The sequence below is a fragment of the Cydia strobilella genome, chromosome 15 (assembly GCF_947568885.1).
Source record: "Cydia strobilella chromosome 15, ilCydStro3.1, whole genome shotgun sequence".
NCBI classification, from domain to species: domain Eukaryota; kingdom Metazoa; phylum Arthropoda; class Insecta; order Lepidoptera; family Tortricidae; genus Cydia; species Cydia strobilella.
In genome coordinates, this window is record NC_086055.1 from 16303207 (window position 1) to 16374946 (window position 71740).

Consider the following 71740-nt stretch of genomic DNA (forward strand, 5'->3'; position numbering starts at 1 on the left):
ATGGGCCAGTGTTGTCTTACATAAATAAATTGTTTTGAATTATACAGTATAGGACAAATTTATTTCTACAGAAATTTTAAATCTGTGTCTATTTCGTGTCTATTTCCTATAATCCTCAATCTACCTAAACTTTAACTCCATCTAGTAGTAAAGGGCTGGGCACATGTTATGCAACACAAACCTAGTTCTCTGACTAACGGTCGACATATGGTATGGTCTGCGATTTGGTAACGCTGGTGCGCGACGGCTTCATATTGAAACAAACACATGAGAATATTTATCAGTACGGTTTTTACTCACTATTATTTTTAGTCGCTTTTGGCGACATGTTTCGGATTCTTTGGGAATCCATCCTCAGGCACGAGTGTCCGCGGCGGTTGTACGATGTTGTAGGATGGATTCCCAAAGAATCCGAAACATGTCGCCAAAAGCGACTAAAAATAATAGTGAGTAAAAACCGTACTGATAAATATTTTGAAATATGTCTCACGATAGTTTAAGTGCGATTAACATATGAGAGTTGGGATTGCGAGTTAGGTTAAGTAATATTGATATAGAAGTGCCAAGGTACCCTTATATACCTTAACGGTACCTCAAGAATGTCACATCAATATTTGAATTCTCCCTCTAGTTTATCTAAACTCGTTTTTTTAGGGTGAAAACGGGACCCTATTACTAAGACTTCGCTGTCCGTCCGTCTGTCTGTATGTCTGTCGCCAGGCTGTATCTCATGAACCGTGATAGCTAGACAGTTGAAATTTTCACAGATGGCGTATTTCTGTTGCCGCTTTAACAAAACAAATAAGTACCTACTAAAAACAAAATAAAATATATATTTAAGGGGGGCTCCCATACAACAAACTTGATTTTTTTGCCGTTTTTATAGATAATGGTACGGAACCATTTGTGCGCGAGTCCGACTCGCACTTGGCCGGTTTTTTTTTGTTTATAGTGTCACATAATAAATGATCGAGTAAAGTTGAATTAAAAGTCCTAGTTAGAGGTTACTTTGGGAATTAATTTTATCGAGCGAAGTCTCATAATTCATGTATCGGAAGCTGTGTTATTAAAGATAATATTTATTTATTTATTTATTTATTTAATCTTTATTGCACAAAAGAAAACCTTACAGTACAAAAGGCGGACTTAATGCCATAAGGCATTCTCTACCAGTCAACCTTAAGGCTAAGCAGAGAAATTGTGGGCGGTGCTACAAATACAACAGCAAAAATAAAATAAAAATAACATATAATCACATATATATACAAATATAATATACATATATAATATATATATAAATAACGACGAGACTCATTATGAAACTAATAAAAATACACTAAGAAACTTTCTTTCCGCTAGCATAGAAAGCATATAACCAAGAACTACATATATTTTTTCCACGTCTACGAATATCAACGTCTCTTATAAAAATATGATCATAAAAGGAGATTTTTCGCCTTCTGGCTCAGGGAACCGTCTTCAGTCAAATTAGTAGTTATGGATAAAGCTAGGTATAAACTATGCCCATTAAAGCTCAGAACGCACTTACAACCCCTCTGGTGTTGCGGGTGTCCATGGGCGGCGGTAATCGCTTACCATCAGGTGATCCGTCTGCTCGTTTGCCTCCTATTTCATAAAAAAAAACGTAAATGTAACTGCAAATAAGGGTGATACTTCCTGCTCTATTCTTATCACATTCCATGTAAACTAGTATAATATGAACTCTAAACCTATAACGGCTATCAGTAATAGAAGATCACATCAAACTGGTTTTTAAAGAGAATGTCTTTAGGATTGAGGAATACGCGCGGCGCCAGCTCATCGTGAAAAAGTTGCAGGCTATACCATCGTTGATATAACTAACCATTTATAAACTTTATTACAAAGTAATAAAGTCTAATATTGATCAGTAAATTGTGTTGGTAAACGCGGCGACAAGGCACCACCAAAATGGGAGATGCCAGGAGATAGTTTACATAGTAACATTAGCGCTGAATTCTAATCACGAATTCGGTGCCCTACGGTGTTGAAGTTACGTGTTATTCTGGTTAAGCAGGTAAGTTAGGTAAGCCTAATTGCCTGTTTCAAACACACAAATGCTATTTTATTTAGTTCCATTGCAGTCGTAGTTTTAAGAACACGGCTGCTAGTTGCCGACGATTTGTCAACATGACGTTGCCGCCTAATAATTACGCGGCCATGTATTATTAATTGGTCATGCCGTCATGCGTTTCTAAATTATAACATTAAGTACTTAACTTACCTACTAGCAGGAATTAGGTTGTTACTGTTGCTGAGCCTAGTCGCACGCATTTAGTGTTTAAACGTACTTCTAAAAAATCAAGGCTAATTACAAGACTTAACTATAAACATTTTTTTTGCAGTTCAACCTTTGCGTTCACGCGCAACGCGCAACTAAATTCAAATTGAATTTTATTTCAGTGACTTTTTTGGTAAATTCGTCGTGTCGTATCAGGTGCCCAAGCATCTTTCCTCTTCTATTATCTATAGTTCTTAACAAACTCCTCTTCTCTCCTACTATACGTAAAACCTCTTCGTTGCGTTTTCTTTTCATTCCAACTGATCTTTGCCATTCGACGTCAGCACCACATCTCAAAAGCCTCCAGCCTCCTCCTATCACGTTGCCTCATTGTCCGTTGTCATTCAATTCAATTTTTCAGGTAGTATGGCTCCATCGATACTGTCGATGATTTCGCCAACGTCAAAGTGGGATCCACGTGGGATCGAATTAATATTTCTTGATTAAAACATATCGGCCATCGGCCATAGCCAGTGTAAGGTAAACAATAAAATTATGGGCCTCCAGGGCTCTAGCGAGACACGGTTAGAGGTAGAAATACCAAATGCTCTTAGAGCACGACGTTGTTCGGTGGTTGTTGTAGTTGTCTCGTAAAACCGATAGCTGGATTTTACGAGAAGCACGTGGACTACCGGCCGTTGACTCCAGAATGGTGGTTAAACACGCTTTGAGATTAATTCTTCATTCACTGCACACTACCACATTAGATTACTGTATAATAAAGCTATCGATATTACACATTAAACAATATTAATGAGCAAAAAACAAAGAAATTAATCACGAGGCTATTATCAAGATGGCGATCGAACCGGAAGTCCTCCGTTGTCATCGTCAAGGGAAGAGCAAGGAGAGCGTACATGCATCAAATAAAGGAAAAACTCAACGTCGGCGTCGTGTCGTATCAGGCTGTCAAAGAGAAGACAGAGGATGGCCAAACTTGTAATTATCATGGTGCAATAAAGAAATAAAGAAAGAATAAACATGGAAATTGCTCCACCGAAAAGAGTCTTACTCTTAAATATATGATGACTTTTTTGGCTGTTGCGTGATGGGTATTGAGAGTACTCATCTAGAGGCCTCTTTTTGACTACTGTAACATTCTCATTTAGGGCAATTACGAGTAGACCATCCTACTTTGACTATAAACTCCGGCGTAAAATATTTAAATAAAATAAATAAAAACGTTTATTCAAAAATCTTACGTACAACTAAATATGTAAAATATGTTCTTCTGCCAAACCACACAGTGGTTTGTTGGCAGACGAGGCTCCTTTGTGTTTGTGTTAGCTGTTGATATGTAACTTAACTAGAAACCAGTAGAATTAAGATTAGCTAAATCTCTCCCCATATTCAAAAATCAGCTAAAACTATACTTTCTATCTCTGCCTTAAGTTGCCATTTTATATATTGTATATATCCTTGTATAAATATATATTATATATATATATATTGTATTGTATATTTATTTGTGTGTTAGGTTTCGTTTTAATACTTATATGTATAAGTAGTAATTGTAGTATGTGTGTTTGTGTTTAATAGTCTCCATATTTAGCTCTTTGCACTACCTGTTGACTTTTGTATGAGTTCTACCTTTCCTGCTACCCAAAGGTTGTCTGGAAGAGATCGCTTTTTAGCAATAAGACCGCCTGTTGTTACCTGGTTCAATTTTTTCTTTAAATATTTCTTTGTAGTTTTACATGTATGTAAAATGTATAATTTTGGTGCAATAAAGAATATTTACTTACTTACTTACTTAACTTTATCTTAAACCTAAACTTATCTACTTAACCCTTTACCGCATGCCCAATTCTCATATCAAAGGGGTCGTGTCAGGAGAAAGATTGAAAGGCACTGATCTGAACACCCAGTTTGCAATCAAAGGTCTACTACCTACCTTGAGCCCTAGCTAATTATATTTATGAATCAGGCTTTTCCCACTTGTGGGTGTCGCAAGATCCCGTCCGGTGCTTTCCGGTTGCGACACTGTCCTTCCGTCGGTTACCCAACCTGAGCTAAAGTTAAGTTAGCCGAGCGATTTTTTCTTATGTCTACATATGGTTTACTGGGGCCCTATTCGAGATGCACAACTGTCAGTTTCGGCTTCAACATCAGTTCAACAGTGGAATGAATCATTTGTTCATCAACCGTGGAAAGTATCATTTGGTACAACCAAAACTCATTCATTGAAAAAATTATTCAACAAAAATCAACTTTGTTTTCTTACTACTATACGGTTTAAAATGGCTCTGAACTCGTCGTGGTTCGGTTTGGTTTCGTTGTCACCTAACTGTTGATTGCTAATGTCAAATTTACCTATTCGACAACACACGATTTCTTCCATTCAACTGAAGTTCAACACGTAACGTCACTTAACGCATGTCGAATACCGCTCCTGATGTTTCGGCGAAAATTACTTGACAAACTTTCAGTTCCCAAATTATTTATCCCATATTTTTAGTTGGGCGAAATTTCATTTCGCAAATTTACATAATCCAACCTAACCTAACGCAACCTAGTACTTACGTCATTTTCATTTCGCAAGTATGGGGTTGGGAAATGAAATGGTTGCGAAGTAAGGTTATGCCAACGATTGGTTTGCCAAATGAAACTTTGGCGAAAAGTTGGTTGCCAAGTGAAATTTGGCGAAATAAATTTCGCTGAAAAGGAAGTACACCCTACACATAAAAATGAAGAAATGTATGTACAGTCGCTATCAGATGTATCGGAGCGGTCGAGGTGCTCACAAATATCTGAACACGCCTCTGTCAAGGCGTTAGAGTGCGTGTTCATATATTTTTAACACCTCGGCCGCTCCGATAAATCTGATAGTGACAGATTCATGAGGCCAATTCGAATGTACGTTTTGATATCATTCGCTTGTACTAGTCCGTACGTATTGGCGCGAGCGAGACGCACGGGCGAGTGATAACTAATTGACATAATTTTGATGATTTTGATTATCCCAAGCGGGACGTTTTGAAACTCAGTCCCATACAAAATAAGACTTCGCAAACGCGTACATCACGTCAGGCTATCGAATGTTTACAAGGGGTTTTGATCAATAATTTATTAGGTACTTTTACCTAGTAAAGTAAAAGTAAGTCATGGAACATGTGGTAAGATTACCCTTTTGGACGCCAAATGACCGATATATACGCACCGTAGGTTCAACGCCAAAGACCTATTAATCGGTCATAGACGACAGAGCAACATAGACCTACGTGCATATGCATAAAGTTCAATTTCATTTTTTACACTTCGGTGACGTGGCGTCTGGATGACAGCTTTTGTGTTTGACACGGCGTCGCAAGGTTAAAACGACCGCAACGGTTTATCCAAAAGAGTAAAGTATATATTGCAGGTAAAGAAATAAGCCCTCTTGAAGCATTTAGGGTTAAAGGTTTTTCACACACTGAGTAATAATATTCTAACCTTGCTGTATTTAAAGGGGGTTAAAAATGAGATAAAAGCTCCGGCTTTGTTTAAACAAGCTACAGCAAACGATGACACACAAAAATCAACTTAGGAACATATATGTATACAGAATGGCCAACTTTGGAGGTATACTACTTTTTTGCCGCCTTTTTGTTTTCGCGGTAAACATGACAGTTGTTGCATGACCCCAAAATCCCATTAAAAAAACAAAAATTTTACACAATTTTAGGGATTGACAGGACAGGGCAAGCTATGCTGGCGCCACCTGCTAAACACTTCGACCGGCCAACCCCATTAACTCCATTTTGGAGAACTTCAATTATGTTTATACATTTGCTACTAAACGCAAGTAAGTACTATCTCGTACAATCGATATTCGAAATATCATTAATATGTCATCTTTTTCAATGGTTTAGTGGATTTATAATGTACAACAACGCTATTAATTATTTTTTAACGGAAAGATAATGTTGAGGTAGTCTGGGTGATCTTTTTTTAAGTAAGTAATAAAATCTTCTTCTTCTTTTCCTGTTACCCCCTGCTGGGGTGTAGGCTGGAGGCATATTGTGCAGACGCATGTGCGTCAGTTTGAAGCTAGGCTGCCGAGGCGGGGCGCACAGAACTCGACGCTAATAAGCGCGACGAGCTAAAGGCCAGACCACCTGTGGCCATACGTTATAATTATGTCGGAGGTGTGCTGACCTAAATTGGCTATGTCAGTCACCTGAGAGCGCACCAGCGACGCTCTCAGCGGTAAAACGCAGTCGCTGTGCTGTGACCGAAATCGGCTAGGAGATGAGATGAGATGGTAGGTAATAAAATAGTAGCAAAAAAACACACATTCCGATTTTTAATTTATTGAATAGACAGCGAAGACTTAATTTGGCACTATCACTCGACGACACCTTATCATAAGTCGTGTAGACGCGAGGCCTAGAGGCCGGGGCCTAATGCCAGCCATGACCGAGGCCGAGAAGTGGCGCGCCGTGGTAGCCCACGCCGATAGGTGCTGCTACGCTATGGCTGAAACAAAACATTTGGGTGAGTTATGTAACTTATGTACATGTGGAATGAGCATCATAATTCATAATAGAGGGCTACAATTTCGCTGTTTGCTTTTTTTTCTAACAAATAAAGATAGCTAGAAAGTTGTATGAATCGCGAACAAAATGATATCTACAATATTGTGACTTTATCGGCATCACTGTGTCATTGTTAGCATTTACATATAGCCATAAGTTGTGAGTTCTTAATTATAGATTTTTTATTGCAATCGTGGCCGTACAATCCGTGCCCGCATTTTACACTGATATAAACAAACCTGATGAGTGGAGCATGCCAGATGAGCGCGGCGAGATGCACGCCGTACAAGCCGTGCCCACCGTACATGTAGCCCCAGCCCGCCGTAGCCCAGCCGGCCGTACAGCCATCTTACACAGATCTAACAAACCTGATGAGGGGAGCATGCCAGATGAGCGCGGCGAGATGCGCGCCGTATACAGCCCCGGCCCGTATCCCAGCTCGCCGTAGCCCAGCCGGCCGTACAGTAGAATCCATCTTACACTGATCTAATTAACCTAATGAGGGGAGCATGCCAGATGAGCGCGGCGAGATGCGCGCCGTATAAAGCACCAGCCCGTGTCTCAGCCCGCCGTAGCCCAGCCGGCCGTACAGTAGTAGCCATCTTACACAGATCTAACAAACCTGATGAGGGGAGCATGCCAGATGAGCGCGGCGAGATGCGCGCCGTATACAGCCCCGGCCCGTGTCGCAGCTCCCCGTAGCCCAGCCGGCCGTACAGTAGGAGCCATTTTACACTGATCTAACTAACCTGATGAGGGGAGCATGCCAGATGAGCGCGGCGAGATGCGCGCCGTATACAGCCCCAGCCCGTGTCCCAGCTCGCCGTAGCCCAGCCGGCCGTACAGTAGTAGCCATTTTACACTGATCTAACTAACCTGATGAGGGGAGCATGCGCGATGGGTGCGGCGATGGGTGCTGCTAGATGGCCGCCATACACGCCGTGCCCGCCGTACAGCCCCAGCCCGTGCCCCAGCCCGCCGCCGTAGTATCCATGCCCCAGCCCGGCGCCGTAGTATCCATGCCCCAGCCCACCGTAGCCCAACCCGCTGTAGCCCAGCCCGCTGTAGCCCAACCCGCCGTAGCCAAGCCCGCCGTAACCGAGCCCTAGCACGCCGCGTTTCTCGTTCTTCTTCTCTTCTGCGCCGTATACGGCAGCTGCGGCCAGCAGGAAAACGCACAGCTAGGGAAAAAGAGTTTATTTAAGAAAAGTGACGAATGTTTGATGTACGTGAAAATGTAATTTAGATTGAACAAAGTTTGAATTTGAAAAGCCCATTGAGAATGTTATTTGAATTCACGATTTAATCACTCGTATTTAATAAGGACCGATATAGTTTTGTCGTTGTGTCCGTTGTGTTGTTGTGTGTTTGTATGTGTTATTTTTTGGAAAATTTCCATAAAATTTGGTGAACTGAGTTGCGAAAACGTTTGGAATTTTCTTTTTAACGATAAAACGATATCGATAAACTAGTTTTTAAAGATCGCTGCAGAGTTAGCTTGGTCTAACTACATGGAAAATTGGACAATTCATGATCCTTCATGTGATTTATTGGTAGGTATTCATTTTTAGTCAATATCAAAATCGTACTTCCTTCAGATAGGATTTTTTAAGGGGATTGATATTTTCTTTTAATTTAAGTCCCCGGCAAGCTCGGCCGAACTGCACCTTTTCATACAAACGTAGTTCCGCTCTCATTTTAAAACTACGTGTTGGATTGTAATGAAACTTTGCACATACAATGATATATGACGTATATATAGGTCTGTACTAATTAGTTTATATAGCTCCAGTTATAAAACAAACGAAATAGAGCAAAAGCAAGTTTTGTATGAAAAACTTAAATTCGCTGTATTTTTTTAACTAAACAAATTTCAGACATAGTTATATCTTATCCTATTGTATGTACAAAGTGTCAGAGCAATCCAGCCAGTCGTTTTAAAATGAGTGCGGAACTACGTTTGTATGGAGAACCGAGCTTGCCGGGGACCCATTAAGGCGGTTCCCTGAGCCAGAAGGCGAAAAATCTCCTTATATGATCATGTTTTTCTAAGAGGCGTTGATATTTGTAGACGTGGAAAAAATATATGTAGTTCTTGACTATATTATCTTTAACAACATAGCTTCCGATACACGAATTATGACACTTCGCTCGATACAATTAATTCCCAAAGTAACCTCTACCTCGGACTTTTAATCCTACTTTACTCGGTTATTTAGTATGTGATACTATAAACAAAAAAAGAAGAAAAAACAATCTTAACTTAAATAGTAATTTCATAGCTTTCGAATTTCGATATTGTAAGGTAACGTTTTTAAAATAAATTAAAATCGACAAAATTCGATCAAAATTGACACTTGGCGCATATGATCTTTCCCGTTCTTTCTTGCGAAATGTGACAGTGATAGCGGCAAACCGATGGAACGGCCTTAAGTGCGACAACAACCAACAAGGGGGACAAGTATAACGCATAACAAAATAAATTGAGAAAAAAGTTGTTGTTACTTCTGAAGAAGCGTCTGGTTGACGTAACTGGTGACCGAAGAGCTGGCGGCTTTCTCGCACAACGTATCAGCATTGCGATACAGCGGGGAAATGCCGCCAGCATCCTTGGTACAATGCCTCAAGGGCCTATTTTAGATTTAAGCTAGTTATTAATTTCGTTTACGTAGTACCACTGTATATATCTTGTATGTAAATAAATAAAGTTATTGTAAATGTGTTGTTACTTAATTAAGCTAAGTATCTCTAGTACGTTCTATTTAGTTATTGATAGTTAATTATTTATGCGATTTAGATTTCACTCTGTATACACCATAACCTTTTATCAATGGTACGTAATACGTATACCTAATGTTAACTAAAATAATAATTTACATATTAATCCTAGAAACAAAACCAAGATCGCAATAAGACAGGCAACATGCAGAATCGTGACCGAGTGTCGCAAGCGGGCGGTCCTGGGTTCAATCCGCGCGGTCATTTATCGGGTGTTTTGATTGCGAGAGAACGGAAATCAATACAATTACTGAACTCCTAGGTTTACCTAAGTAATCATGTAATCATGCATAGGCATTTGCGAAATATTCCGATTATTATGAAAAAAATATTTTTTATTGAAGTAAAACTTCTTTAGACGCGACTAGAGAGTAACTCGGATTTTTTTCTGATGGAAGTAACGCTCCGTAGTGACACACCATAGATATAGTATATACAACTAGTTATAGACGCGCCACCGAGCGACCGGGGGTAAGAGAAAGAATATATAAAATTTGGGCAGCAAAGAATTTTTTCTCTTTCACATACATTTCGGTATTTCGCCATCGCCTCCTACACCTATGCCACCCGGTCGGTGATAAGGACAAAGCATGGCACTATTTTCTCTTTCCTCTTATAGGAATCACAATAAGACTATCTTTCTCTAACAAAGGCCCTTGTGACACACGCACAATAGGACACACGTCATAGTGCCAAAATAGCGATAAGCGTCAAAGGAGTTTTACTTCAATCGCGCCATCGCGCGTAAAGGGGCCCACTGACTATCAGTCCGCCGGACGATATCGGGCTGTCAGTTAGAACAAAAAATTTGACAGTTCCGAACAACTGACAGGCCGATATCGTCCGGCGGACTGATAGTCAGTGGGCCCCTTAAAGAACACGCATGCAATTTTTATTTATTTATTAGGAAAATTGCATTTTATTTTAGGTACAAACTATATGCAATTATGCAACCCTATTTTTATTACCTAGATACTAAAATCGATTCGGGGCTGGGTGGAGGATGATGTCAGCCGCGAGTTTTGAAGGCTGCAGGTTCGATTCCAGCCTCGGGCACTGGAGGCCTTGGTCACTTTTTACGGATATGAGATCTACTTCCGATTTTTTACTAAGTATTTATTCAGTTTTTACTTTTAAGTAACACAAATAAAAGTGTTCATTCAATTAATTATATTAATTATATTTTAATTTTTTATCTTTAATTGACTATTTATAATATTGTCTTCGGTTCGGTTCGGTTCGGTCTATTTATATTAAACGTCTTGTAACTTTCTAGGGTTGAAATTATTGCTTACCCAATGTTATTAGATTAATTTTAACTCGAAATATAAATAAGTCAAGTTTATCTGTGTTCTTGGGATTAGGTCACTTTGTTTACACTTATTATTCAGTTTTTAGAGTTTAGTCACACTGAATCTAAGCCTTATTACCTAATTTACTTTGAAGGTTAGGTTTTAGGTATTTTATTACGTAACGTCATTCAGCTAATTCGATTATTTTAAGGGCTAGTTAAGTCTGTCTAGAATCTAGGACTTACGATAGCCTTCATGTTGTCGTGTTCGGTGGAGCACTGGCCAGGTTGGGAGGCGGGCGCTTTTATACGAGTAGCCCCTCTAGGTCTCTAGGCGGTCTAGTACTTAGGGCGCGAGTACTGTTGGGAAGAGAGGTGGTACGCTTCATAAGGGAATTTAAATTATTTAGTTACTAGCGACCCGCCTCGGCTTGACACGGGTGCAATGTTGATGTATTATACATATATAATTCTCCTCTTGAATCACTTTATCTATTAAAAAAAACCGTATCAAAATCCGTTGCTTAGTTTTAAACATCTAATCATACATAGGGACAGACAGACAGCAGGAAGCGACTGTTTTATAATATGTAGTGAGTAGGGACGGATCTAATCAATCAGTGACGCAATCCATCTAATATAATGTTCTTTCATTATTTTTACCTTTAATATCCGCGTATTATTTCAAGTGTACAAAACGCGAAAGTTTCAAGTAGGTACGGAATTTAATATGCTATTGTGTACCTAGGTTTAAATTAAAGTAAATCAAATATCATTTGAAAAGGGCAAATGAATGGTGACCTATTTTAAGAAATCTAATGCCCTAAAACTTATGGGGCATCTCACAAAATTCACACTCACATTGTAAATATTGTGTCGAGAGAGATGTATGGAAGAAAAAGACATGCTGCGCCGACCCCAAATGAAGCAATTGGGCAAGCGAATTGATGATTGTAAATATTGTAATGCGTAATTTAAGAAAAAATGTGTAATTTAATTTTAATAATTTGGGTCCTACGCTCTCCTTATCTACTCTAAAGTAGAAGATTCAGAAGTGCAAAGCATGCATATAATATTATTGTATAGAATAAGTTAGTTAGAGTAACTACAAAATCATGATACGATTTATATCAAAACGCAGTTATCTCATTACACTCTTTTCAGTGCCTATACTTTATGTAAGGAATTATGAGCCGCGATTTGCAGACATAAAAACATACAATTATAGATTCTGCTCACTGTTAACTAAATCTCTCGAGATCGGTTGAGAAATGCGACCTGCCGCATACGAAAGCATTTTTTCCCAAGCAGAAACACGGCAAGCAGCTAGCGGACATGCAAGAGAACAATCTCACACTTGAGGATGCCGAAGCACGGGCAAAGTGGAGAAGATTTAGTAGGAAAGCGGACCCTGGCGCTAGGCCGGGAAAACGCTAGATCGAAGAAGAGAAACACGCAGAAACACAGTAGTACTATTAGTTATTCTGTGGCAGAAATGGGGACGCTTCGCGCTCGCTCGGTCATTTAGGTATTTAACTATTCCCAACACTTTTCTCTCCGCCAGTACTTCGTGAGATGAATCATGGGCGAGATACAGCAGGCTTGTATTGTTCGTACACTTGCTGATAAATTAATTAATGTTTATGAGAACTATGGTTTTGCAATTGTTGTTGGAGAAGTGCTTTCAAAATGAAATCCTGGCTATCAAGGTCGTTCTTAGTTTGGACTTTTTAGGGCTCCGTACCCAAAGGGTAAAAACGGGACCCTATTACTAAGACTCAGCTGTCCGTCTGTCTGTCAGCAGGCTGTATCTCATGAACCGTGATGGCTAGACAGTTGATATTTTCACAGATGATGTATTTCTGTTGCCGTTATAACAACAAATACTAAAAAGTACGGAACCCTCGGTGGGCGAGTCCTACTCGCACTTAGCCGGTTTTTTATTTAAACGAATGACTCTTAATTTGTGATACAAAATTAGTGGGTCAGAATTGGCCAATCTTTTGGAATTTGAGTTTTCATCAGTGAGTTCCAGCACCATATAAAAAATTTGGATATTTTACTTACTTAACATTGTAATTTAGATTCCAATTTTTGAATTGGCTTTTTAAGGGTTACAGTTTCTGACAATTTTAAATGGTGCGTTTTAGACTTACGTTCGTGATTTTTTTCTATAGAGCGAAAATTGTTTTTTTTTACACTACGTCGGTGGCAAACAAACATACGGCCCGCCTGATGGTAAGCAGTCTCCGTAGCCTAACTGCATCTCCAGACTAGAGGTGTTACATGCGCGTTGCCGACTCTTAACATTCCGCACCCCGTTGAGCTCTCACCCGGCAAACTTATTCGGCAGGAACAAAACACATCAGGAAAATCAGCTTTAACACATTCACTGCCCCCAACGCACATGTGCGTTCACCGTCATACAAGTTTGTTCCTAGGCCACGCCCCCGGCAGTGAATGCGTTAATCAGGTTTCGAATCGATGAAGTTAGATACTATAAGAGAAAGGCCTTAAGATTACTATTCATATATTTGACAACCGTATTATAATATTTACGATAATTAGAAGCGCTATGATTTTTCAAAAAAACTGCTCTCTGAACCATCAACGATTGTCATTCTGGCTAGTCCCCAGGTATTTCTCAACACAAAACCATCAGGACGATGATTTGTCAGACCCATTACCCAGGCATGTGGTCCTAATCAAGCGGAATCAACACCATGCCCATAGCCGTTCATATCTAGGCCAAATACGCGAATATCCCTAGTGCACCTAGGTATAGGTATGCCTAGTCTACATTAGGTCCGTCATAATAACACGTTGCTGCAGATAACTAAGGCACAGAAAGTTCATTCTAAATTCTATTGAGATTACCAGGTTATAATATAAACTTGTCGTTACAATGTTAATGTATATTTAAAATATTATTTATATCATTATTAATATATAAAGTAAAAAAACAATAAATAAAAACAACTTCAAATTACAATAAATCTAAATAAAAATAAAACTAAACTAAACTAAATCTAAAAAAGGTCCCTGCGGCAAGGTTCCTAAGATGCTGGCTGCGTTACCCCGCTGAACTGCTAGACTGATGCGTTGAGCGAGGTAACTGCCAGCTCTCAGGTCCCCAGTTACGTCCCAAGTCTCTTTGAAAGGTCTCCAAAGAGACTCAGAGCGCCAGGACTCCACAGACCCAGGGTCTCGATGCCGAAAGGAACAAACCTGTAATGTATTTCACGTGGCTCCATGACTTTACAATCGTATATACATAATACCTACGCGTGAGATTTTGTGAGAGTATCTAATATAAGATCAAGTTGTGCTTTTATGTGCTCTAATTTCGTTTCTAAATGCTGGTCTTTTCAGACATCTCAAATTAATTGCTCTATAAACTGAAATAGATAACATACACTAAAGAAAGAGTGACCAAGTCCACCGGTGGCCGCGGCGGGAATCGAACCCGCGTCTTCAGCTTATGCGGCTAACATCTTGACCACTGGACCACCCGGCTACCAGCATTCCCACCCGGTTACCTGCGGCTAGCAATTCCTCTATGTTTTACGGGCTTGATGACAAAATAAAATTAAGGTATTTATACTGGTTATATGTTATGGCTAACGCAAAATGCATTCCACCAAACGGGCCTTATGCATGTTTGGCACCGAGATTGGCGTAGTAGGTATAAAAACCGGCCAAATGCGAGTCGGACTCGCGCACGAAGGATTCCGTACCATTACGCAAAAAACGGCAAAAAAATCACGTTTGTTGTATGGGAGCCTCACTTAAATATTTATATTATTCTGTTTTTAGTATTTGTTGTTATAGCGGCAACAAAAATACATCATCTGTGAAAATTTCAACTGTCTAGCTATCACGGTTCATGAGATAGGTACAGCCTGGTGACAGACGGACAGACAGACAGACAGACAGAAAGACAGACAGACAGACAGAAAGACAGACAGACAGAAAGACAGACAGACAGAAAGACAGACAGACAGAAAGACAGGCAAACAGCGAAGTCTTAGTAATAGGTTCCCTAAAAATGGACTTTCTGTCCACCTAATCTACGTCTTTGGATCTCTCTATGAAATTACATTGACGTTTCCTGCAGCAATGCAGTCGGCTGTATCACTGCAGCAGTATTACTTACAATAGGTTACGGCACCCGCTTTCTGAGGGGCAGGCCGCATGCTCGTTTGCCACCGATAAGCTAAAAAAATGGACTCTCTGTCCCACTAGTCTGCGTCTTTAGCCGAGATCGACGCAAGCGCATTCGGTATTAATAATACACGAAATGTGAGCAGTACCTATGATGATTGTTTCAAGTTTTGTAACTCGCCGTGGTCCTGTATTGTCTCGCGTCAACGTGTCTCGTATTGATCGGTCAATCACGATTGGACTGGGTACTGAGCCCGTTTCAATTTCCGTAGTCTAAGCCAGTGTAACCGCGCCCTAAGATTTATTGCCTGAGAGATTTCCAGTCCAGTCCAAAGTCTCGCGTTTTGTACACATAATTAACTAATGTCATTAATGGGTCTAACGCGATAAAATTTCATTATTTTACCTTATTTCCGACGTTTCAGCTAGGTTGCACTAGCTGTGGTCACGGAAGACTGACGTCCCAGCAATATGTCAATTGAGATATTGGTAAACAACACTAAACTACCCGACTTTCGTTTATATAAATTTAGTTGTTAGGGTTACGTGTCGTGCCTTGGACAATAAACATTAAACAGAAACGGGAAGATAAATGTATTAGATTTGACCAATTGACCGTCGTAGTTCTGTAGACTTGCACCATAATTCAATGGTTTTGGTCGCTTGCTGCATTGATGAAAAAATGAAGTTGGTCGTTTTCTGCATAACTACGGTACCATTTGCAATCGAAATCTAAAAAATAATGTAACTTTCACTCAGTAGCTATTTCGACTACAATTGCAGACCTTTATGCTCTACATATCTCTAATATAATAACGTCATAATTTACTAAACGGACTTGTACACATAAGCCTGCCTTTTATTTTGGAGGGGCTTGGTCGCTTTAGCACGTGTGCCCTAAATAAAGCTAACGCGGATATTAACTATAAAACTAAACCTAATAATTAACATTGTTACCTTCAAATTTCAGTCGTAGGGTCTAAGAGTTATAGTTCAAATTCGGACAGCTGCGGACGTATAACTACGCTAATTTGCTTGTATATGTACAATGTACTGGACAGTACTGATATATGGCAAATATTAGGTATATCCTAAATCTGACCCACCTACAGATCTACATTGTATTATTGTATGTACAACAAGCAGGTTTGGGCAGTCACCAAATTTGCGCCCCCTAACGACTGACAAGCCTTTTGCCCATTTTAGCGCCCCCCTTGGATGGCGCCCGGGGCACTTGCCCCCTCTGCCTCCCCCCCCCCCTAGTTACGCCACTGACAACAAGATTGCCTGTCACGCCTGTCACGCTGTGATGCTGAAAAGTGGTCACGTTTCTTCTTTAGAAGTCTGCCTCTTGAGCATCATGAAATGTTCATATGTGATGGCTTCCCTTTTGACCTGTGGACCCAAGCATAGAGTTAAACCAAGCTAAGTTGGCAGCAATTTTGATAGCCCAGACTGTGTGTTATTTTAAACGTCAAACTTTTATGATTATGACGTTTAAATAACACTTGCGCAGTCCGTGCTATTAAAATCGCTACCAACTTAGCTTGGTCTAACTCTAGCAGCTATTATAAAACCCATTCAATCGTTTACTTTATTCTCGCGCAACTGATTCCAATTTCAAACTGGTCCAATGGCGGTTACGTTACAGCTGTTATATTATGTTGTGGTCAGAAATCTTGCCGCTATTTATTTAAACTGCGGCAGGTGACAGCCAAATTACGGCTGTTTAGCAATTGACGAAACTTTAATGTAACTATTTCTATTTGGACCATTTGTAGACATAATATGTGGCTATCCTATCCAAAATGATTTACTTGGGCATTGGGAATGTGAGTTGAATTTCACTGAATGACTTATAAAATTGATCATTTACAATTGCGTAATTAATACTCGTTTTACTACTTAATTACTTATGATTACTTTGTAGCAAAGACACATAAAGTGGGGCATAGTAGCCCCAGTTTCGATAGCCGCAGTAGAGATTAGAATGTAGATTATTTTGAAGTGTTTAACTGTTTTCGCTTTGGGTTTTCGAAATCTATAGTTTGTCAAAGGACTGTCTCATTTCAAACATAGACAGAATCATACTATCTTTGTCTTACACTAGTACTAGCACCCAAAATAAAAGGATGAATATTGTTTTTTTTTGTTCTTATTTACTGCCAATTTGGTTTGACTAACTATACCTACCTTGGTGTTTGACGTTTGACCCATCTATGCGTCCTACTCGACCGAATAGCTGAAAAGGAAACGTAATGGTGCCTTTCTTACGACATAATTTGCTAGTTGGGAAGTTAAGTTCTGTAGCCATATGTAATTTAAACTTAGCATAGCAATATTTTGGAATGTCAATGTAACGGCGGGAATGAAATTAAAGATACACAAGTGAATTTATTTTATTTATCAAATAAATAAATAGCTTAAAACTAAGTTAATCGTACGTGTAAATACAGTTAGGCAATATGTACGCAGTGACTTACTCAATCTATCACATTACTTCGATCAACTCATACTTAATGCAAATAAATGCTAAAATTGTGGGCCATTCTAGAGCGCGCTAACATAATGAGACATTAAAACCCAGGGGCGTAGCTAGAGGATATGGCGCCCGGGGCAGTCACAATATTTGCGCCCCCTGACGACTGACAAAAGTTTCCCTGCTGCTGCCTTTTGCCCATTTTGGCGCCCCCCCTTGGATGGCGCCCGGGGCACTTGCCCCCCCGTGCTCCCCCTAGTTACGCCACTGTTAAAGCCTGACCAGTAATATTATGATCATTGTCAAGAGGGCGCTGTTATTTTCATGTATAGGGTGACAGTTCAGTATAGTATGAATAAATTAGTTCCAGTGAAATTCCGCAACATGGCGCGTGATCATCTGATCATATATTGGTCAGGCTTTATATTGATATTCTATTGAATAATGTGTTATTAAATATATTAAAATGAGTCACTTAAGCATTTTTAAGTCGATAATTGCTCGACATGTTTTGCTCCATAACGAGGAGCTTTAACGGGAGCACGCGTTGGCAGACCGACGCAGGCTTATACACTAACGTGGCCGGGTGACCCATGTTTTAATATACCTATTTAATATCCTCAAAATACCTCTTTAGTCGCTGCAACTATCATCTGCAAAGATGCTGTGGCCAATGATGATGATAATGGATTTAATAAATTATGTCTCTCACGGAAGATTTGTTATTAGTATTATGTCTTATTTCCGCTTATGAGGGAGAGTACGTCGAACTTGACAGTTAAAATTGATTAGATTTACATTTTTAGCAAACCTATAAGATCAACAATATGGAGAAAACTAGAAATACAGAAAGCAAATAGACAACAGTGTGGAAGTATTATCGTAAACGTCAAAATTTCTATGAAAAGGTGACAGTTGTATAGACACTTCCAAATTTCGTTGTCAAATTCAGCGTTAGTTTGGATGGGTGAAGTCTATGTCCAAAGACAGTCGTGTTAAAAACCGCTGTAAGATCATTTTTAGCGCTATATGAAGGCCCTGATTGTGCCAGTATGGTTATCGGAAATGGTCGAGTGGACGATCCAAAGGCACCTGCAATCCTAATGGGATGTGATTATGGAATTTCTGAGTTTCATCCCCCTCTTCACTCCGACCCTCCAACTGTTGTGGAGCCCCATATTCTTGGTGTGGCTGCTCCTGTGTGTGAGAGAAGTCCTGGCCATGTTGTGAGAAATCATGACCATGTTGTGAGAAGTCCTGCCCTTGTGAAAAGTCGTGACCATGCTGTGAAAAGTCGTGACCAGCATGTTGTGAAAAGTCCTGCCCATGTTGTGAGAAGTCATGACCATGTTGTGAAAAGTCGTGGCCATGCTGTGAAAAGTCCTGTTGTGAGAGATCGTGGCCTTGTGAAAAATCATGGTTGTGCGGATATTCTGGCTGTCCCAATTGGTGATTATGCAAGTTCTGCTCATACTGCGCCTGTTCTATTTGCTGCTGAATGTGATGCTGTAGCTGATGCTGGTATTCATGGTATTGTTCCTCCCCAGTATGGTGCTCGAAGACTTGTTGACCTTGTTCTTGGGTAAAGTCGTGAGCGAAGTGGGTTTCTTGAGTTGGAACCAGGTCTTGGTGGAAGTGGCCTTCTTGGTGAACATGGTTTATATCGTGACTGTGTGGTACTGGTGCCCAGCCGTTATGATCAACGTGGACTGTTGGTTGTGCTGCTTGAAGTACCGTAGGGTGCTGCTGTAAGACTGTAGGGTGTTCATGGACACCTGGGTGTTCTTGGACCACTGTAGGGTGCGCATGTAATAACGTTGGTTGAGGAACAGCAGTCGGATGCAAGAACTGATGATGCTCAACAGCCACGGCAGGCGTAGGTTGCTCTACGACTCCGTGCGCGTGTGCTTGTGGCAAAAAGTGGTAATGCGGCTCCTGAGGGCGCTCCAAAAAGACAGGGCCTGCTGCTGGAGCTACTGAAGGTGCTAGATGTACCGCTGGAGCAGGTAGAGCTGATTGAGCGAAAGGTACTAAGGGCTGGTGGAATGATAAAGGATATCTAGGGTATGTAGCGAAATATGAAGTCTGAACGGCATTACCAGGCCTGATTGCATAAGAGTATTGTGGAGCGTAAGGATATAAAGGCGCCACGTGAGCTGGTTGGATCGGGGCGGGAACAGGAAGCGCAGGCTTTAAATGAAAATGGTTCTGCGGCAGAATGAATTGAGGACTAGCGGGAATAATTGGGGCTACTGGAGGTGACGGCGCTGGAACGGGACGGGGAATAACAACTGACGGTTGAGGGATAGGGACAGGTAATGTAGGACTAACTGGAGCTGCTGGGACAACACGAGCGGGTAGAATTGGCACCACAGGCCTCGGCGCAACGTGGTGGTGATGATGATGGAAATGCTGATCTGGTCTCAAGTCAGTATGAGGGAACCTGTGCGCGTATGAATGTGAATGTGAGGGGACTTTATGACCAACTTGATTAGGATAGTGATGGATTAAAGGATGTTTTAAAGGCACTTTCACTGAATGCACAGAAGCTGTTGGTGGATAGGAAACTACAATAGGTTTTAGAATAGAGTGGGTGACGTGAGGAATATCGTGGCCGTACTTATACGGGGGTGCGGCGGAGAATACTCCACGTTTGTGATGCTTTATCTTCCCTGTGAGTTTCCCGAGGAGCTTGGCCTTTGCTCGGAGACCGTCGCCCGCGGCAAGGACCACGCAAGCGCACAACACCGCGACCTGAAATACACACGGGGTTTGTCACTAAATGAACTATCACTTATCACATTTGATCCACACATAACACAGCAACACCTCGCCTCAACACAAACTGATAGAACCACATTTACATCAGCACTAGATTGACAAAGCGCTTGCATCTTTCCTTCCCTTCCCTTCTCTGATTGCTCTCACCCCAGCAATACATGGCTGTATATATATGACGAAACATTAGTTTTACGCCTCTTCCTTTAAGGAAAAAGTGATGCAACCATACAGGGGCAACCAGGAAATAAATGTCTATACGTAAAAAATCTTAGGGAAATCACTGACGCAAGTGCGATGTCAAACTGCAAATTTGAAAAGGCTCTGGAACTGGGCCCGTTCCGTGATACTTGGGTTCCCTTAATGCCTACGAGTATGTTGGCAATTGGATAAGGCGAGGCGATGCCGGATAACTTAATCTGAACACTTCACTTAAGATCGTAACTTCACTTCACTGCACTCCTCAGATACTCACTACTGTAAACCTCATTGCGGCCGGTTGGCGCGAGAACCAATCGGGAACGGAGTGAGGTGGTCCCACGCTACCCATACTTATAACTTAGAGAGCAACCCATTAGTATGTAGCCATCGTCCTGTTTTCACTCATACCGGAATCGTCCTTGCGTTAGACCATAGGCAAATGCATCTAAATTCTTCCGAATTTCTTGCCACTCTTATTTGCATCTTATGTGGAAGGTAGAAGGTTAAATTTGGAAGGGGGATGGGCTAGTTAAAAACGTGCGCGTAGCTTGCTGCCGTCATTCTTGTAACATGAGTGCGCGTGCGCATACTAATTGATCAAGAACGTAATCGGGAGAAAATTGTAACGCGGCAGGGCCGGACTTGGCTTTGACAGGAATTCAGTACCGCTTCGATACCTTAAGGCGGTCTTCACATTGAATGCGAATTCGCACGTCGAATATAGGTAAGCCGGAGCGATGTGCGAATTCGCATCATGATAACTAAAAGTTACTCTAGAATCTGGGATTTGATGATAATAATATAACGTTAATCGCGCGACTTCCTCTACATGCTATATAGGTACTACCGAATATCAAGGACGGGTAAAGTATGGACATGCAGGACATGGGTTTGATTATCATGTTGATTCTTGAGGGAGGTCTTTATCTATTCTGCCCTTAGCTTATTTGGTGACACTCGAAGACGTTTGTACTTGCTGATATGTCATTGTCAAATCTCAAAAAAACCTACTTTAAGCAGCGGTGTTAAAACTAAGATACATACCAAAGCCAACGATGCGGTGCAGTAATGCAAGTCGAAATATTTAATAACTACATTAAGGGCCACTTGTACCATTCACTAACCCGGGGTTAACCGGTTAAACATGCTGGAGTTACCATGGTTACCAGGACAATTTGACACTGGGTTAACGGCTTAACTGGTTAACTCCAGTCTCCAGGTTAGTGGGATGGTGAAAGTGGCGCTAAGTAAATCGCTGACATATGAAATTAAAGTCCGCTCCAATCCGTGCCTGTCGCACATTGCAAAAACCACCATTATATATAAAAACCACATTAAGGGCCACTTGCACCATTCACTAACCCGGGGTTAACCGGTTAAACATGCTGGAGTTACCATGGTTACCAGGACAATTTGACACTGGGTTAACGGCTTAACTGGTTAACTCCAGTCTCCAGGTTAGTGGGATGGTGAAAGTGGCGCTAAGTAAATCGCTGACATATGAAATTAAAGTCCGCTCCAATCCGTGCCTGTCGCACATCGCAAAAACCACCATTATATAAAAACCACATTAAGGGCCACTTGCACCATTCACTAACCCGGGGTTAACCGGTTAAACATGCTGGAGTTACCATGGTTACCAGGACAATTTGACACTGGGTTAACGGCTTAACTGGTTAACTCCAGTCTCCAGGTTAGTGGGATGGTGAAAGTGGCGCTAAGTAAATCGCTGACATATGAAATTAAAGTCCGCTCCAATCCGTGCCTGTCGCACATCGCAAAAACCACCATTATATATAAAAACCACATTAAGGGCCACTTGCACCATTCACTAACCCGGGGTTAACCGGTTAAACATACTGGAGTTACCATGGTTACCAGGACAATTTGACACTGGGTTAACGGCTTAACTGGTTAACTCCAGTCTCCAGGTTAGTGGGATGGTGAAAGTGGCGCTAAGTAAATCGCTGACATATGAAATTAAAGTCCGCTCCAATCCGTGCCTGTCGCACATCGCAAAAACCACCATTATATATAAAAACCACATTAAGGGCCACTTGCACCATTCACTAACCCGGGGTTAACCGGTTAAACATGCTGGAGTTACCATGGTTACCAGGACAATTTGACACTGGGTTAACGGCTTAACTGGTTAACTCCAGTCTCCAGGTTAGTGGGATGGTGAAAGTGGCGCTAAGTAAATCGCTGACATATGAAATTAAAGTCCGCTCCAATCCGTGCCTGCCGCACATCGCAAATGCTGATCGTGTCCGCGGTTACCAAATAATACAGCGATCACTTTCCCGCTCTCACTATCGTGGGACTACCTAAACTGCAGTGCTAATTCGTCTGCCTTGACTCATTGTGGTTGATACACGGGATAAACGGAATAGGCATACCTACATTATTAAATATGGCATGGCATTGTGTAACGGATAAAACAAAACTGACAATGAATCCATCAAATTATGCAGGCTCAGGCCTAATCCATCCATACTATCCATACTAATATTATAAATGCGAAAGTCTGTCTGTCTGTCTGTCTGTCTGTCTGTCTGTCTGTCTGTCTGTCTGTCTGTCTGTCTGTTTGTCTGTCTGTCTGTCTGTCTGTCTGTGTGTTACCTCTTCACGCTTAAACCGCTGAACCGATTTAGTTGAAATCCATACTAATATTATAAATGCGAAAGTCTGTCTGTCTGTCTGTGTGTTACCTCTTCACGCTTAAACCGCTGAACCGATTTAGTTGAAATTTGGTATACAGATAGTTTAAGTCCCGGGGAAGGCCATAGGATACTTTTTATCCCAGAACTCACCCCTCAAGGGGGTGAAAAATGGGGTGGAAATGTATAGTGTGGACCAATTTGGGGGTGAAAAAAGGATGAATTACAAAGCAGATTTGTTTAAGAATTAAGGTACCCAAATTACTAATTCCACGCAGACGAAGTCGCGGGCAAAAACTAGTACTTAATATTATAAATGCGAAAGTCTGTCTGTCGGTTTGTCTTTCTGTCTGTGTGTTCCCTCTTCACGCTTAAACCGCTGAACCGATTTGGATGAAATTTGGCATAGAGATAGGTTGAGGCCAAGGACATAGGATAGTTTTTATCCCGAAAATCATCCCTTAAGAAAGTAAAAAGCGGGGTGGAATTGAGATAATTAACGAAGTGCCTGCTAATTTGTGTGCATAATATGCTCAAATTTAGATTGCTATGAGAATTTTTCCAGGCGCTATTATTACTCTAGCTGCGGTTACTAAGTCCACGCCGACGAAGACGCGGGCAAAAACTAGTTGTTCAATAATAACGTATTTGCTCATTATTTCAAAGCTCATTATTTCATTATTATGCTAAACGTTTGGATTATTAGCATTTCCTCGCTAAACTAATAAGTTAGAGTTAGACCAAGCTACATAAGTTGGCAGAGATTTTGATAGCCCAGACCAGACTGTGCAAGGGTTATTATGTCAAACTTCTATGAAATGATGACGCTTAAATAACACTTGCACAATCTGCGCTATCAAAATCGCTACCAACTTAGCTTGGTCTAATTAGTAATTTCCTTGTTCTACAAGCTTATTATTTTTTTATACTATGCTCGTTCAGAAACCATTGTGGCATTTTAAAATAATTTGACCCATTTCAGAACGCATCACAATTAAATGTCACTTTGACGTAGTTGACAGTTTTGACATAATTCGCGCAATTTTTCATGTTTACGCTTTATTTAATTACATTACAGTACTTTCAGTGTTTCATTTTTGTTGTTAAATAATTAAATAATGTATGACGACAGTTATGACAACGTTTGTAGAATATGCTTTCAACGTCAAGATACTATATTCTCGCTGTTCAGAAAGCAGAAGGGATCATCTCCATATGATAAACTAGTTAAACACACAAAACTCAAAATCGCTTTAGACGACGGCGGTCCAGCTTCTATTTGCCTACAGTGTCTCACAGATCTAGACACGACCATCAACTTTTTAAATAAATGTGAAAAATCGAATGAAATACTGGCCATTAGAAATTATGAGAAAAAAGAAGTTTCAAATTTGGAATGCGGCGTTCCGAACGACATCGTTTGTTTTTCTCAAGAAGAGAGCGTAGATTCTGAGTTGATTCGGCCAGTTAAGGGTAGTGTGGACAATCAGGGTGGAAAACACATAGAATTAGTGACAGAAAGTGTTCAATGTCCTCAATGTGGTTCTAAACGCCGCTGCAAACATTGGGCGCCGCCTATGGCTCATACCTGCCAATACTGTCAAAAAGTGTTTACTAGAAAATTTAATTACACACTGCATCTGTAAGTGCCAAATTATTACTCTTTTGTTTAGCTCCTGATGAAACTTCAATAATACAAATCTTATTACTTAAAGCTTGTTTGCTAACTTGAAATCAAAAGGCAAATTTATTGTTTCAAACGACTTTATTGCTGCATCTTTCTGAATGATTTGAACTTTTTACAGTGTGTTTTTTACTTATTTATTGCTAAGAATTAATACTTACTATTCATACACTAGTGCTTCTGTCAGTCAAATTCTTAGTTTTTGCATTAAAAGCTCCATTGTGGCGTAATATGCACTCATGAATTTGTACAACACTGACATGACCAATATTGTATCTGTGTATATTAGCAAAATAAATAAATTGAAATTGAAATTACAATCAGCACCAAATAGATAGTGGCCACTCTGGTGGCCAAATATAAAGTGCGTGTGTGTGTGTGTGTTTTAATAGGAAGTGTGTGTGTAGTGTAGTCATCTCCAAAGAAATGAATTGAGAAATCAAATCTTATTTTTACTCGTTTTAATTTTTTTTTGTTACTTTAAATTTTGAACCAAAGCTTTTTAACATTTCAGCAAGCGGCACCTAGGCGAGCGGGACTGGCCTTGCCCTATCTGCGGAGCCTTACTGCTGACTCGCTGGCTGGCTACAAGACACTGTAGAAGACCACGGAAAGCCTGCCCTGTGCCTGGCTGCGACAAAACATTCACTACAAATACGAATCTGGCTACACATGTTAGGACTCATAGCGGTAAGCATTCCTAACAACTGTGCTTGAAAAATATTAAAGTCTACGAAATACTAAAATTATGGTTCGATAGACAAATCTAATACATAATCTCCAGACCAGACGGTCTTGGTTTGTTCTTGTACTCCGCTGTCTGTCTGTCTGTCCGTCTGTCACCAGGCTGTATCTCATGAACCGTGGTAGCTAGACAGTTGAAAATTTCACAGAAGATGTATTTCTGTTGCCGCTATAACAAAAAATACTAAAAACAGAATAAAATAAATATTTAAGTGGGGCTCCCACACAACAAAAATTATTTTTTTGCCGTTTTTTGCGTAATGGTACGGAACCCTTCGTGCGCGAGTTCGACTCGCACTTAGCCGTTTTTTTGTAACTAAAGTGGTGCTGTATGTATAAGGTTTTTACAATAAATGTCTTTCTTTCTTAAGACCTGCACTCTTCTGAAAATTACAATGGTAATAATAAATTTAAATAATTTGAAATGTTTACAGGTGAGCGTCCCCACGACTGCCCAGAATGTGGCAAGAGCTTCTCATGTAAAAACACCCTTAATGATCACATCAGGATTCACACAGGTAAGTACTGGTATAGACTTTTGATGAGATTGCTGGCTCCTCCCTCGGTCGCGGGCACTGGTGTGACAAGTGCGGCAGGGCGCATTTCACGCATCGCACCGGTCGATGGCATCCCTGTGAAGAATGCCTAAAGCCCTGGCACCGATAACATTGCGGTGGCCCGGGTTTACCTCTCCAAGGTTATTGTATAATTTTTATTTTGAATTTTTATCAATGTTATTTTATATTTTTCATTTTTATTTTCTATTTTTCTTTTTGTAATTTTTGTAATGTGTTAAAATATGGGTTTGTAAGACTTGAAATAAATGTTTTTTTTTTTTTATATTGACCGGGATATAAGGGAGCGTTCAAATAATACGTAACGCAATTTGGGGAAGTGGGGGGGGGGTCTTGTGAAACGTTACGATGCGTTACAGGGGCGGTCGGGGGACTTCGAACAACCCGTTACGTAACATTGTTTTTTATTTAAATTTTAAACTAGGGAACGCATTCACACGCATATATTGTTTTATTATTTACCGCAAACGCGATTAAAATAATAACAAAGGTATTTTAGCGACTTTCCGGTACTTTGCGAAACGTAATTGTAACTTTTAGGTAAAAAAAATGGTCACTAAGTGTTACGTAATGTTTAGGGGGGGGGGGGGGGGTCCAACTAAACGTTACGGTGCGTTACAAGGGGCGAGGGGGGGGTTAAAAATCTTCAAAAAATGTGTTACGTAATATTTGAACGCTCCCTAAACCGTGAACAAAACAAAACAATACAAAAGGTAATAAAATTATATGTCAGCGTACCTAACTACACGCAACGACATAATTTGACGCCTGATTAAAAATTTAGTACTTATTTAAAAAAAAATATGAAAAGAGAGAAAAATAGTTATGAAGAAGGAAAAATATACAAATTCCAACAATAGTTAGTTGTAGCAAAAAGCCAACGACACGAGGTGTTCCCAGGCGGTCACCCATCCAAGTACTGACCTCGCCCGACGTTGCTTAACTTCGGTGATCGGACGAGAACCGGTGTATTCAACGTGGTATGGACGTTGGCGATTAGAGGTGTGAAAAATATCATCATAATATAACACTGTGACGACATTACATTGTAAATTGATAAGGTAAAACAAAACATAATGAAACTATTTCCTAATGACAAACAGGGGTAACCAAATCATGGAGACTATATAAAGGAGCCAAATCTCTATGTATGAAAAGTGTCCATCAAAAAACAGTAATTAGGCGGCGCCACCATACACCGAAATACTACCAAAAACAACCTACGTAATTTGGTCGGGTTATTTGTTGCCTTATATCATTATATGGTCCCAGAGCCTAACTAGCGCCACCGGAGAGATTAGGAACTATTATTTAAAGCTGGAAGCGGTCAATTTTGCAACAATTCTGCCATAAGAGATTGTCATCCTTTCTAATCTTTCTATACCATCCATAAACCAAATAATAGTTATGAATGACATAACCAGAATACATTGTGTTATTTATGATGATCTTTTTTGCTACTCCATCCGCCAACGTCCATACCACGTTGAATACACCGGTTCTCGTCCGATCACCGAAGTTAAGCAACGTCGGGCGAGGTCAGTACTTGGATGGGTGACCGCCTGGGAACACCTCGTGTCGTTGGCTTTTTGCTAAAAATTAATTTTATTTTTGGCTAAATGTTGGATAAAAATGGAATCGATTGGCATCAAAATATTTTTTTCTCAAAATACCTAAAAATTTATGATTTTCTCGCTCGAAAGGTACGGTAACAGGAACGGGTGTCATCTCCATACAATTTATATCCTTAAAACGCCAAATCTCCCAAAATTGTATTGAGATGACAATGACTTATGTTACCGTACCCTTCGTTTTTCAAAAATAATATAGAAAAGGTCTCATAAGATAATTTTGGCGTAGCAGTGCGGGTTCTGGTAGATGCCCGCAATTGCCCCTTTAAAAAACCTTCCCCGTTGTACATATGTATATAATGTATTACTTTGGTATTACAATCACTACCACTATCGGCGTGCACTGTTATGACCTTATGACACTTAGCGCCACTTGCACCTTCGCACTAACCCGGGGTTAAGCGGTTAAACCGTTAACCCAGTGTCAAATTGTACTGGTAATCATGTTAACTCCAGGTTTAATGGGTTAACCCCGGGTTAGTGGAATGGTGCAAATGGCGCTTATTATAATAATTGATAAGCTACACAATCATATAAAAACCACCTGTCAATCGCAAACAAGAGGTAACCAAAGTGTATGTCAGGATTATAAACGAATGACGTCACAATAGTGTTATTTGTGATGATATTTTTCGCCTGGTCTTTCGCCAACGTCCATACCACGTTGAATACACCGGTTCTCGTCCGATCACCGAAGTTAAGCAACGTCGGGCGAGGTCAGTACTTGGATGGGTGACCGCCTGGGAACACCTTGTGTCGTTGGCTTTTTGCTTAATAGCAAATTTTATTTAAAAGCTAGTTTTTGATCCCGGATAAAAATGCATTGTTACCAAAATCTATAAAAACCAATTCATTGTCAATTACGCAGTTATAGTTTTTTCAAAATTGTTTTTTGTATGATTGTGTAGCTTATCAATTGTTATCATAAAAAGTGGCATAACCGAACCGTGCATGCCGAATTGCCGATACAGAAGTGTTATTTAGTGCGATTCTAATCTAATACTAAACTTATGTACAGTCGAAGGCAAAAAGATCGATCCAGACAAATGGCTCAAATATATGTGAACACGACTTTATTGTCTAAGGTGTAAGAGCGTACACATATTTTTGAAACTTTGGGAATGTATATATATTTATGCCCTTGACTGTACCTTATAGGGTAAGTTTCTTAAAGAGGCATTGAGGGCAGTTACCAAACCCCGTTTTCCCTGACTTGACGATGATTGGCATTTACGGATTTTGGAAACAATCACTACTAGAAAAAAAAGGTGCCAATTAATTCCATTTTTGTCCAGCTAAAAAAAAACTCGTTTGTAGCAAAAAGCCAACGACACGAGGTGTTCCCAGGCGGTCACCCATCCAAGTACTGACCTCGCCCGACGTTGCTTAACTTCGGTGATCGGACGAGAACCGGTGTATTCAACGTGGTATGGACGTTGGCGAATGGTTATGCGAAAAAGAACATCACAATTAACACTATAGTGACGTCATTCGATTATAATCTTGGCATACACCTAGGCATAGAGTAACTTATACTAGAGCGGTACTGTCATAGTAAATTTTGTAACCACAGAAAATTCACTGCCATCACACACTTTAAAACTAAAAATGAAGATTTATAAAAATACGATATGATGTATTTAAATATGGATAAATGATTTTTTTTATTTGCATTAATTATTTTTATGATTTTTACCCATGTTCTTTCACTGATAAGCGTTAAAAATTTTAAATAACAAACGATACCGTCAACGCCATCTATACGACAGTAGGCCAAAGCTAGTAGCGCCCTCTGAACGAGAATCAAATTTTCTTGATTTTCAAGGATCGTTTTTTTCTTAGACTGTATCCATCTATTACGGAGTTATATCCACGTTATATCTATCTTTGACCTAGGTTACTTCTTGTTTGCGATTGACAGGTGGTTTTTATATATGATTGTGTAGCTTATCGATTATTATAATAAGCGCCAATTGCACTATTCCACTAACCCGGGGTTAACCCATTAAACCTGGAGTTAACATGATTACCAGTACAATTTGACACTGGGTTAACGGTTTAACCGCTTAACCCCGGGTTAGTGCGAAGGTGCAAGTGGCGCTAAGTGTCATAAGGTCATAACAGTGCACGCCGATAGTGGTAGTGATTGTAATACCAAAGTAATACATTATATACATATGTACAACGGGGAAGGTTTTTTAAAGGGGCAATTGCGGGCATCTACCAGAACCCGCACTGCTACGCCAAAATTATCTTATGAGACCTTTTCTATATTATTTTTGTATGTATGTATGTATGTTACCGTAACATAAGTCATTAAACCTGGAGTTACCATGGTTACCAGTCCAATATGACACTGGGTTAACGGTTTAACCGCTTAACCGCGGGTTAGAGGGAAGGTGCAAGTGGCGCTAAGTTTCGTAACTCATAACAGTGCACGCCGATACTGTAGTGATTCTCATACATTATATATATGCTGAACAGAACCCGCACTGCTAAGTACGCCAAAATGATCTTATGAGACCTTTTCTATAGTATTTTTCATACACGAAGGGTACGGTGACAGGTGTCATCTCCATTATCTCCATACAATGTATTGAGATGACAATGACACATGTCACCGTACCCTTCGTGTTTGAAAAATAATATAGAAAAGGTCTCATAAGATAATTTTGGCGTAGCAGTGCGGGTTCTAGTAGATGCCCGCAATAGGGTATTTGACAACATTAAAAATATATAACGAATTGCTGTCATCCTGAAAGATAATAAACTAATAAAGTATATTTCACTATATTTGAATGTAAATTATGTTTATTTTTTGGAAAATAAACGAAAGAAAATTTAATATTTTTTGAAATTTCATCAGGGACGTGAACGCTCTGTGATTGGTCAACGCTCGGATGACTTCACACGCGGGTAAAAATTATTGATTGCCTTGAGTGTTTTAACTGTTTTATTTGTATTTAGTTAATTTTAGTTATTGTTCCACAGTTTTCTGATATATTCCGATTTATCCGTATATTTAGTAGCAAAATATTCATAAGAATCTCAAAATGGAGCCGAAATATGTGAAAGCTGATAGCGCAACCTACCAGACAGACGCATTAATGGTTGCACTTTTCTTTAAAGATAATCCGGATTACTGTGCTGCGGAACTTAGAAATGTAAAAACAGCTGTGTGAGTATACGTAGAAATTGTTTATTTTAAGAAGTTTTTTTCTTAGACTGTAACCATCTATTACGGAGTTATATCTATCTTTGGTGTATGCCAAGATTAATCGAATGACGTCACTACAGTGTTAATTGTGATAATCTTTTTCGCATTACCATTCGCCAACGTCCATACCACGTTGAATACACCGGTTCTCGTCCGATCACCGAAGTTAAGCAACGTCGGGCGAGGTCAGTACTTGGATGGGTGACCGCCTGGGAACACCTCGTGTCGTTGGCTTTTTGCTAAAAATTAATTTTATTTTTATACATACAAATACAATAAAAATAAATGCTAAATGTTGGATAAAAAAGGAATCGATTGGCATCAAAATATTTTTTTCTCAAAATACCTAAAAATGTATAATTTTCTCGCTGACTACGAGTCAATGTTTCCAAAATTTATAAATGCCAATCATTGTCAATTAAGCAGTTATAGTTTTTTCAAACACGAAAGGTACGGTGACAGGTGTCATCTCCATACAATTTATAACCTTAAAACGCCAAATCTCCCAAAATTGAGATTATTGAGATGACAATGACAAATGTCACCGTACCCTTCGTGTTTGAAAAATAATATAGAAAAGGTCTCATAAGATAATTTTGGCGTAGCAGTGCGGGGTTCTAGTAGATGCCAGCAATTGCCCCTTTAAAAAACCATCCCCGTTGTACATATATAATGTATGAGAATCACTACAGTACAGTATCGGCGTGCACTATTATGACACTTAGCGCCACTTGCACCTTCGCACTAACCCGGGGTTAAGCGGTTAAACCGTTAACCCAGTGGCAAATTGTACTGGTAACAGTGGTAACTCCAGGTTTAACCTGTAAACCCCGGGTTAGTGGAATGGTGCAAGTGGCGCTTATTATAATAATTGATAAGCTACAAAATCATATTATAAAAACCTCCCGTCAGTCGCGAACAAGAGGTAACCTAGGTGTATGCCAAGATTATAATTGAATGACGTCACTATAGTGTTAATTGTGATGATCTTTTTCGCATGACCAATCGCCAACGTCCATACCATACCACGTTGAATACACCGGTTCTCGTCCGATCACCGAAGTTAAGCAACGTCGGGCGAGGTCAGTACTTGGATGGGTGACCGCCTGGGAACACCTCGTGTCGTTGGCTTTTTGCTACAAACGATTTTTTTTTAGCTGGACAAAAATGGAATTAATTGGCACCTTTTTTTCTAGTAGGCATTGTTCCGAAATCCGTAAATGCCAATCATCGTCAAGTCAGGGAAAACAGGGTTTGGTAACTGCCCTCAATGCCTCTTTAAGAAACTTACCCTATAAGGTACAGTCAAGGGCATAAATATATATACATTCCCAAAGTTTCAAAAATATGTGTACGCTCTTAAACCTTAGACAATAAAGTCGTGTTCACATATATTTGAGCCATTTGTCTGGATCGATCTTTTTGCCTTCGACTGTACATAAGTTTAGTATTAGATTAGAATCGCACTAAATAACACTTCTATATTGGCAATTCGGCATGCACGGTTCGGTTATGCCACTTTTTATGATAATAGGGGGCGCTTATTATAATAATTGATAAGCTACACAATCATACAAAAACCACCTGTCAATCGCAAACAAGAGGTAACCAAGGTGTATGCCAAGATTATAATCGAATGACGTCACAATAGTGTTAAATTGTGATGATCTTGTTCGCCTGATCACTCGCCAACGTCCATACCACTTTGAATACACCGGTTCTCGTCCGATCACCGAAGTTAAGCAACGTCGGGCGAGGTCAGTACTTGGATGGGTGACCGCCTGGGAACACCTCGTGTCGTTGGCTTTTTGCTAAAAATTAATTTTATTTTTGGCTAAATGTTGGATAAAAATGGAATCGATTGGCATCAAAATATTTTTTCTCACAATACCTGAAAATTTGTGATTTTCTCGCTTGAAAGGTACGGTAACAGGAACGGGTGTCATCTCCATACAATTTATAACCTTAAAACGCCAAATCTCCCAAAATTGTATTGAGATGACAATGACATATGTCACCGTACCCTTCGTGTTTCAAAAATAATATAGAAAAGGTCTCATAAGATCATTTTAGCGTAGCAGTGCGGGTTCTGGTAGATGCCCGCAATTGCCTCTTTAAAAAACCTCCCCCGTTGTACATATGTATATAATGTATTACTTTGGTATTACAATCACTACCAAGTACCAGTATCGGCGTGCACTGTTATGACCTTATGACACTTAGCGCCACTTGCACCTTCGCACTAACCCGGGGTTAAGCGGTTAAACCGTTAACCCAGTGTCAAATTGTACTGGTAATTATGGTAACTCCAGGTTTAACGGGTTAACCCCGGGTTAATGGAATGGTGCAAGTGGCGCTTATTATAATAATTGATAAGCTACACAATCATATAAAAACCACCTGTCAATCGCAAACAAGGGGTAACCTAGGTGTATGCCAAAGAAGATATAATAAGATAGAGCGGTACTGTCATGGTAAATTTTGTAAGCACTATAAATTCACTGCCATCTATCGACATACTTTAAGACTAAAAATGAAAATTTATAAAAATACGTTAAAATAGGTTAAAATGTATTTAAATATGGATAAATGATTTTTTTATTTGCATTAATTATTTTTATATGATTTTGACCCATGTTCTTTCACTGATATGCGTTAAAATTATAAATAACAAACGAAACCGTCAACGCCCTCTATACGAGAGTAGGCCAAAGCTAGTGGCGCCATCTGATCGAGAATCAAATTTTCGTGATTTTCGAGGCACGTTTTTTCCTTAGACTGTAACCATCTATTACGGAGTTATATCTATCTTTGGTGTATGCCAAGATTATAATCGAATGACGTCACTATAGTGTTAATTGTGATAATCTTTTTCGCATTACCATTCGCCAACGTCCATACCACGTTGAATACACCGGTTCTCGTCCGATCACCGAAGTTAAGCAACGTCGGGCGAGGTCAGTACTTGGATGGGTGACCGCCTGGGAACACCTCGTGTCGTTGGCTTTTTGCTAAAAATTAATTTTATTTTTAGCTAAGTAAGTAAGTACCTAAGTAAATATTCTTTATTGTTTATTGTGCACCATAAAGTAAAAAAAAATACACAGAAAGCAAAATACAAGCTTAAAACTAGGTAACAACAGGCGGTCTTATCCTTATCGCTAAAAAGCGATCTCTTCCAGATAACCTTTGGGTAGCAGGAAAGGTACTTACAATTTTGAACGGGTAGTGCCGATATACATATAAATTAACAATTTATAAACTTGAAAATCATATATATATATACATACAAATACAATAAAAATAAATGCTAAATGTTGGATAAAAAAGGAATCGATTGGCATCAAAATATTTTTTTCTCAAAATACCTAAAAATGTATGATTTTCTCGCTGACTACGAGTCTATGTTTCCAAAATTTATAAATGACAATCATTGTCAATAGTTTTTTCAAACACGAAAGGTACGGTGACAGGTATCATCTCCATACAATTTATAACCTTAAAACGCCAAATCTCCCAAAATTGTATGTATTGAGATGACAATGACACATGTCACCGTACCCTTCGTGTTTGAAAAATAATATAGAAAAGGTCTCATAAGATAATTTTGGCGTAGCAGTGCGGGTTCTAGTAGATGCCCGCAATTGCCCTTTAAAAAACCATCCCCGTTGTACATATATAATGTATGAGAATCACTACAGTACAGTATCGGCGTGCACTGCTATGACACTTAGCGCTACTTGCACCTTCGCACTAACCCGGGGTTAAGCGGTTAAACCGTTAACCCAGTGGCAAATTGTACTGGTAACAGTGGTAACTCCAGGTTTAACCTGTAAACCCCGGGTTAGTGGAATGGTGCAAGTGGCGCTTATTATAATAATTGATAAGCTACACAATCATATTATAAAAACCTCCCGTCAGTCGCGAACAAGAGGTAACCTAGGTGTATGCCAAGATTATAATTGAATGACGTCACTATAGTGTTAATTGTGATGATCTTTTTCGCATGACCAATCGCCAACGTCCATACCACGTTGAATACACCGGTTCTCGTCCGATCACCGAAGTTAAGCAACGTCGGGCGAGGTCAGTACTTGGATGGGTGACCGCCTGGGAACACCTCGTGTCGTTGGCTTTTTGCTACAAACGATTTTTTTTTAGCTGGACAAAAATGGAATTAATTGGCACCTTTTTTTTCTAGTAGGCATTGTTTCCAAAATCCGTAAATGCCAATCATCGTCAAGTCAGGGAAAACGGGGTTTGGTAACTGCCCTCAATGCCTCTTTAAGAAACTTACCCTATAAGGTACAGTCAAGGGCATAAATATATATACATTCCCAGTTTCAAAAATATGTGTACGCTCTTACACCTTAGACAATAAAGTCGTGTTCACATATATTTGAGCCATTTGTCTGGATCGATCTTTTTGCCTTCGACTGTACATAAGTTTAGTATTAGATTAGAATCGCACTAAATAACACTTCTATATCGGCAATTCGGCATGCACGGTTCGGTTATGCCACTTTTTATGATAATAGGGGGCGCTTATTATAATAATTGATAAGCTACTCAATCATACAAAAACCACCTGTCAATCGCAAACAAGAGGTAACCAAGGTGTAGTATGCCAAGATTATAATCGAATGACGTCACAATAGTATAAAATTGTGATGATCTTTTTCGCCTGATCACTCGCTAACGTCCATACCACGTTGAATACACCGGTTCTCGTCCGATCACCGAAGTTAAGCAACGTCGGGCGAGGTTAGTACTTGGATGGGTGACCGCCTGGGAACACCTCGTGTCGTTGGCTTTTTGCTAAAAATTAATTTTATTTTTGGCTAAATGTTGGATAAAAATGGAATCGATTGGCATCAAAATATTTTTTCTCACAATACCTGAAAATTTGTGATTTTCTCGCTTGAAAGGTACGGTAACAGGAACGGGTGTCATCTCCATACAATTTATAACCTTAAAACGCCAAATCTCCCAAAATTGTATTGAGATGACAATGACATATGTCACCGTACCCTTCGTGTTTCAAAAATAATATAGAAAAGGTCTCATAAGATCATTTTAGCGTAGCAGTGCGGGTTCTGGTAGATGCCCGCAATTGCCTCTTTAAAAAACCTCCCCCGTTGTACATATGTATATAATGTATTACTTTGGTATTACAATCACTACCAAGTACCAGTATCGGCGTGCACTGTTATGACCTTATGACACTTAGCGCCACTTGCACCTTCGCACTAACCCGGGGTTAAGCGGTTAAACCGTTAACCCAGTGTCAAATTGTACTGGTAATTATGGTAACTCCAGGTTTAACGGGTTAACCCCGGGTTAATGGAATGGTGCAAGTGGCGCTTATTATAATAATTGATAAGCTACACAATCATATAAAAACCACCTGTCAATCGCAAACAAGGGGTAACCTAGGTGTATGCCAAAGAAGATATAATAAGATAGAGCGGTACTGTCATGGTAAATTTTGTAAGCACTATAAATTCACTGCCATCTATCGACATACTTTAAGACTAAAAATGAAAATTTATAAAAATACGTTAAAATAGGTTAAAATGTATTTAAATATGGATAAATGATTTTTTTATTTGCATTAATTATTTTTATATGATTTTGACCCATGTTCTTTCACTGATATGCGTTAAAATTATAAATAACAAACGAAACCGTCAACGCCCTCTATACGAGAGTAGGCCAAAGCTAGTGGCGCCATCTGATCGAGAATCAAATTTTCGTGATTTTCGAGGCACGTTTTTTCCTTAGACTGTAACCATCTATTACGGAGTTATATCTATCTTTGGTGTATGCCAAGATTATAATCGAATGACGTCACTATAGTGTTAATTGTGATAATCTTTTTCGCATTACCATTCGCCAACGTCCATACCACGTTGAATACACCGGTTCTCGTCCGATCACCGAAGTTAAGCAACGTCGGGCGAGGTCAGTACTTGGATGGGTGACCGCCTGGGAACACCTCGTGTCGTTGGCTTTTTGCTAAAAATTAATTTTATTTTTAGCTAAGTAAGTAAGTACCTAAGTAAATATTCTTTATTGTTTATTGTGCACCATAAAGTAAAAAAAAATACACAGAAAGCAAAATACAAGCTTAAAACTAGGTAACAACAGGCGGTCTTATCCTTATCGCTAAAAAGCGATCTCTTCCAGATAACCTTTGGGTAGCAGGAAAGGTACTTACAATTTTGAACGGGTAGTGCCGATATACATATAAATTAACAATTTATAAACTTGAAAATCATATATATATACATACAAATACAATAAAAATAAATGCTAAATGTTGGATAAAAAAGGAATCGATTGGCATCAAAATATTTTTTTCTCAAAATACCTAAAAATGTATGATTTTCTCGCTGACTACGAGTCTATGTTTCCAAAATTTATAAATGACAATCATTGTCAATAGTTTTTTCAAACACGAAAGGTACGGTGACAGGTATCATCTCCATACAATTTATAACCTTAAAACGCCAAATCTCCCAAAATTGTATGTATTGAGATGACAATGACACATGTCACCGTACCCTTCGTGTTTGAAAAATAATATAGAAAAGGTCTCATAAGATAATTTTGGCGTAGCAGTGCGGGTTCTAGTAGATGCCCGCAATTGCCCTTTAAAAAACCATCCCCGTTGTACATATATAATGTATGAGAATCACTACAGTACAGTATCGGCGTGCACTGCTATGACACTTAGCGCTACTTGCACCTTCGCACTAACCCGGGGTTAAGCGGTTAAACCGTTAACCCAGTGGCAAATTGTACTGGTAACAGTGGTAACTCCAGGTTTAACCTGTAAACCCCGGGTTAGTGGAATGGTGCAAGTGGCGCTTATTATAATAATTGATAAGCTACACAATCATATTATAAAAACCTCCCGTCAGTCGCGAACAAGAGGTAACCTAGGTGTATGCCAAGATTATAATTGAATGACGTCACTATAGTGTTAATTGTGATGATCTTTTTCGCATGACCAATCGCCAACGTCCATACCACTTTGAATACACCGGTTCTCGTCCGATCACCGAAGTTAAGCAACGTCGGGCGAGGTCAGTACTTGGATGGGTGACCGCCTGGGAACACCTCGTGTCGTTGGCTTTTTGCTACAAACGATTTTTTTTTTAGCTGGACAAAAATGGAATTAATTGGCACCTTTTTTTTCTAGTAGGCATTGTTTCCAAAATCCGTAAATGCCAATCATCGTCAAGTCAGGGAAAACGGGGTTTGGTAACTGCCCTCAATGCCTCTTTAAGAAACTTACCCTATAAGGTACAGTCAAGGGCATAAATATATATACATTCCCAGTTTCAAAAATATGTGTACGCTCTTACACCTTAGACAATAAAGTCGTGTTCACATATATTTGAGCCATTTGTCTGGATCGATCTTTTTGCCTTCGACTGTACATAAGTTTAGTATTAGATTAGAATCGCACTAAATAACACTTCTATATCGGCAATTCGGCATGCACGGTTCGGTTATGCCACTTTTTATGATAATAGGGGGCGCTTATTATAATAATTGATAAGCTACTCAATCATACAAAAACCACCTGTCAATCGCAAACAAGAGGTAACCAAGGTGTAGTATGCCAAGATTATAATCGAATGACGTCACAATAGTGTAAAATTGTGATGATCTTTTTCGCCTGATCACTCGCTAACGTCCATACCACGTTGAATACACCGGTTCTCGTCCGATCACCGAAGTTAAGCAACGTCGGGCGAGGTTAGTACTTGGATGGGTGACCGCCTGGGAACACCTCGTGTCGTTGGCTTTTGCTTCTAAAAAAAATTGTATTGTTTTCTTATATCGCATATACGTGACAGAAAGGCGACCATGATGCCGCTGCTGATCAGTTAAAATGTTCAAATTGCAAGAAGAAGAGCTAGGGCCGATATGTACAACAGTATAAAGGTCCTGTAAAATAATAAAAAAAAAAAAAAAAAGAAGGAGCTTGCAATATATTTTAATAGTTAAAATATAACGTCAAACTTCTCATTTCTTAAATCGGTTAAAAACACTCTTTCAGGCGTCAAACCCTACATCTGCCCAGTATGCGGCAAGCTCTTCGCCACAAACAAGCTCTCCACCCACATATTATCGCACACAACCTCCCGGCCGCACGCATGCGCGGCTCCGGGCTGCGCGCGCGCGTTTAAGTCGCGCCGCGCACTGACGCTGCACGTAGCGACGCATGAGCACAGACGCGCGCACAAGTGTAGCGTGTGCGGCAATAGATATAATCATACGCAGTCGCTGAATAAACACATGAAGAGGCATGCCCAGGTGAGCTTACAACGAGAGTATGTTATAATTATACTTACACACTAACATTTTCTTTACCGAGCAAACTACAGATTTTATAATACCTAAACCAAGACTCATAACCATTCCTAATATCCATTTCCATAATACGTATATTAAGTTTTATGTTTTATATAACTTTTACCGAGGTAGAATAATGAATCTTACTGGTAAGTCACTCTTTTATGTAACCGCATAATAGTAGATAAATTAACATTGCTATACCTACAATATTACTAAACATTAATTTATTGTTTCAGAAATCCATTACTACGGACAACGTACAAATAGATCACAGCGACATTTGAACAATACGAACAAGTATACCTATATACGAACCAAAGAGTTATAGCTAAGTTCCTATTATGATTTATGCAAGACTAATTTCCTAAAAAACAAGAAAAAATGCGTGCAAATCGCACGTGGCCGAATCATTTATTTTATAGCGTACGGTCAAGGTCGAGGCCTCCTCACAGATAACTGTTTAAGATCTCTATTGGGTTAGTTTTGAGGTAAGGTATAAGGTGAGGTAAGGTACAAAGTTTACCTATTGTCTGCGGGATAAATAAATGGATTTTGATCAATGATCAGTTTAATTTCTCTGTAGTTTGTTGTAATTCAGTAAGCGAAATTCACTGTTAGTAAATAGGTCAATCAAACGACGATTTATGTTTTAGAAGTCGCTTTATTTAAATAACAAATCATTCACTGTAAAAAACGATACAAACATAATAATACAGAATGTTTTCAAATTGGTAATTTTATCCATTTCATTATTTATATGTATTTATTTTCTTCTGCTATGAGCTCGTCTAAATTTACCTTTCAGGGCTAAAATGTATGGTGTGATAATACGAAAAGTTTTTTTTTTACATACATGTAATATATAGCCAAAGTTTTTTTAGTTTTATTAGAAAGTTAAGCCAAAATTATACCAAATATTTCTCATATAATACTTAATGATAATTTAATAATGAATGTTCCTTATGTAAGTACTCTTTATTAGTTTGTGTGTGGAATAAAATGTAAGATGTAATTACTTTTATTTCATTCAAGTCCTTTGGTAAGAAAACTGTTTCTTAGATAGCCTTTATTTATCGATAGCTCGAATTAGGTCGTCATTCCTAATGTTGGCACTTCTTTCATTATGAAAGTGACTAATAATCAAAAGGGATTACTTATGATGGTCATAACTGTCATAAGTGTTTTAGGTGACATTTCACTTAAGTAAATGGGAGGTTTTGTATGTGGGGTGGAATGATGAGACATCACGGCAGGCAGAAAAAAATGGATGCAATTTTCTTTTTAAATCAAGTCATTACGCCTGACCGCCACTATACATGTGGCTGAGGCGGCGGGGACATATGGAAATGATATAATGAATGCACCTGTTCCCAAATTTATGTGCCCAGCGGGAATAAACGGGAATACACGCGCCACAATGGTTTAAAACTAAGATAAGAAGGAATAAAATCCTATATAAGTTAAATACATCAAAGGGCTCTTTGAAATGTTTAGAATAAGGTACCTTACTCGTAACTAGCCAGTTCAGACAGCTTAGGAGTTCGACAACTTACCAAAGGGATAAAATACTTGCGCAACGCCGCTGCACTTTTTGCTGCACCAACCTTGCCCCAACTGGGTCAATGCACTCGCAAACTTTTTGTTCTCTACTCGGACCTTCACCCACTGCCGCCGTGACAATCCTAATCGGTTTCACACCACAATGAAATCGATTTAGAAACGTTTATTAAGAAACTTAAATTACATTTAACTTAGTATAAAAATAATGTTTAACAATGCAATTACTAACTAGAAATCACAATTATTGTGTAATGAGCAAACTAAGACATTGAGTGGCCAGCTGTAGACCTTATGTATATTTCTATTAGGTTGACAAATGGTCAGTTAATGTCTTTAGTCATATGTATGGTTCCCGACTCAGTCGATTCAATAAATAACAAGGATTATGGCAGGTGCTTTCTAAGCCCTTTCCCAAATAACCAGATTCCTGGAAGAAAGTTTTCGACTATTACGATTTTGCAGTATTTGGTCTGTTTTTGACAATTTCTTAAGATTTTACGACAAGAGCACCAATTGCTTTATGCATTTGAGAAACTATTTTTATATAGAGAAATGGGAATCTGGTGATTTGAAAATTAGGCTCGAGCGTAACGGGACTTAGGCGCGTTTAGGTTTCCTCTTAGCGTGATGGTGCGTGTAAGGATCGTCCTGTTGCACATTGGTCGCACGCAGGAACTTGCTCTCATAGCCCCTCTCTCTCACTCTTGCGTTGGGACTTAGTTTATCTGTTCGTTCCTGCTCGTCGGCTCTCTCGTCCTCGCTCGCTCGCTCGTCATCCCCTGCCCTTTCAGACTCGTCTGCTCTGTCCCTATCATCGATAAGTTTCTCCTTATCATCGCCTAGACGTTCATGGTCGTCTGATAAGCGTCCGTGTTCATTCGTCCGCTCATCTTCTCTTATCCTTTCAGGATCTTCCTGGAGCCTTTCGTGGTCATCTAGGAAATCTCCGTCGCCGGGCGCAGCCTCGAGCCTAGCTAGGTCGGCGTCTTTTGTGGGAGGCGGAACAGTTAGCTGCATGAAGTGTTTTTCAGTGTCAGAAATTTTGCGTTTGTTCCCGAAGTAATCGTAGTCGCCAGCGGAATAATCGCCTTCATCGTCTTCATCGGTTGAGCGCCGATTGCGACGGGCCTTCTTGCGGCGACGGCGGGGCGGTTCAGTCTGTACTGCCGGGATGGAGTTCTCACTATCACTGTCTTCCTCAGACGACTGTTCTACGCTTTCCTCGTCCCGGTCTGGCCTCTCCGGTCGTCCTCGGTTCAGTTTCTTCGGCCGTTTTTCCCTGTATATCGGTGGTACTCTCACAGTGACCGTGTCAATCTGGCCTGGGTTTTGCTCCGTGGGCGGAAGAACTCGCGGTCGTAGAGTGCGATGTGGGTCTTCAGTAGTCGTGGTCGATTCCTCCTCCTCCTCCTCTGCTTCTTTTGTTGGTAAGGGCAATGGTACTCTTTGCGGACGTTGACGCTCCTTGTTTGATCTCTGGCGCTGTTCACGTTCATCAGATCTCCTTTGTATCTGCTCGGCCAAGTCGCGATCTCCAAAGTGCACGCTACGGTAATCATTCGCGGGAAGCCTATTCTTTTTCTTCTTTCTAACCTCTACTTTCGGTGGAGGCTTCTGTTTCTGTTCCCAAAAAGCACCAACAGCTGTCCCGACTTCTTGGACCGCTTTAACTCCGTCTCGGGACTCTTGAGCGTCTTCATAATCGTCATACGCGGGGGCTTCTTCTTCGTCATCATAAGCGAGGAGATAGTCGTCTCCGGCGAGTTGCTGAGGATCGACCTGATTTGCGTCGATGGTGCGGACTCTGTGCTGCTGTCCGTTACGGACGACAAACGCATCGACAAAGACGCGCGGTTGTCGCGGCGGGTCGGCCGGCAGTCGCGCAGCCCGAGGTTCTATAGCTACGGGGGCTATTGGTGCCTCTTCTTGTTCAAACGCCTCAGCTGCCGGTGCTGGTGCAGGCGGTGCTGGGGACGCAGGCTGCCGGTTAAAGTTAAACTGCAGACGGAAGTTGGAATTTATGGTTTCGAGATTATCTTTCGGCGGCGGCGGCGGCGGTGGTGGAGGTGCGCAAGGAGATGGAGTAGTCGGGTTCGCTCTTGGCTTTGCACATGGTGGTGGCGGTGGTGGCGGCGGTGGCGGTGGCGGTGGCGGCGGTGGTGGTGGCCTAGGTTTAGGTTTCGGCGCTGCTCTAGGTTTCGGGCACGGCGGTGGCGGCGGCGGCGGTGGCGGCGGAGGCGGTGGCGGAGGCGGCGGAGCCACAGCTCGGCATGGAGGCGGCGCCGTGGCTCTCGGAGCCCCACACGGCGGCGGAGCTGCAGCAGCAGCCGGCGCGGCTAGCGGTATATCAATCCCAGGCACAGGGGCAAGCGGGGGCGGAAACGGCGCCGCTTGCTGAGGCTTCCTCTGTATACTATATCCGAGCGCATCAGCCAATCCTCTAAACACGATATCGCCAAACGTCCTCTTCTTCCTCACTATAGGTTCATGCTCATCCTCTGATAACGTATCATTGGAAGTTCCATCTAAAACCGTAAAGTTACCATCTAGTCTGTCACTTAGCTTCGAATCGCTGCTATTCACAAGGTCGCTAAGTTCCACTGTGTCACGTTCCGTCGTGTTACGGTCCGCTGTGTCACCGAAGGCGACCAGCAGCAGCAGCAACAGCGCGGCGGGCCGCATGGCGCATGGTCGAGTGTCGCGCGGCTCGGCGCGCGCGCCGGTTTTGTCACTCCGCCGTCACGCGTCACTGGTTCGGATGCAGGTCCAGGTGGGATAATGTGTGAGAAAGTCTAAACCAAAAATTCTAATTCAAAATTCAAAAAATATTCTGTATGTAGGTCTCATGGAATCTTTCACAAGTCAATATAACATTTACAGTGACATTATATAATGACATGAAAGATATACATAGCAACATTTATAAATGCAACAGCCAATATCTGGATAAACATTAAAAAATACTACGTTATAATTATAACAGAGATGTATTAGTCTATAGGGTTAATAATATTAACTACATAAATTTGAAAATGTAAAAAGACAAAAATACTAATTAGTATGTACCTAGATTAGCTACCAAAAACATATGGAGCCGTCAAGGCTGTCAAAGTCTCAAGGGTTTTCAACCCTTAGTCCCTGCGAGGTGAATGAGTAGATCATACTGAATAGTTTCTATGGAATTAATTAGTCACTCGCGCGACATGTTTCGGAGAGCCTAGGTCTCCTTTCTCAAGCACTAAACAACGCGCGAGTGCATGACTAAAACAAGTGAGTTTAAACCGAAGTTATTTATTTATTTATTTAATAATACCACAAGAACGATTACACTGGTTTACAGTATACCAATTTACATTTGCTACTGCTTTGATTGTAATGAAAAATGTAATTAGTATCAACACGGCAATATTTATTCAATGGTCGATTTTACCTATAGATGCCTAGATTTGCTAGATCATTTTCTTCCTAACTCCTAATTGAAAATCGCGCCATGCCATATATTAGTATCTCTAGTGCACTATAAAGGGCCCACTGACTGTCAGTACGCCGGAAGATATCGGCCTGTCAGTTAGAACAAAAATTTGACAGTTCCGAACAACTGACAGGCCGATATCGTCCGGCGGACTGATAGTCAGTGGGCCCCTTATCAGGCACTGGACCTCCCAACATCTTAGTTTAGGTAATAGGTACTAATATAGTAATTTAAGTTTTTGTGCAAGTAACTATGAATTGATCGTCCGAAACAAAGATAGATATAACTCCGTAAAAGATGGATACAGTTTAAGGAAAAAACGTGCCTCGAAAATCACGAAAATTTGATTCTCGATCTGATGGCGCCACTTGTTTTGGCCTACTCTCGTATAGAGGGCGTTGACTGTTTCGTTTGTTATTTATAATTTTAACGCATACCAGTGAAAGAACATGGGTCAAAATCATATAAAAATAAAAAATGCAAATAAAAAAATCAATACTCCAATCCATATTTAAATACATTTTAAAGTATTTTTATAAATCTTCATTTTTAGTTTTAAAGTATGTCGATACCGATAGATGGCAGTGAATTTACTATGACAGTATCGCTCTATCTTATTATATCCTCTTTGGTCCGAAATAAATTATTTTTCACCACACCAGCCTGGTAAAGGCTCTCTTGGTTGTTCAAGTGAGTCTAAACCGTAAAATTATTTAATATTAGTATGTCTCACAACAGTTTAAATTCGATTAAATAAATAACTGGGACCTGTTTCACCACATTGACGATTTACACGTGACACTGACAATTTCCTGTGTATTTCTTTAATATTTACTTACTGGGCCAGCAATGTAGGTAACATTTGACCCCGGTGAAACCAAGGAGACTATATAAAGGAGCCAAATCTCTATGTATGAAAGTGTCCATCAAAAAACAGTAATTAGGCGGCGCCACCATACACCGCAATACTACCAAAAGGAACTTACGTAATTTGGTCGGGTTATTTGTTTCCTTATAATATATGGTTCATGTTATACTCATGTCCCAGAGCCTAACTAGCGCCACCGGAGAGATTAGGAACTATTATTTACAGCTGAAAGTTGGTCACTTTTGCAATAGTTCTGCCATAAGAGATTGTCGTCCTTTCTATACGGTCCATAGGTGAAACGGAGGTCAAATCTCACCCATGTCACCTGACAGAGGGCCTACCGCGAACACCGAGGTTTTACTCCATTTCTCTTTTCTGGAAGGCGGAAGGTTATTGATTTTCTAATCAGGTTACAGGTAAAAGTTAAATGTTTCAATCACATTACCTTGCAATAAACGTGGGGTTAGCACAATCAAATAATTTTCACAACGGTAGATCATTTCAAAAGAATAGATCTGTCGATCACTCAGTATTGTCAGAAAAGTAGTTGAGGGTGTACAGAAGTTCAATCAATAAATGCCAACTTTTAAACCGACTTCAAAAATAACGTAATTTTTATCTATTTTCCCTCCTAAGTACCTACTCGAAGATTGATGGACCGATTTGGAAAATTCTTATTTTGTTTTGAAAAACTTCTTAACCTAACTTACCCCGACTGACCTCGACGTACCTTAGGACAGATGCAGTTTGTTATGACTGCAAATGCCTAAAGATGACGTTCGGAAGACCGCCGCAGGAGCATTCCACGGGCTGTCCCGTACAAACGCATTTTATTTCGTGTATTAGAACTTTTTTTTCGGCGTTTTAAGATGATGATTATTATTTTTCTGGCCGTATTTTTGGCCATTTATCACAGAAAAATAAACTCCCAGACTTGCAAATCTTCAGAAAATTTGCATTTGTACGGGACAACGGTAAACACATCCCTGCTGGAAATGATTTTCACCTTTGAATAGGCAAATTCGGTCCAAAAACCAAGTCTCATCGCATCTACCCATGTTATACATCTAAGTCCGAGACCTTTCATTTCGCCATTGTATAATTAGGTTGGTTGATAACTAATTTACCACGCACCTTACAATTATAATTACTGAGATTGGCATAGCCGCAAACTCATTGGCCCCTAAACCGGGCTGTTTGCCGATTGAATTGAGAACCAATTGTAAAGGGATAAGGTTGATTGTTGTTTGTTTTAATTCGACGATATTTTAGCATAGATAGTTCCTATAGTGGTGACTGTAATACATTTATGATTTTTGTTTGTTTTGCCTTCTGTATTGGAATACAAAAGCTGTGGTGAAACAAATATTATCTAATTTTATGTTTAGATAGGTTTTGCGACATAAAGGAAAACAAAATATACTTACCTACCTATATGTAACGTATGAGTTTGAGGTTGAGTTTTTTTAAACTCATTAGGGACCTTGATTCTTGTAAAACCTTTATTAGGTAGAGGTACTTTCTAGAGAAGATTCTAATGTTTTTCAACAGCCTTTAATAAAATACCTAAGTAGTCAACTCGTGTCAAATACTCAGTTCATTTGTAACATAAAGGAAATAATAGACCTGCATTTTAGAAAAAGAAGAAAAAAATATTGTAAAGGAAATACTTTAAAGTAAGCCTAATAAAATCAAACGCCTGATCTTTAACACGGAGCCATATATTTTCTGGGCTTCTGAATATTGGTAAAAATTGGACAGGCGGTCAGCTCAACTTCGTAATCGTAATAATTACAATGGCCTACTGGACATTATAATATTTTTCTCAAAAATGGACGGCAAAGTCGACATTGCCGGTTAAAAAGTAGGTCGCGAAGTGCGTAGTTTATGGTCAGTCAAAAAATTAAAAAGTTAAAAACATTGCAGTCTCGATTTCGGGACTGCAATGTTGCATACAAATTCCATTATTTGTCGAGTTTCAAACTTTTTAAAAGTTGAAGTGGCCATATCAAATGAAGGCATAGGTCCATTAAACAGCCAAACAGATGATCAGTACTTATTATTATAATGTTGGTACCGCGACTATTTAGGTGTCTCAAATAGGTTGGCGTATTTTCAGCAGAAAAATGCACTTTCATTTTTAATTAAAAAAATAAAACGGCGGCAAAGCAAATCTTTTTACTTTTTTCTGTGAAAATATATACATAAAGAACGTTGCTTCTGTAAAAGATTTCTATTATATTTGCATTTATTGCGCCATTTTTGAGAAAAGCACCATATATGACTCGGCTGGAAGGCTACTTGCAGGCTTCGGATTCAATTAAACGGACTCCCAAGGTCGTCCGTTTAAAACGAATCCTCAGCCAGCAAGTAGCTACTTCCGAGCCTCGACAATAATGTACTATTTCGAATAGCTTGGACACGGTGATAGCTATTCAATAATTTATAACCTAAGAAGGCAAAATCTCGCTATATACTCGTAAGTATCCTATTATTTTTAAAAGGGACTAGGTATTGTATTAACAACAACACACCACGCTGATTTTGGGTCATTCTACTTTTTTATAGGATATAATATTGTTTTTCTTTATGTTATTCTCGAACTCCCCATCGGCACACAAACCTCCATAAGGTTTTGCCTACGATGGGTCTTGTAATGATCTAAAACACTGTAATTTGCTTCCTTATTCAATAAAAAAATAAAAAAATAAAAAAAATAAAAAAACTGCAGGTATTTTTGACCCCAGAAGAAAGTATTTTAATTTTTAGATTTGTAAATTATGTAATTTGTTTAATATTGTATATCAATATCAAGCACATTTTAATAATAAATTAAATATACGAAGTATAGTTAGGACTGTAAGCCAGCTTAACACTGGGGAGATTGCTAGTAAGAAAATACTAGGCGTTTAAACAAGTTGATTAAGCACGTAAACTTTATTGTATAGATAGAACATTTCAAAACACGGTTTCAATCCCATCAAGCATTTTCTTACAGTTAACCTTACTTATATCTAAATAAACTTTATGCAAATAGAGGCGAAATATTTTACAAATCATAAAATTATACCTACCTATTAGAAATTCCTTTACAAATTATACTATATATATTATTAATAGCCTATACGGTGTCTCACTTCTAGGCAAAAGTCTCTCCCCTCGATATCCATCCGTCTCCGTTTTGAGATGCCATGCCTATGCCATGCCCATCCCGCTGGGCCTGCCAACTGACAGGCCCAGACAGCGGCATCATTTGTAGCTACAAATTAACTTATATTTTTTTAAATTATTTACGTAAACTTGTTCATGACCCCACATAAGTCGGGTTCCGTAGCGTAGCCAAACGGTATAATTACCGTGACAAATAAAGAGGGGGAAAAAACTGCGCACGCGCTTCTAGGGTGACCATCCGACCGTGATCTAAGAAAAAGTTGCCTTTTTCCTACAGGTACATTTATTTGTAATCTAAACTATTCGACTAAAAAAATATTTTACTGTTAAACCTAATTTGATTTTACATTCTTTACAGCTGTTAGAAATTGGTCGTGTCGTGTCTGGAACAAAAGATGATAATAGCATGCTGTTTTTAACTTCACTGACTCTTGATTTCAAACATGTAGTTGCTGAGAATAGTGCAGTAAGTAAAATCAGTCAAAATGCTAAGAAAGTGTCGAATTATTTACAAAAGTCTGGAGATAAAAAAAGAAGTTTGCTAATTTTGTAACCCTGTCGCCTGTCGCTCAGCTGTTTCCCACCGTTCGATTGAGACACCAATATACTGAGTTATCATTCACTAAGCTAGTACTTAATTTACTCGTATTTATAGTGTCAACTTTATCCTCTCTCCGGCCGATATCATGGTGACCGCACAGTTCCTGGTGCATTTGCATTGCCGCCTGTCGCTCAGCTGTTTCCGACCGTTTGATTGCCTGATGGCTGAGAGACAGTAACGTTTACTTATCAGACTATTATGCGCAAAACCTGTACAATCTCTATACAGACGTAACGTAATTTACCGTTACGATAGCGCTGTAGGAATACACAACTTTTAACTATAAGTTACAGACTTATACTTTATACTGCTTTTTGATGCAGTTCGTCCCATGCTAACATTTCTCATTTAACTATAAGTTTCAGACTTATACTGCTTTTTGATGCAGTTCGTCCCATGTTAACATTTCTCATAGAAATATAAACTTTGACCACGCTAACTTTGCACAAATTTGGCAGTAAGAATGCATACGAGTACATATCCCTATAAGGCTAAAAGCTCTTTGCTCACAGCACTTGGTATGAAAACTTAGCGTGGTCCGGATTCAAGGATAAATTAACACCATTCTACCACCATACGACCTTCAAGAAAAGAGTGTATTCCCATCTTAAAGGCCGGCAACGCATTTACAACCCCGCTGGTGTTGCAGGTGTCCATTGGCGGCGGTAATCGCTTACCATCAGGCGATTCGTCTGCTCATTTGCCTCCTATATCATAAAAAACCGTCCAAGTGCGAGTCGGACTCGCGCCCGAAGCGTTCCGTACCATTATCTATAAAAACGGCAAAAAAAATAACTTTCGTTGGGAGCCCCCTTAAACATTTATTTTATTCTGTTTTTTAGTATTTGTTGTTATAGCGGCAACAGAAATACATCATCTGTGAAGATTTGAACTGTCTAACCATCATGGTTCATGAGATACAGCCTGGTGACAGACAGACAGACACACAGACGGACGGACAGCAGTCTTAATTAGTAATAGGGTCCCGTTTTACCACAGAACCCTAAAAAAGAACGAATTCTTATCGTTAATGGATGACTAGATGTACTTAGAGAATATATTGTACTAGGATATTAGTAGATTACAATACAACTGATATTCTAAAATATGAAAAATATCCATCTAATATCGCCTCCAAAATGTAACCGAATAAAAATGTTAAAAGTGAAATTTATCGGTTCAGTCCGGAACATTACTTCCCAAAGTCCTTAATGAGGCTTTTAGTATTGCTGAATGCGTTTTATGTTGGTGCGTGCCTTGTCATAACATGTTCGCATTAAACGAACTGATTGTGATAAGTATATATATATAAATGCGTGTGTGTCCTGACAGACTGACTGATTCATCAATGCAGAGCCGAAACTACAAAAGCTAGGGAGCTAATTTCCACACTAGGTTGCATTTATAAAGTGTACCAGAGTGAAGAGATACGAAGCGATTTTGAAAAAATCAACCTCTAAGGGGGTTAAAAAGGGGATGAACATTTGTATGGGGAACAAGTTTCATTTTGAGCTAGGAACTTGAAACTTTGTGAAAAGGTAATATTAAAATAGGAGAAAAGTAATTTCAGTGTTAAAAAGGGGATGAAAGTTTGTATGGGGATCAAGTTCTATATTAAGTTAGGAACTTGAAACTTTCTAATAAGACTTTTCATAAAATACGAGAAAAGTAACTTCAGCGTTTTTGAAAATTCATTCCCTAATAGGGTTAAAAAGGGGTTGAAAGTTTGTAACGGGAACGATTAGAGTAGGGACTTGAAATTAGTAGGAACAGAAAATATTAGAAAGTACGAAAAAATATTTTAGTGCTTTTGAAAATTCAACCCCTAAAAGGTTGAAAGTGTGTTTTGGGAAATAAATTCACGCGGACCAAATGCGGACGAAGTCGTGGGCAACAGCTGGTAATGAATATCTTTCTTAGGTACTTATTTATTCCTAGGTATACAGTCGCCATCAGATATATCGGAGCGGCCAAGAGGTTCTCACAAATATCTGAACAGTGGACAGATATTTTGAAGCACCTTGGCCGCGCCGATATATCTGTCGTCCTACTTATCTAATTGAATTAAATCCATCAACCGGATAAAAACAGAATTAAAACAATCGAAAGCGAAGCCTCTCATCAGCTCATCACTTCTCACGGCATCGCCTGCATTTGTTTACGTAAACAAAACCGCAACCACGACAAAATAATAACAAATCACATTCAAAACAAACAACTTTCAACCTTGCCACATCGGGTTAAAGTAGACTTTAGTTTGAGTTTGTTTGAGTTACTTAAAAGGATTATGTGGGTGTGTTTTAATACAATGATGGTATAATTTTGTTATTTAGTGAATTAATAGTAATTTATGCTTTAATGCAATGGTTTGTGAGGTTAAACGTTGGAAAGTAGATTATAATTATAACTAGGTAACCTATAGTTTGCGTGTGCGCAATTTCTGAGTATTTAGAGCTGAAGAAAAGAAGATAATTTTCCAGTTATGTCAGGTGCTAAGGGCTTGGGCATAAGTGGTCCTATTAATTTATTTCTCCCAATAATTGGAATAAAACATTCATAGTTAATGATTTATTTTATAAAATTGAGATTCAGTCTTATATGATAAAAAAAGATGGCTTATGCATGAAAAGCTACAAAACCGTACCGTTAACATGTCTTATTTTGTATTCCCAGTTGGATTCAGGAGTTTGAGGTCCAATTAATTTAAAATATTAAGTGCTTTCGGCACATATCTCAAGAAACCCGTGTACCAATGCATTTATTCCAGCATAAGTTGGGAATACTTTCTATAAGCTGATGCAAAGTAAATGGAATTAGAGCTGCACGTTCGTACTCCGATTCTGGAAAGCTGCGGAACTATGCACAGTAAGACAGAAACATAAATTTTAAACGCTCTCTTTCTCGTATATTGAGCGCTACAATTTCATAAAGTTAAAGACAGTTAAACCAAGACAAGTCTGCAACGATTTTGATGGCATTCGCAGTGCAAGTGTTATTTTAAACGTCAAACTTCTATGAAATTATGACGTATAAATAACACTTGCACTGCGAATGCTATCAAAATAGTTGCAGACTTCTTGGTCTAACTCTATGTATTACCATAGAGTAACTTATACTAGAGCGGTACTGTCATAGTAAATTTTGTAACCCCAGTAAATTCACTGCCATCTGTCGACCCACTTTAAAACTAAAAATGAAGATTTATAAAAATACGATAGAATGTATTTAAATATAGATAAATGATTTTTTTTTATTTGCATTAATTATTTTTATGATTTTGACCCATGTTCTTTCACTGATATGCGTTAAAATTGTTAAATAACAAACGAAACCGTCAACGCCATCTATTCGACTGTAGGCCAAAACTAGTAGCGCCCTCTGAACGAGAATCAAATTTTCTTGATTTTCGAGGCACGTTTTTTCCTTAGACTGTATCTATCTATTACGGAGTTATATCTATCTTTGGTATTACTTAACGCTCTAATAACCTAAGGCTCTGAGGGATCAAAAGCTTGAAGACTATACTTAAGAACAAGGGTATGTAAACAGTGAAAATGTTAACTAAAGCAAACATTGGAATTCTCTAACGGAACATTGGAAAAATGGAACTCCGTTTTTAAAGCGTTGACGCTGTGTTTACATAAGATGAGTAATCCTCATGCATATGGCTGGTGATATCAGGTGAGTCAGCGCACCGATCAGCTGGGCCAACATTGACGACCTCATGCAATGTTGGTTTTACTAGAAAATAACTTGTGTACCCACATTTTAACTGACAGTTCGTAAACCTTATTACAAAAGGCATAAGATCCACAGTTAAGAGTATTGCTGTATGTAATTCACATGATGCATGCTGGTGTTTAAGATGTGAGACGTAAGAAATTGCCGCGTTTATGGTTGATTACGTTGTGACTCAAATGGGTAACGCGAAGGTGGTATTACTTACAAATCTCATTCCCTAGTACGTATAGGATGTTTTTTACGACACATTTATAGCTAGATATCTACCTAAGACACCTAAGTATTTGAAAGAAGCGTCGGCAACCCTAGCGTTGTGTCGGCGCGTTGAAGGTCACTCCATTGTATTTTTGTGTAGGTATCAAAACGGTAGGTATTTGCGTTTTCTTTGAGAGATAAGTATCTGTTCGTAAGAACTAACTATCTGTGGTATAGGTAAGTACAATTTTGGTGGCAGCGCAGTTGAATTAAAATATTCGGTACTTGTAGCCTAATATATCTACAGATTGACATTGGAATTGTCTGAATCGATCTTTTTAGATCAACTAACAGCATGTTACAAGACTACCAATGTTTACTTATTTGCACGTAACTTTTTTATTTACAAACATAAATAGAAATAGTTCGAACGTCGGCCCTTTTCCAACCCGTTTAGGACAGATACTTGCATTCCACTTGTTCCACTTTTCCCTACATTAAGCCGCTATGTAGATATTATTAGACCTTCTACGGGTGGTCCTTGTAGGGCCGTAATGGGTCCCGTATAAAGCAAGGCCCACCGGAGGCGAAGTACCCAAAATTGTTGAAAGTTATTTAGACTAAGGTAACTGACATCGTGATGACACTTTACGCAACATTCGTACATAGTTGCAACTTTGAATAAAACATAGAGGCCTCATTCTCAATAATAATTCAAATTAAATGTAGGTATTTCAGGAGATCTGGATGTTCCTCAGTTACCACAACAGTATTTACTCGACTTTCTTAGATCATTTGCCGCAACTGGCTGCATTTATCATTGCTGAAGTTTTGCAAAACCTAGAGGGTTTGAGCGGTAGTTTTGCTGTGGTTAAAATATGTTCGGAAATTTCTCTGTGAGATGTAAAATTCAAAAATGACAGTGTAATTCATAGAACTGCCACTGCCGGGCAGTCTGCCACCTTAAGGCTCTTGAAAAGGGCGGACAGCCTAGTAAAATTTGCTACAAGCCGGTGGATACGGGCTGCAAAGAACCACATTTTATAGCGATTGAATTATCTGGTTAATATATAAAACTTACCTTACTACAGTAAGTATAAATTGGAATTTGGCCGTATATAAAAGCGCATAAGGCCTGTTTAATTAACTGAAAGTGAATCTGGTGCATATTTGAGCCGCACGTCCTTTCTCGCTTTCTCGTCTCGTCGCTGACGAATCGGTTCCGAGAATCGCACGACTCATTAGCGGTTTCGTGCCGTTCACGTAACTTGATCCACCGATCACTCGATATGCAAAAGAGCGTTTAAAGAGCGTTTTTGGAGTAAGATCTTCAGCTTTTTCCTTGTGGACGTTATCACAGTCAGTCATTTCACGAAGCGCGCTGGCACATAAGCGCTGGTGGCCTAGCGGTAAGAGCGTGCGACTTTCAATCCGAAGGTCGCGGGTTCAAACCCCGGCTCGTACCAATGAGTTTTTCGGAACTTACGTACGAAATATCATTTGATATTTACCAGATGCTTTTCGGTGAAGGAAAACATCGTGAGGAAACCGGACTAGTCCCAATAAGGCCTAGTTTCCCCTCAGGGTTGGAAGGTCAGATGGCAGTCGCTTTCGTAAAAACTAGTGTGCCTACGTCAATTCTTGGGATTCGTTGTCAAAGCGGACCCCAGGCTCCCATGAGCCGTGGCAATAATGCCGGGATAACGCGAGGAAGAAGAAGAGTCATTTCACAAAGCCGTCTAGACAGGGTGTACCGCGCGCACCCGAGCTGTATACATTCGCCATTGTTAGTAGCTAAGTACACGTCAAAGTCGTCGGTCCACTGTATACTTTATACACTGTGACGTTGTGATTTTCCGAGGATACCTCAGGGAACACTGCAGATTTCGCCTCAAGGGAAATTACTGTATGATTTTCTATTATTTTTAATAATTCATTAAATAAAGGTGACTCAAAGATCGTGTTTTTACCGCGATATAAGTATTGTTGATAATTTTAAACAAACAAATTAACTTACCATCATGTACTCCTACTCCATACTCTTCTCTTAGATTGTCCCCGGTATGTAAAATATCCTAGAAGCCAGAAACTGGGTTTTAGGCTGCCTTTCCTGACTGAGATGGAGATAAGTGAAGATAAGAGACGAGCGGGATTTAACCAATACGAATAGCATTGGTTGTAATCCAGTCGGGCTAGCACATGATTGGCGCGAGAGTATCTCGCCGCGACATAGACTACCCGTCCCTCTTTAATTCATACAGTTAGTAAAAGACGGGTAGTCCATCTCGCGGCGAGATACTGTCGCGCCAATCATGTGCTCGGCCTACAGTGAACCTTTAAGTCTAAGGAGAGACTTTGCCTCCTTATGCGTGTTCTACCGCTTGTACAATGGGCTGTGCTCTGAAGAATTGTTTGACATGATACCAACGGCCGCTTTCTATCACCGCACCGCTCGCCATCGGCAGGGTGTTCATCTTCACACCCTAGCACCTAAATGGTCGCGTACTGTGCGGTTTAAGAGGAATTTCCTCCCGCGTACGCTTCGGCTGTGGAATGAGCTCCCTGCCGAGGTTTTCCCGAGGGGCTACAGTATGAGGTTCTTCAAAAAAGGAGTGTACATGTTTTTAAAGGGTCGGCAACGCGTGTGTAATATCTCTGGTGTTGCAGGCGTCCATAGGCTACGGTAACTGCTTACCATCAGGCGGGCCGTATGCTTGATTGCCACCGACGTGGTATAAAAAAAAAGCGAAGAAGATATGGCTTACATCTATTGGTTGATTCCCGCACTCCTCTTCTCATCCCCGCTCTTCTCCGTCTCAATGAAACTGCAGGGGGCACTGACTATCAGTCCTCCGGACGATATCAGCTTGTCAGTTAGAACAAAAAATTTACAGTTCCGAACAACTGACAGGCCGATATCGTCCGGCGGACTGATAGTCAGTGGGCCCCTTAAGGCTAAGAGCACTTAAGAGCTATTGGAAAAGAAAACTGCGTGTTTTATGTAACCCGCAGGTTGATATTACTTCATGTAATTTACATTAACAACAAAACACTTGATTTGCATTTGCATTTACATGCATTCTGTAACCACCTCATTGCTTATTCCAAAATGACTGGGTTTACGTAAATAAATGCCTGTGGTTATTGTGACAGATTACGTTTGGCTTGAAACGAATAAGGAAATCAAAATGCATTAGGTACAACGTTTGAAACCGACGTGAAACAATTTTATTATCATATAAACTAGCTGTGTTAACAGAGAGATTGTTATTTTGTTGTGTTTGTTTGTTGATGAAAGAGTTCACCGGTCTCAAACAAGCCTTGGTAGCTCAGTTGGTTATAGCGACATTAGTGACTAAACTTACTGTCTCAGAAGGTCGCGAGTTCTTAGTTTAAATCTTATAGTTATTAAGGGGCCCACTGACTATCAGCCGCCGGACGATATCGGCCTGTCAGTTAGAACAAAAATTTGACAGTTCCGAACAACTGACAGGCCGATATGGTCCGGCGGACTGATAGTCAGTGGGCTCCTTTAGGTAAAATTTATGCGGCGATTATTTCCATGCATTTAAAACATATACCTACAAATGTCATAAATATAGTCCCATTGATTCTACCTTAAGTTTAGGCTACGCTCCGCTCGGTTGGAAAAGGCAAGAGTGCCTATAAAGATAGAATAAAAATAGAATTCAATATCCAAAAAATTACACTGGAAAATTTAAACCAATATAAGATAGATATCTTCCCTAAAAAGAAGTTAATTGACCATAGACTAAAATAAATTCGAAACTCCAGTTGACAGTCATGTCAGGACAGAGGCGTGACCGGAGTCACGAGTGGGTCTTTGTGCACGCGCCGGCTGCTTTGAGATATAGTCTCATAGACTCCGTTTAAGGGATTGTCAGCAATGCAGTCTTCAGTCTTATATACAAGCATATTCTGATTTGAATAACACAGGTTATAAACTAGATCTGGATTAGTTATGGATCTGATCTGTCAGTGTCATTTCTTCAACCAAAAACGTCACTTTAGAAACTGACAGAGCAGAATAGCAGATTATTAAAATCAGAATAAGCCTGTTATACTCTTATGGCGTTATTCATAAACGCATTACTGGCCTGAATTTGCCATGAATCGTTTGTCTTTCTTCTTCTTTCTCCGTGCCTCTTCCCATTTACTTGGGGTCGGCCCTCTGAATATGTTTTCGCCATTTGGCTCTGTCAAAGTAGGTTGCTGGTATTTTTTGCGATTTCTTCTCTAGGTTTCTCCACCAGGTGGCTTTTGGGCGTCCTGGTAGTTGTTTGCCTGTGTCAATTTCTAGAGCAATTTTTACCGGGTGATCTTTTTCTCGACGCATTACATGCCCGTACCATCGGAGTTGGCTTTCATGGAGTTTGTATGGAATTGGGGTGACTTTGAAACTGCCTCTTACATATTCATTTCTAATCGTTTGTCTTTATCTGTCATTTTGACTTATGTATTTGTAATAACAGTGATAAAATATAATTTAACTAAATCTGGCCCGTAAAGTTTTATGAACAGTGAGAGCATTTCCCAGAACCAGATTATTAGACGAGAATAAGTTCAACACAATGCTCTTTACTAAACGCTTAATAAATAAAACAAAACTTTAAGACACGTTTTTATATAAGAATCCGAACGGTAGTCCCCATACACATCTCAAGCCGCAACCAATCGCAGTTGTATGTAGTGTAACCAATTCATTGTGTTTATGAAGACTAAAAAATACGTGAGTGACCCGTTATTAATATGTTTAATATTTATGAAGACTGTTCGTAGTTTGAGAAACTACGGGGATTGTATTCATTGTCAAATATGAAAGGTGCGTTGGGGTAAGATTGAATGGGTTTTTCATGAGGGGTAGGATGAAAAGTCGCCCGTAATGCTTCGGCATACGGATGATTATTTGTCTTACCCCTCATGAAAAACCCGTTCAATCTTACCCCAACGCACCTTAACACTTCAAAACCGCTGGTCTAGACGCTAATGCATGAGACCATACAGAATCAAAGGCAAGGTGACACAGTGCTAAACGCGAGCTTTGTGTTAATGATGTGATCACGAAGCGGCTAAGTGAATCTAGGACGGTTGTTGTTATAAGTTGTAGAGTTGTAGGTGTATTGAATTGTACTTATTTACTTACCTACTACCAAAGATAGATATAACTCCGTAATAGATGGATACAGTCTAAGGAAAAAACGTGCCTCGAAAATCAAGAAAATTTGATTCTCGTTCAGAGGGCGCTACTAGTTTTGGCCTACAGTCGTATAGATGGCGTTGACGGTTTCGTTTGTTATTTAACAATTTTAACGCATATCAAAGAATATGGGTCAAAATCATAAAAATAATTAATGCAAATAAAAAAAAATCATTTATCTATATTTAAATACATTCTATCGTATTTTTATAAATCTTCATTTTTAGTTTTAAAGTGTGTCGACAGATGGCAGTGAATTTACTGGGGTTACAAAATTTACTATGACAGTACCGCTCTAGTATAAGATACTCTATGCTACTACTGTACATATATAGTACTTAGATTGTGTTATAATGTTATATTTTATATATTTAGTTTTAAGTTATATAAGTTTCTCATATAAGTGAATTGTATAAATTCTTTTGAGAAATAAAGATCTTTAAACCGATATTTTGTGTTAAGCCTAACCTTACTAAACTAATTTAAAGTTAGGTGTACTCTGAGAAATATTATTGTGGAAACATTAACATTTTTCGTGTTTAATCGAATAGTAAAATTTGTTCCATGAAATTCTCACCTCGCAAAGTATGTCTAATCTTTGAAACCGGCCAAGTGCGAGTCGAACTCGCGCACGAAGGGTTCCGTACCATTACGCAAAAAACGGCAAAAAATCACGTTTGTTGTATGGGAGTGGGAGCCCCACTTAAATATTAATTTTATTCTGTTTTTAGTATTTGTTGTTATAGTGGCAACAGAAATACATCATCTGTAAAAATTTCAACTGTAGCTATCACGGTTTATTAGAGACAGACGGACGGACAGCGGAGTCTTATTAATAGGGTCCCGTTTTTACCCTTTGGGTACGGAACCCTACCGTCTGTAACAAGTAAAGGTATGCGACTATCGTGTGTTAGTTTACCTCACAGTTTAGCTAAATTGTCCAAACGGGACTCCCCGGCGAGTCCCCGCTATTCACTAAGTAATGCTAACTGCACACTGTTAATAGACAGTAAACGGTCGCCAGCTTGTTTGTATACTAAAGGAAAATATAAATTGTAAAAAGCTATGTCTACCTACGCCTGAATTAGGTACCTATTTCAATTTCAATTATCTATTCATAAAATTTACATTTTATACGTCGGTAGGTATTCAATTACACATTACATTAGATATTATACATTAAATAAGTATTACAATTTTGGCTGCCTAAGTACTTATTTACAAAAATAATTCGTCAATGGAGTACAATGCATCTTTGACTAATTTTGTGTTCATTTGTACCTACATATTACATACTATTTCTATTTCTATTTTTATTGTTCTTGTGTGTTGTGTTTTTATTGTTTAGTGTAAGTTTTGACATTGTAAATTTACTTATATTTTGGATTTGTAAGTATTTATAAACTCAAAATATTTATCAGTACGGTTTTTACACACTATTATTTTTAGTCGCTTTTGGCGACATGTTTCGGATTCTTTGGGAATCCATCCTCAGGCACCGCAGGTGTCGGCGGTTGCGGAGTGCACGACTTACAACCGCCGCGGACACTCGTGCCTGAAGATGAATTCCCAAAGAATCCGAAACATGTCGCCAAAAGCGACTAAAAATAATAGTGAGTAGGAACCATACTGATAAATATTTTGAAATATGTCTCACGATAGTTTAAGTGCGATTATTTATATACTTACTCTTATTGTAATGTGTTGACAATCCTTATTGGAGCTATAATTTTATTTTCATTCGTATTGTTATTATTTTCATTTTTATTTTGACGATCATGATAGTGATCAAAGAGAGAGGCCTTTGCCCAGCAGTGGAACACTATAACGGGCTAATAATAAAATAAGATAGAGCCATCCATTAATACGCCTGCTGAGCTCCAAAGCAGCATCAGGTGGGGTGTAAGTTCAGGATTTGACTTGGCTATACCTACGGAGAAATCTTTTATTTTTGATTAATTTTCGCATTCCATTCATCTTTGTCATACTCGTTGTTAAACATGAGCTTGTCTCTTTCTCTTTCTGTGAGCAGGAGTTCGTTGGCACGTGCACGTTTCTCGCTTGACCAAGTGCGACTAAAGACAACTTGTACAATTTGTCACAAGGTAAGCGCTTCAATTTTAAGCGCTGGTGGCCTAGCGGTAAGAGGGTGCGACTTTCAATCCGGAGGTCACTGGTTCAAACCCCGGCTCGTACCAACGAGTTTTTCGGAACTTATGTACTAAATATCATTTGATATTTACCAGTCGCTTTTCGGTGAAGGAAAACATCGTGAGGAAACCGGACTAATCCTAACAAGGCCTAGTTCCCCCTCTGGGTTGGAAGGTCAGGTGGCAGTCGCTTTCGTAAAAACTAGTGCTCCAATTCTTAGGATTAGTTGTCAAGCTCCCATGAGCCGTGGCAAAAATGCCGGGACAACGCGAGGAAGAAGAGAAGAGGCGCTTTAATTTTGGAACGGCTATAACATATCTTGAGTTATAATTAATCAATGTTTTACATAACCTCCGTAACAGTAGAGATGCCTCACATGTCGTGTCGTGTCGTGTCGACAAACGAACGCATCGCGTGACCGAGCTTATAGTTTTTGCCCAAATCACCTAATGAACCTAGCACTTAAGTCTAGCATGATGACCCTATTATGATGTTATAGTTTGCCAAAGTTAATTTTGGCATGGCTCTTAGAACGTTTTCACATTGACCGATCCGATATCGGTATCGGAAGGAGGTAAGGTGTTTATCTGTATTTATTTATGCATTTAATAAATCATTTTTACTAAAAAACCGGCCAAGTGCGAGTCGGACTCGCGCACCGAGGGTTCCGTACTTTTTAGTATTTGTTGTTATAGCGGCAACAGAAATACATCATCTGTGAAAATTTCAAATAGCTATCACGGTTTAAGAGATACAGGCTGGTGACAGACAGAGAGACGGACAGCGGAGTCTTAGTAATAGGGTCCTGTTTTTACCCTTTGGATACAGAACCCTAAAAACGATAAATAACGCAAAAAGGCGGTCTTAATGCCAATGGCACTCTCCTGTAGCTGTTTTTTGACATAGGCGCCTTCCGACATCCGATATCGAAAAGGCGCTTCCGATAAATTCAGCCATGTCGGAGCCCTCCGTCAGCTGTCGGACCGATAATATTTGTTTGTGTGCATATGTGTAGGCATAATGCTTGTTGTAGTGTGCGTGACCGCTAAAGATGGCGCCCGGGCGCGCCCCCGCGGCCTGACTACGCGGATGTCGGATCCTACATCCGATATCGGATCGGAAAATGTGAAAACTGTCTTATTGTAGCTAGAGAAAATTATGACAATAACGAATTTACTTTTTCAATGCACTGAAAGAAATGTTTGCATAAAACACAAAAAATGGGACTTGTGATGTGAACTATGTGTTACACTGGCCAACCAATCGGTTTGTACTTTGTAACAACAAAATCTGTTATGTTCAGTTATTTTTTGAACTACTGAACAAAATCGACAATTAATATTTTTTTTCAGTGCGTGTGAAGACTACTTATATGTTCGGTGAAATTAAATGAAAATTTTGCAACCAGAAAAACAAGACAAAATGACAAATGTACTTCGCCACCACGCATAACTTAGCAAGCTATTGGAAAGCTAGCTTGCATTTGGAATTTATACCGCATAGTAAACAATTGAATGAGTATTCCAAATCTAATGGTTGTTACGGCTGATGTGTCGCGACGCGTCGTGGGCTGCATACAAATACATATGCAGACACTACAGACAGGACAGACTTACTGTCGGGGTAGAAATTAAAATCGGTTGAGAAATTTAACGAGCCTTAAGATCCTAATAGGAGAAAAAAGCGTCCCAAAAATTCCATACATCTTTCTATCCGTCCATTCCGTTACCGTCATTCAAAAGTCTATATATGATAAAAAGTAAAGTAGGGACACTTTTTTCTTCTATAAGAATCGAAAGAGCTCGTAATTCTGAGTAGAAATAACATAAAAGAGGCCGAGTTCCAGAGGATCCAGAGGCCGTGAGTTCAAGTCTCACCCAAGGCAGTCATTTTTCCACTTTTAAATTTATTCTAAGCTTAATAGCATCGATCGCAGACGTTTCTGCTTGTTAAAAAATAATAACATAAAAGTTTCAAAAAAAATGGTTGTCTGTAAAGTCGGTTTACGGACGATAATTGTGCGTGATAACGTCATAAGAAAACATTGATGAAAAGGCCGTAACGTTACCATGGAGATCTGTCCACAACGTGACACTTTTTCGTGCATGCTACCGGTGTTCATCTATTTATAAGACGTTATCACGTCAAAAAAGAACGTGTAGGATACGTTCAATAAAATGGCCCAAAGGTCAAGTTTAAACGGTCTCTTAGCATCGGAGACCGCGCGAATTCACGCGATGAACGAGTCAATAGCAAAAATAAAATCGTGATAAACATCATGCTAACCACACACATTTACGTCCCTGACACTCAAATGTAAGATTACGTGGAAAGTGAAACCGACAGCTCCGTTTATTTACATTTTACTTTTATCGTAATTCTTAATTAAGCTTCGTAAGTTGCGTGCTGCTATAACTTTCGTTACATACGAACGGGAATTATAATTTACAATTAAATATAATTTATACTTCTATGAAATTATGACGTATAAATAACACTTGCACTGCGTATGCTATCTAAATCTTTGCATACTTTTCTTGGTCTAACTCAAGTAGTAGCAGTAGCACCGCCCACAATCTCTCTACTTTGCCTTAAGGTTAACTGGTAGAGAATGCTTTTGGCATTAAGTCCACCTTTTTTACGATCAGTTTTTTCTTTTGTGCAATAAAGAGTATATGAATAAATATGTCGTAAGACAGCTTTAATCCACTATGGGTAAGTTGCTCGACTGCTCCATTTCCAGGGAGCAGCGACCTCTAAATGTCACCGCCGTCACCGGATAATGGCAATGTCCACCGGATCGCGAAGCTAAATCTCTGCAATATTCGCAAGGTTAATATCTTAAATACAGTGTAAACTATATATAGCGACACTCAAGGGACCGGACGTTTTTTGACGTTATGGGGGATGAATCGTTTATATCGAGTGACTTTATGTAAAGTTTACACTTAGGTACAACGTGTCAGTAAAAGGTTCCTATAACCCCAAAAGGAGATACACAAGCAGTGTAGTAATAAATGGATTAAGTACATACACTACTTTTTTGAAGAACCCCATGCCTTTATAAGCCAATTATATAGCGGTATCTGAAATCAATGTTATTATTAGGATAGTTATTTAGGTTCATTGATTAATTTCTATTTACTGTGATTGCAAAGCTAATGACTTGTAATGTATTTAAATTATTTTGAAAGTATACGTGGTAAATTTAGATATTAAGCAACAGGTAATATGTTTTAACTAATTTTAAGTATTTAGCTAATAAGGTAAACTTGCTATACCCTATTATTCAGGGTCCATGTTGTAACAATTTAGTTTAAGGTAACATCTGTAATAACATATGGAATGCAATAAATAAATGAAATGAAAATCCAAACATATACCTACTTTAAATTCTTTATGAAAGTGGTCATCAGCGCTATGCCGCTATGACGTCGCTGTGCAGTTGCGCCAATGTTGCGTCGAGCAGCACTCATACAGTTGACTTGACGACGACGCTCAGGAGACGCTAGTGTGAGGCTCTTAAACATCATTTGTTTTTGAGATGCCTACCTCTGTTGGGCTTATGAGGGCAGTATTGTAGTCCCTCAAGAAAACCTCGACAGAAGCTCATTCCATAGCCGGATTACTAAAAATTTAATTCAGCTCTCCTATATATAGTTCCTAATTCGCTCACTGATCCATTCGATCAAAACAGCCTGTATAATTGGTCATAATGGGTCATACACATTTTATTGCAGGTATGTTGAACTCGTTTGCGTAGACATCGCAAAGTTGAGTTTTGCGGGGCTATGAATAAAGTAAGAATACTCTGTATTTTATTAAATAAATAAATAATAATAAGAGAATTTAAAGCGATTTTGTTTCGCTTTTATGCGCTAAATATTTTTTTTGTGCTTGAGACTCAAATAAGAAAAACATGATATATTTGTACCCGGGACGTAAAATTTTATTGAATTGTCTATAGAAGTAACCTTTTTTAAAATGTGTTTGACCCTTATAACGAATAACTATTAGCAAATGCTCTGCACAGGTGCCTTATTTATGAATTTTCATATCATGCATTTTGATATGTTTACAAGTATGGCGCCATTGCTCAAAACTAATGGGCCGTAGAACATGAACATACGAGTTGCTATCAACATGTATCAGCGTCGCTTTGATTGGATGCCTCGGGCACTGACATCTGCGGGCTTAGCACGGTCGCATTTTTATCGCATGTCGCCATGCCTGTCACGTTCTAACAAGTATGTAAGTGCGAAAGTGACAGGCATAGTGACAGGCGATAAAAATGCAACCATGTTGCCACCGCAGAACAACAGTTGAAGGTTAAGAGTCCCCGGCAAGCTCGGCAGATTTTCACCTTCTCATACAAACGGAGTTTCATTCTCATTTCAAAACTACGTGTTGGATTGTAATGAAACTTTGCACATACAATGACAAGAGGTATATCTATACCCGTAATTAGTTTATATAGGTCCATCTTATAAAACAAATGAAATAGAGCAAAAACAAGTTTTGTATGAAAAACTTAAATTCGCTGTATATTTTTAACTATGGTATCTGAAGCTACATAAACTAATTACAGACATAGATATCTTTATCGTATTGTAAGTACAAAGTTTCAATGCAATCTAGCTTGTCGTTTTAAAATGAGAGTGGAACTACGTTTGTATGGAGAACCGCAGGGACCTTTAAATCATTTTCTGTGGATTATCTAAGTAAGTAGGCATCAGTTTGTAAGTATTTCAGAAATAATAAAGTTGGTCTTACGCGGGCCTTGTACGTTACGTGGGCACTAAGCAATTATCTCTGACACAACTATGGTAAACACCTATTTCATAGCCAAAGGCGACAATTTACAAGAACGTAACACTATATTTTTATTTACAAAACCTTTTGTACTATATCTTGACTCTTACAACCGTTACAAATATTTGCAATTTGCAGGCCAAATTTATATTGTGCAGTCGCCATCAGATATATAGGAGCGGCCAAGGCGCTCACAAATATCTGAACGGGTGCGCTATAGTCAAGGCGTCAGAGTGCGTGTTCAGATATAATTGAGCACCTCGGCCGCTCCAATATATATCTGTTGGCGACTGTACAGAGGTGAATTGGTTTCGTGAATATAACGGTTTTCTCAAGCGAAAGTAGATTGAAACCGAAATACCAGCACATTAGCAGCCGAAGTCAGAGGTCGGGAGAAACACAATGACTTGCATAACACGTAACAATTTAAATAAACAATTTAAAATTCTCTGGTTTCGTTGCAATTTTGTTGTGTAATCTTGTCTGAAAATTTGCGGAAGTTTCTAGTTACGAAAGTTTTTATTTGTTCCGTTATAGCAGTTTCATGCGGACCGGATTTAAGAGTACAGTCGAAAAGCTACTGCCACCAAATGCTATAGCAGCGTTGCTGTTGCAGCACTTCTTCAGCAAGCGTTGACGCGGATAGTGGAAGTATGTGCATCGCACGCTAAGCGCTGAATCAGCAACGTACGTTAGCTGCTCACGTATCACATATGATAAGAGAAATAGCTGATAAATGGACCCTGGTCCAGATAACAGAAGAAGATGGTGAAGATAACAGAATGGTACCCAATAGGTTGTGCAAGGAACCAGGGTGGAATACCATGTGCACCTTTAGGTTGTGTAGCATCAGCTTCGAGCTTCCTCAAGTTTCACAGACTGCTAAAGCTGGACACTAAATATTTCCCCCCTACTACACTACTTTTCGGTGGATGCGAGCGGCACAGGATCGGTCGGAGTGGCGAGCCTTGGGGGAGGCCTATGTCCAGCAGTGGACGTCTATCGGCTGACATGATGATGATGATGATGATGACACTACTTTTACTGTCAATATCCTCAACGTATTAGCAAATCGTTTGGACTGTCCTCTCACGAAAGTACTTATCGACCTACATGTCAGGCCCCGGAACTCCCGGACTCAATAACATAGATTAGTTTAATTTTAAGATTTTAATTTATTGAATTTTATACTTATAGATTTAATTTTCAAAATTTCAAAATTATCGGAAGAATTAGTATATGCTTATAAATTTTGATTTGTAATTTTAAAATATTTGAATTTTAATCCTTTTAATTTTTATTTCAATTTTAATTTAATTTTTTTTAATGATATAATTGTTCATGAAATAAAACTATGAAAACGGATTATATCGCGTATATTGAATTTATAATACATCCCGACGTTTCGAACTCTTTACAGCGTTCGTGGTCAACGGGTGACTGAGGAAAAATTACAAAATGCAAAAATACCCACATACTAAAATAATGAACAATCATAGACTACAAACTTTAAGGCTGGTTGTACATGCAAAATCGGTTCATAAGGCTAGTTATACACTATAATTATTTTTCAAGTAAAGATATATATATATACGCGATAAAAATAAACTACATTGCATTTTGTAATTTTTCCTCAGTCACCCGTTGACCACGAACGCTGTAAAGAGTTCGAAACGTCGGGATGTATTATAAATTCAATATACGCGATATAATCCGTTTTCATAGTTTTATTTCATGAGTAACTATCGCGGTAACCGAAGACAATATTAGATATAATTGTTCGTTTATTTATATTTTTTGACTTGGTTTATGAATTTTGTGATTGATTATTTTTAATTATTTTTAATTCTACTTGTAAATAGTGTGTAGGTACATAATATGGACTATTTGTCTGCAATAAACGATTACGAAATATATCCTGATCACATTTTTGACACATTTATTAAAATGTCATGTTTTGAGATTGATTTTTAAACTGCGGGCTACAATACTTTCTAATAGAATGTTTCGCTACGAAACTACAGAAACGCACGTGTATTTAGCGAATAGTGTGCAGCGAGCATTCAGGCGCAGAAGGTCTGCTCTTGTCTTGTCTGCTTGAAGCTTACGTAATAACAGGGCGTCGTTGACTTGGAGCCGTTTTGAGTGCTTAACAGCTTACAAACAGATTTATTTCTAGATCTAGGAATCTTGTTACCCACCTAATCTTTTACCCCCTACCCTATGCGCGAGGCCGTGGGCGAAGGCCCCATTCGCCCACGTCTAGCTACGCCACTTCGTGCCTAGTATATATAAGCGCCATATTTTTATAATAGTTTGACGTTGTCGGTGGCTCATACTACCACACTGCCACTGCAGAACTGCAGTTAGCTTCGCAGGCCGCTGCCCTCGCCCGCTGTGGTATGCTAATTTTGCGAGTGGAACGCTTAGGAAGTGGTAGAAGTTGTAGTATTCAGCTATTTAATCCACTGATATAATAATTAAGTGTACAGCCGCAATGACAAGCGGCCAACAACGGTAGCAGCTCGTATTCGACAGGCCGTGCAGCGTGGCGTCGAGCTGATCGTAATGGGGTTGGTAACTGTCAAAGGTTTGCAGAGATGGCGCCATCATAGCTTGCCCCTTTTTCTATGAGATTTGGCTTAAAGGGCTGGCATCAAGGGCATTAAAAAAAACTTTGACACAATTCTAGGGATTGACAGGGCAAGCTATGCTAGCGCCATCTGCTAAACACTTCGACCGGCCACCTCGTGCACTGAGGTGCCGTTCTCATAATGCTAAGATAATCTATTTGCCCTATTCGTCAGTCTGATATGTGTGCTTGTTAGAAACAAACCAAGTTTAACGGAGGTTTGTCAGTTTCATGAACGGGGTTAAAATGTGTAAGGCCCCAGGCCTAGGTTATTCGCTCACTCTTTTTTAGCGTAAGCGTGAGCGAGACGGCTGCGCGTGCCCGGGATCGCGCATATATCATGTTTTTGAATTGCTATTCTTAGTAAGTCTTAAGTAAAGTAGTTCGTCTAAAAATAAAATTGCGCATTTTTAGAAGCAATTTTGATACTTTTAACTTTTGTAAATTGTGATTATGTAAAATGTGATTTTTTTATAGAATAGAATAGAATAAAAATTCATTCGTAAGCACAAAAACAAACATTACATAATATAAAAATAAAACATAGAATAAGATTAAAGTGCCACGAAATGGCCTCATCTCACCATATTGCTGGTGGCTTCCAGCGCTGATCTTCCGTAATTGAGTGAAAGCCAAGAAATCAGGTTTCAAATCTGTGGAGTTACTAAATAAAGGCCTCAAGATTGCTTATAAAATTTTTGGCCACCGTATCAGGTTCTAAAAAAAGCGCTACGTTTATTTAAAAACTTGCTGGCTGAATCTAATGCACTTTAAAGCACATTCAAATACGATCATATGAGAATGTAATACGTGAAGAATCTTCTGTTAGATTAACGAGAGAATTACTAACGAATACAATACATACGTCCAAAAAGTTCTGCAGCCGTCGCAGGTCTGCGACTCAATTGCTGCAGTGCCATATGAAGGGTACACGGAAAAAACATGTCTAGTCACTTTCAGGGACCGGACAACCCTTTCCGCGATAAAACCCTTTCAATGGGCGACACTTAAACACGGCTAACACATTGAAAGAACTTTTGAACTGCAAGCCCATTCATACCCCTACCTTTGACTAACCCTTACCGAAAAGCTAACCAAAAATAAGGCTAGCCCTTAATAAGGGTTACCCTTATCTTTAAGCGCTTTTTATAAAGGTTTCCCTTTGCGTGAAAGAGACAGGATTAGTATATATCTACGGTAGTGTATGAAAAGGAAAGAAAATACGTGCCTAGTCAAAGAACGCGGATTCTAAGTAATGTGTGCTTTATGAACAAGGTAGACGACTTAAATTAGCACGCTTATATGCTAAAAGTGAGGCTAACCCTTATAAGCAATATGCAAGTCGTGGTGAGCGGATGATAAGGGTTTTGTAAGGGTATTTGGGCTACCGATTACTCAAATGTGGTAGCTTTATGTAAGGGTTTTTAAAAGCAAAACAAAGGGTTTCGTCAGGCAAAGGGTATGGTGAGTTAAGCCTTATGCAATACCCTTATAAAACCCCGATAAGGGATAGCGGGCCGGTCCCTGGTCACTTTTTTTGGAAAATGAGATTTTAATCTCAAAATGTAGAGCCCTTAATGAACTATTAGTTACAACTTGTTACCGCTGCAATTATAAATATAACTCCTTTTGTCTCACTTTAAAAACACCTATACACGAAAATAATATGGTTAATTACGTACATCGTTCCTTTCAAACCGCGATAACTCAAAATGTTGTCAAAGTGACTAGACATGTTCTTTTCCATGTACACCCCTTCATATAAGCTAAAAAAACAGGCATATACACGGTGTAACTTGAGCCACAGAAAACCTGAGACACCCCAACAGTTTTTTATTTATTTTGAACTCATCTTGAGTATTTATTTTTTAATTCGATAAATATTTAAAAAAATATTAGTTGTTTAGTTTTCTTAACAATTCTATTCGACTGATAATTCTACACAAGATGCTTCGTCGTTGTAGTGACATCACACAATTGCTAGTTACCATCGAAAACACTGTTTACAGACCATTTGCATACCTTACTGCAACGAGATAAGGTTTACCAATGGCCAGTTAAGGATGTTGCTCATTGACAAATAACGTGTCAAATGCTAGTTATTGATATTGTTGCATTACAGACCTGTAGAATGGGCATGTACAAAAAAATAAAATAAAAAAATTACCCCCATTAAAACGTAGCGCGATCGATTCTCCTATCGATTCTGAACAAACTGTTTTTAGAACTATGAAAACGGATTATATCGCGTATATTGAATTTATAATACAACCCGACGTTTCGAACTCTTTACAGCGTTCGTGGTCAACGGGTGACTGAGGAAAAATTACAAAGTGCAAAAATACCCACATACTAAAATAATGAACAATCGTAGACTACAAATAGTATGTGGGTATTTTTGCACTTTGTAATTTTTCCTCAGTCACCCGTTGACCACGAACGCTGTAAAGAGTTCGAAACGTCGGGATGTATTATAAATTCAATATACGCGATATAATCCGTTTTCATAGTTTTATTTCATGAGTAACTATCGCGGTAACCGAAGACAATATTATAAACTGTTTTTAGGTTTTCAGTGGGTCATGAAACACCGTGTATATGAGGTCACACCTCATATTTATCTCTCACATCTCAATTGAGCGTGAAAACGGCATTTGGTCATAGTTTGATCCAACGCTGGTGAATTCGTCACGTATTAGTCTTGTTTAAACAACTCAGTGAATTTAGAAAAACAGGTGCCTACACTACACCATTTACCAAGCTGAATTTTTAAACGACTTTTTTACCCGGTTGACACAAAGTAATTTGCCGTTGCCGACTACTTAAGAATACAAGGATAAAATGTATTAACGGTTTAAGAGACAAATAATTATAGTCCCTCCATACAGCCCACGCAGGGCATCCTTGGGAGCTCTGAAAAACTTGCTTCCCTTCCCGGCAAGCTCGGTTCTCCATACAAACGTAGTTCCGCTCTCATTTTAAAACGACTAGCTGGATTGCTCTGAAACTTTGTACTTACAATAGGATAAGGTATATCTATGTCTGAAATTAGTTTATGTAGCTTCAGATACCATAGTTAAAAAAATACAGCGAATTTAAGTTTTTCATACAAAACTTGTTTTTGCTCTATTTCGTTTATTTTATAAACTGGAGCTATATAAACTAATTACAGACCTAGATATACAAAGTTTCATTACAATCCAAGACGTAGTTTTAAAATGAGAGCGGAACTAAGTTTGTATGAAAAGGTGCAATTCGGCCGAGCTTGCCGGGGACTCATAAAGGGGCCCACTGACTATCAGTCCGCCGGACGATATCGGCCTGTCAGTTAGAACAAAAATTTGACAGTTCCGAACAACTGACAGGCCGATATCGTCCGGCGGACTGATAGTCAGTGGGCTCCTTAAGGAACACTACACTCCATATGTATATGTATCTATCTATCTATAAGCTAGTTATCAATATATTGGCGTTATTTCTTCCTAAACGCTTGTCAAGTCTAACAAGCCCTTGATAATCGTTAGTCCTTGGGTCCTAGCCAAGATGTCAATCGTTTGCGCCGTAGCGAACGAAACGCTAGTTAGTTAGTTAGTTAGTTTTGCTGGGCATTTTCCGCAAATCGACATCCAAATGTGCCTATTTTGCGTGAAACGAGGTAGCGCTACTCTAGCCACCCCAGCTCCTCCACGAAGCCTAGCAAAGTCTTCAGGTTGCTAGTTGCCTCTTTTAGTGTGCATGGATTACCTAGGTATTTGCTCCTATACGCTTCTACCTGTTTACAGTCTAGGAGAATATGTTTTGTTGTTATCACTCTTCCATATTAGTGCGACAGAGAGACATTAGCGTTTCGCCCCCCCCCCCCCCCTTCCCTTATCTGTCATTTTGACATTTTTGTTTGTTATAAAGG

The 71740-nt window shown here is 39.3% G+C and overlaps 4 protein-coding genes and 14 non-coding genes across 18 annotated transcripts; 12 read left to right on the top strand and 6 right to left on the bottom strand.

Moving 5' to 3' along the window:
- Window positions 1-6596: 6596 nt before the first annotated feature.
- Window positions 6597-11262, bottom strand: LOC134747661 (lamprin 1.8-10-like). The gene is made up of 3 exons (XM_063682270.1): window positions 11153-11262; window positions 7714-8018; window positions 6597-6778 (listed from the first exon to the last, which is right to left on the bottom strand). The coding sequence occupies exons 1-3, from the start codon at window positions 11162-11164 to the stop codon at window positions 6703-6705; spliced, it is 393 nt and encodes a 130-aa protein (XP_063538340.1). The 5' UTR covers window positions 11165-11262; the 3' UTR covers window positions 6597-6702.
- Window positions 11263-14351: 3089 nt separating this feature from the next.
- Trnam-cau (transfer RNA methionine (anticodon CAU)) lies at window positions 14352-14423 on the bottom strand. The gene has a single exon. It is a non-coding gene; the product is annotated as a tRNA-Met (tRNA).
- A 4173-nt stretch (window positions 14424-18596) lies between these two features.
- Window positions 18597-21012, bottom strand: LOC134747617 (bromodomain-containing protein 4-like). The gene is made up of 2 exons (XM_063682212.1): window positions 20803-21012; window positions 18597-20303 (listed from the first exon to the last, which is right to left on the bottom strand). The coding sequence occupies exons 1-2, from the start codon at window positions 20875-20877 to the stop codon at window positions 18606-18608; spliced, it is 1773 nt and encodes a 590-aa protein (XP_063538282.1). The 5' UTR covers window positions 20878-21012; the 3' UTR covers window positions 18597-18605.
- A 3277-nt stretch (window positions 21013-24289) lies between these two features.
- Window positions 24290-40115, top strand: LOC134747639 (zinc finger protein 771-like). Its single transcript, XM_063682246.1, has 5 exons — window positions 24290-24830; window positions 25387-25562; window positions 26051-26134; window positions 39114-39370; window positions 39649-40115. The coding sequence occupies exons 1-5, from the start codon at window positions 24307-24309 to the stop codon at window positions 39694-39696; spliced, it is 1089 nt and encodes a 362-aa protein (XP_063538316.1). The 5' UTR covers window positions 24290-24306; the 3' UTR covers window positions 39697-40115.
- LOC134748074 (5S ribosomal RNA) lies at window positions 27067-27185 on the bottom strand. Its single transcript, XR_010128391.1, has one exon. It is a non-coding gene; the product is annotated as a 5S ribosomal RNA (ribosomal RNA).
- Window positions 27660-27778, top strand: LOC134748076 (5S ribosomal RNA). The gene has a single exon (XR_010128392.1). It is a non-coding gene; the product is annotated as a 5S ribosomal RNA (ribosomal RNA).
- LOC134748068 (5S ribosomal RNA) lies at window positions 28469-28587 on the top strand. The gene has a single exon (XR_010128385.1). It is a non-coding gene; the product is annotated as a 5S ribosomal RNA (ribosomal RNA).
- On the bottom strand, window positions 29145-29263 carry LOC134748077 (5S ribosomal RNA). The gene has a single exon (XR_010128393.1). It is a non-coding gene; the product is annotated as a 5S ribosomal RNA (ribosomal RNA).
- On the top strand, window positions 31155-31273 carry LOC134748064 (5S ribosomal RNA). Its single transcript, XR_010128381.1, has one exon. It is a non-coding gene; the product is annotated as a 5S ribosomal RNA (ribosomal RNA).
- On the top strand, window positions 32047-32170 carry LOC134748071 (5S ribosomal RNA). The gene has a single exon (XR_010128388.1). It is a non-coding gene; the product is annotated as a 5S ribosomal RNA (ribosomal RNA).
- LOC134748069 (5S ribosomal RNA) lies at window positions 32727-32845 on the top strand. The gene has a single exon (XR_010128386.1). It is a non-coding gene; the product is annotated as a 5S ribosomal RNA (ribosomal RNA).
- On the top strand, window positions 33927-34045 carry LOC134748065 (5S ribosomal RNA). Its single transcript, XR_010128382.1, has one exon. It is a non-coding gene; the product is annotated as a 5S ribosomal RNA (ribosomal RNA).
- LOC134748066 (5S ribosomal RNA) lies at window positions 35056-35174 on the top strand. The gene has a single exon (XR_010128383.1). It is a non-coding gene; the product is annotated as a 5S ribosomal RNA (ribosomal RNA).
- Window positions 35734-35852, top strand: LOC134748063 (5S ribosomal RNA). The gene has a single exon (XR_010128380.1). It is a non-coding gene; the product is annotated as a 5S ribosomal RNA (ribosomal RNA).
- LOC134748067 (5S ribosomal RNA) lies at window positions 36934-37052 on the top strand. Its single transcript, XR_010128384.1, has one exon. It is a non-coding gene; the product is annotated as a 5S ribosomal RNA (ribosomal RNA).
- Window positions 38061-38179, top strand: LOC134748070 (5S ribosomal RNA). Its single transcript, XR_010128387.1, has one exon. It is a non-coding gene; the product is annotated as a 5S ribosomal RNA (ribosomal RNA).
- Window positions 38740-38858, top strand: LOC134748073 (5S ribosomal RNA). Its single transcript, XR_010128390.1, has one exon. It is a non-coding gene; the product is annotated as a 5S ribosomal RNA (ribosomal RNA).
- Window positions 40116-41569: 1454 nt separating the features above from the next.
- LOC134747963 (proline-rich protein 12-like) lies at window positions 41570-43654 on the bottom strand. The gene has a single exon (XM_063682641.1). The coding sequence runs from the start codon at window positions 43652-43654 to the stop codon at window positions 41570-41572; it is 2085 nt and encodes a 694-aa protein (XP_063538711.1).
- Between the last annotated feature and the right edge of the window lie 28086 nt (window positions 43655-71740).

Excerpts from the sequence above, each read along its gene's own strand:
- LOC134747661 (XM_063682270.1), bottom strand. Across the intron at positions 6,779-7,713 it reads GCGCATGCTCCCCTCATCAG|CCATAGCGTAGCAGCACCTA; the intron begins GTTAGTTAGATC and ends GTTTTGTTTCAG.
- LOC134747617 (XM_063682212.1), bottom strand. The coding sequence starts at position 20,877 with ATGGGTAGCGTGGGACCACCTCACTCCGTTCCCGATTGGTTCTCGCGC. Across the intron at positions 20,304-20,802 it reads CCGCAATGAGGTTTACAGTA|GTCGCGGTGTTGTGCGCTTG; the intron begins GTGAGTATCTGA and ends TGTGTATTTCAG.
- LOC134747639 (XM_063682246.1), top strand. The coding sequence starts at position 24,307 with ATGTATGACGACAGTTATGACAACGTTTGTAGAATATGCTTTCAACGT. Across the intron at positions 25,563-26,050 it reads ACATGTTAGGACTCATAGCG|GTGAGCGTCCCCACGACTGC; the intron begins GTAAGCATTCCT and ends AAATGTTTACAG. Across the intron at positions 26,135-39,113 it reads TCACATCAGGATTCACACAG|GCGTCAAACCCTACATCTGC; the intron begins GTAAGTACTGGT and ends ACACTCTTTCAG.
- LOC134747963 (XM_063682641.1), bottom strand. The coding sequence starts at position 43,654 with ATGCGGCCCGCCGCGCTGTTGCTGCTGCTGCTGGTCGCCTTCGGTGAC.